The following is a 60,948-nucleotide window of genomic DNA, read 5'->3' on the forward strand; positions in this document are numbered from 1 at the left end:
AGCTTGCTGTTGTGGGATCAAGGGACTAGAGAAGGCTGACTTGTGTGATCAAGTGCCGTACATTTAGAGTGATTTCAGTTTGGGAAACATTCTTGGCATGACAGTTGGTATCAGAGCACCAAGGTGAGTGTCAGCAGCTATGGTTGATTCTAGTGACCAAATTCAAGGAGCTGGAACTTCTGTGGTGGAGGAACAAGTGACTGGAGGCAAAAGGAAGGGTAGGGTGAAGTATAGGGATCCCTCTTACGCGAGAGAAGAGATGGGAGACATGGAGACTAGACTAGCTAAGGTGAAACTACACTTGATCAATGGGGATGAAAGGTTTGAGGAGCTGGAGAACCGGCTGAGCTTGTAGAAGGGATGGAGGAGACCCATGAGGAAATGCAAGCTACCATCAACAAAACCATTGACAAGCTAGCTAGTGAAAATGAAGCCCTAAGGATTGCCCATGCCAAGGAGATTTCTACTACAAAGGAAGATAACCGACTTCTCAAAGAGGAGGTAGACTGAATGGTTGGGGAGATGAAGGATGTAAAGGATGAGATGGTGTTGCTAAGAAGGATGATGGCTCAAGGAGTTGGGGCAAATCCTCATCCCTCTCCAATACTCCCTACGGTAAGGGTTGAGGTTCCTAAGTCGAACGCCTACAAAGGAGCCAGGAGTGCTAGGGAGATTGATAACTTCTTGTGGGGATTAGAGCAATATTTTAGAGCTCTTAGAGTGGAGGAGGATGCAAGAAAGGTGGATCATGCACCCCTCTACTTGGTTGATAGTGCCATGGTATGGTGGAGAAGGAGGTTGGCCGATATGGAGAAGTGCACAAGCAGCATCAAGACGTGGGATGAGTTTAAGAAGTAACTCAAGAGGCAATTCTACCCAGAAAATGCAACTGATGAGGCTAGGGCAAAGCTTAGGAGGCTCACACGAAAGGGCACAATCTGGGACTATGTGAAGGAGTTCTCGAAAGTGTTGTTGGAGATCCCGGACTACCCGGACCAAGAAGCCCTCTTTTCCTTCAAGGACGGGTTGCAAACTTGGGTGAAGTTAGAAATAAAGAGAAGGGGCGCCCAAGACCTAGCTACTGCCATTGCCATTACCGAATCTCTTGTTGAGTTTAAGAAGCTGGATAAGACCAAGGGAAAGGATAGCAAGGGAAAGAATGGGGGAGACAAAGGCAGCAACAAAGAAGGTAGTAAAAAGGATGGTCCTAGGGAAGGGAACAGTAAGAAGGGAGGGTATAAGAAGGAATACTCCAAGGATGGGAAACTCAAGAAGTTTGAGAAGTTTAACAAGCCTAGTGATAGGCCACCCATGAAGTGCTTCTTGTGTGATGGTCCTCATAAGGCTAGGGAATGCCCAAAGAATGCAGCTTTCACCGCATTGGCTGGAGAAAGGGAAGAAGCCAGCTCACGTCGAGAAGGGTCTAGCATGGGATCCCTGTAGTTGGCAGTCGTGAACAAGGGCAAGTAAGCTAAAAACAAGACTGGAAACAAGGGTAGATTGTTTGTGTAGCTAAAAATTAGACGAAATGAGGTTCAAGCTCTAGTAGATACCAAGGCTTCAGACAATTTCCTAAGGCTGGAAGAGGCAAAAAGACTCGGCATCACCTTCAACGAGCAAGTAGGATGGCTAAAGGCTGTGAACTTGTAACGATCGGGCTCCAACCACTAGAGGAATTGTCTGCTTTGGCCATAAGCCTCACGGTATTGTCCCATAGGTGGAATGGAGAACTTCCCAGGAGGTCACCCATCCTAGGATTTCTCTCAAGCGAGCACGCTTAACCCTGGAGTTCTTCCAACTCTCTAGGTCATTCCACTAAAAGGCGCCTCTAGTGATTAGTTCCCCCATCTTATATATCATTACTTTTTGAACCTAAGATCATCTCTGTGCTTTGCCGATATGGGATTTGCCTAAGCCCTGGATCGAAACCAGGCTCTGATACCAAAAGGTCCCTTAAGCAAGGATCGAAACCAGGCTCTGATACCAAAAGGTCCCTTAGGCAAATCTCACATCAGTAAAGCATGGAGATGGTCTTGGGTTCAAAAAGTAATGATATATAAGATGGGGAAATTAATCACTAGAGGCACTTTTTGATGGAATTGTAACACCCCTATTTGTATAGCCTGGTATATTTCATCGTCTTGGATCAAGTCGGTCTGGACAATTAAGGGGATTAGAACCACACTTAAGACAACTAGATAAGCCATAAACACAAATAATTAGTAATTGTCAATTAGTTAAGTATAAATAAGAAAAACAGAACATAAGAAGTTAAACGAGCCGAGAGTCACAGCGATGGGTGACCTTCTCGGGAACGACTGCGAAGTCGATTTAAACTCAAATTTCGAACCGCAAAAATGTGACGCCGCGATCCTTAAGACCATTACAACACAATGGAAAAGAGAAATTCATGAAAAAAAACTGTTAAGCCAGTCAAATAATTAGGTCAGGGAGCCGGAAGAAATATTGAATTGTTTGCAAACCGGGTTGAACCGGAGAGGGGCAATTTGGTCAATTGACCCCGAGAGCTGGCTCCTGACCTAACTGTCAAATAAAATCGGAAAAAATAAAATTTCAGAGTCAGGAATTAAATTAAAGAACTAATAGAAAAATAAATAAAAAAAATGAAAAAGTGAAGGGAGATAACATCATCCATGACATCATGCATGATGCCATAAATAGTATAATTAATAAATTTAATTAATTTGATTTTTTTGTCTTTCATAAGACAAAATAACATTAAAATAAAAAAAGAAAACCCTCATCTTCTTCCCTCACCCAACTAGCCGAAACTCCTCTCTCTCCCTTCTCCATGATTGTCCACTATTAAAGAGTTATTCAACCTTGAATAACTTGATATTCCTTCACTAAAATTAACCCTAAACCCTAGAAAGCTTCTCAAGAGCCCTAGACAAGAAGAATAGAAGAAAGAAGGAGGAAGAAAAATAGAAAATTGAAGTTTTGGGAATCCAAAGCAAAGGTTAGAGTTTTAACTCTCTATTTCCTAAATTTAATTCATGTGTAGTTAGTGTAATAGCTTGTAAATTATGAGAAAATTGAAACAAATTAAAAGTGTGGACTATAATTGAATTTCAGCCAGCATGTGTGTAGGGGTATTATTGCATGGTTTGATTGAACTAAAAGGGAATATAAACCTCAAGGAGTTGAATGACTATGGTTAAAGGCTTTGAATTAGCTAAATGCAAAGAATTGGTAAACTAGGGTTTTGGACACCTAGGGTTGGGAGACAAAATGTGGAGAAATGGTGAAATGATATAGTTGACCTAGTTTGAGGTGAGAAATGGTCATTTTTTACCAAATGAAGTGTGTTGGAAGTGTTGGAGTTGAGGTTAAATTCGGATTTAATGTGGTCATGCTGCTGGCAACAGGACCAAGGTCCCTTTGAGGGACCAAAACTAAAAATTTACAAGTCCAATTGGTATGAGACCAATTGAGAATGTAAATAGACACTAAATGACACAATTTTCATTTAGGAACTATGTCCAAAAAGTGACCAAAACCTAGTAAACAAATTGACCAAATCTGGAAATTCTCAGTCTGCCCTATACAAACTGACCAAATGAACAGTGTTTGTTCATTTGGCCATAACATGAGCTAGGCAGATCTAAATGACCTGAAATTTTACCAGTGGACAGATGAGATATAGACCTAAAACTTTCATGAAGAACACAAACTCAAATTATGCCATTAACCTAGTCATTTGGCCACGCAAAGTTGGTGACCTAAAACTGCTAGAACCAAAATTTGCCTAGAAATCTGGGTTAAGTCAAATCCGGCAGCCATGGTTCAAATGGCTATAACTTGAGCTATAAAACTCCAATTGAAATGATTCAAAAAGGAGAATAAACTTAAGATAATAGGGAACATTTTCTATGAGGGAAGTTTTGCCAAATTCTAACAGAAAAGTGACCAATGGAACAGTGCAACTTAAGACACTAAAACTGAAAATTTGCAAATTTGCCTAAAAGACTTAGAATTTGAGTAAACAACCAAAACCAACAAATTTAGTGACCAAAATGTGGTATGTGGGTGAAGTTGGAATTTCCATACCTATTAAGCCTTAGAAAGTCAACAAATTAACTTGAATAGTGTAGTGAATAGTAACCCTGAAATACAAAATTTCAAGAACGTCAAGTTTAGCACATTAGAGCTAGGTAAAAGTGAATTTAAATTTATTTTTGGATTTATGCTAAGTTATGATACTGAAACACTTTGAAACTGTGTGTTTCAGTGGAAAAAAATACCGGGAAGGAACTCGAAGAATCGAGTCAAGGCCAAGAGGTGACTCGCTTAAGGTTTGTGCACAACATATAATTTTTGTAAATTATCTTCTGCATATTGTTTTGAATAATGTGAAATATTAAATTGTGACATTATTATGATGCTTTTGATTTAAATTGTTGAAAATTATTTGTGTATATTGAAATGGCAATGTTTAGCAAATTGTTAAGATAAGTTTTGAAACCACAGTGTCATGACCATATATTTGAACACCTTACTAGCATGACTAGTGGTGATAATCAGTTTCGAATTTTGATTCCTTCTCTGCTGAAGTGTTGAGGTGTGTGCCAGTAGAAGAAGAAATTGAATGGATATCCATATATTTGAGCTAGCTAGCCTTGTGATGTGACTTCTCCTTAGCCTCTGGCTATTGAGATTATATTTGTTTCGAATGGCATGATATAACTATGGGTTTTATGAAATGTATTTTGATACTTCGAAATGAAATAGTTTGGGTTAAAATCTCATAATTCATGTTTTATATTTAATTCTTATGTTCAGTCTAATTTTTGAATAAATGTGATTTAAATTCTGCATAAAGATTATTTTCGTATGTTGTGCACCACTGAGTCCTAGTACTTAGCGATGGCTGTTATTGTTGTCACAGATTTAGAGACTAGAGGAGCAGCAGAGTGAACTGCTGAGGATTGTGGAGCGACTTACCTTGAAGTTATATCGGGTATAAGTTATACCCCGACTGTAAATATTTATTTTGATGTATGTAATGTACGTAAATGTATGGACATGTAAAATTAGTCTTGAGCAGCTTGTACAAAATTTGTATAAAGTTTGTAATAAATTTTAGTTTGAATTTTCCTAATGTAAATTTTTAGTATGATGTATATAAATTGTTTTATCTTTAATGAAATATGAATCGAAATATTTTATTTTAATTTGAATGAAATTGATTGATAGTATTTTGTTGATTACTGAAATTTTGAAACTTGAGAAATTGATTGGGATTGTTGTGGAGTTGTTGAAATTGTTGAGATAAATTATTAGAAGTGCTTTTTACAGGTATTTGAAGAACTGTTTTCTCAAAATACAAACGGCACTCTGCCGAAATTTTTATAAAATTTGCGGAAAAATAAAATGGGCAAAAAATTTTAATTTGTTTTCAACTTTAATTAAATATTTTAATACCTATTAGAAAATGCTCACCACTTATAAAAGTAAGAAAATTGTTTTAAAATCCCTTGTAGGGTACTTAATGAGTTATCGGTAGGTGAAGTTCGGTAGTTCATTAAGTATTCTACGGGATCATGTTATGCCTTACAGAGGGGTAAGGAGTGACAGGAATGGCCTAGAGAGTCGGAAGAACTCCAAGGTTAAGCGTGTTCACTTGAAAGAAATCCTAGGATGGGTGACCTCCTGGGAAGTTCTCTATTCCACCTATGGGACAAAACCGTGAGGCTTATGGCCAAAGTGGACAATTCCTCTAGTGGTTGGAGCCTGATCATTACAGAATTCTCAGTCGACTCCCACGCATGGTGTGGCCAACAAAGTGCCCGTGAGAATTGGTGAGTGGTCTGGCCTAGTAGACTTCTCTATTATTTCTATGGATGACTATGCTTGCGTGTTGGGCATGAACTTCATGGATAGGGTTAGGGCCATTCATATACCATTTGCAAACAGCTTGTGCATAGTTGAGGAAAGAGAAGCCTACACCGTCCCATTGAGGAGAGGAAAGGCTGGGACCAGTGGGCAAGGTTGTGCAAAGAGAAGAGCCACTTTCTTAGTTGCCCTACAAGCTGAAGAAGGAGTGCATGCCGTGAAAATGCCCAAGGAAGTCCAAGCTGTACTGGAAGAATTTGGGGACATCATGCCTAAGAAGCTGACAAAGCAATTACCGCCCAAGATAGAGGTTGATCCTACCATTGAATTGCTGCCCGAAGCAAAGCCACAAGCAGGAGTGCCCTACCGCATGGCCCCTCCAGAACTTGAGGAACTTAGAAGGCAGCTTAAGGAGTTGCTAGATACTGGATTTATTCAACCTTCAAAGGCTCCCTTCGATGCACCTGTGCTATTCCAAAAGAAGAAAGATGTAAGCTTGAGAATGTGCATCAACTACAGGACGCTTAACAAGATTACCATAAAGAACAAGTATCCCATCCCACTTGTTGGCAACTTGTTTGACCGACTAGGGGAAGCTAGGTGGTTCTCTAAGCTGGACTTGAGGTTAGGGTATTATCAAGTGTACATAGTTGAAGGAGATAAGCCTAAGACAGCTTGTGTGACTCGGTATGGGTCCTATGAATTCAAGGTTATGCCGTTTGGTCTCACCAACAGCCCAGCCACATTCTGCACACTTATGAACAAGGCATTCCACCCTTTCCTTGATCAATTTGTTGTGGTTTACCTAAATGACATTGTGGTATACAGTCGGACATTGCAAGAACATGTGGAGCATCTTCGGTTGGTCTTCCAAAAATTGAGGGAACACCACTTGTTCATGAAGAAGGAGAAGTGTGAGTTTGCTCAAGAAGAAGTGGCATTTTGGGGACACATTGTCGGGCATGGAGAGATTCGAATGGATAGGGCCAAGGTACAAGCCATTGAAGATTGGGAGCCACAAAAGAAGGTGCCGAAATTGAGATCCTTCTTGGGACTGGCCAACTACTACCGGAGGTTCATTAAGGGGTACTCCCACATTTACCGCCCCCTTAACAGACCTGTTGAAGAAGGACCGGCCTTGGAGATGGGATGAAAAGAGCCAGCATGCCTTTGAGAAGTTAAAGCTAGCACTCAAGGAAGAACCTGTTTTGAAGTTGCCTGACTATTTCTCCCCATTTGAGGTTCACATAGACGCCTCCAACTTTGCCATTGGAGGTGTACTGATGCAAGGGAGACACCCGATTGCTTATGAGAGCAGAAAATTGAATGAGATCGAGAAAAGATACACGGTCCAAGAAAAAGAGATGACAGTCGTAGTTCATTACTTGAGGACTTGGCGACACTACTTATTGGGGTTCAGATTCGTGGTGAAGACAGACAATGTGGCTACAAGTTACTTCCTCACTCTGAAGAAGCTTTCACCTAAGCAAGCAAAATGGCAAGCCTTTCTTAGGGAATTTAATTTTGTGATGGAATACAAGCCTGAGAAAGGCAATCTTGTGGCGGATGCCCTAAGCTGCAAAGGAGAGTTGGCGGCCACTACTACCCAACTAAGCCCTAACATGATGGAGAGCATAAAGGAAGGCCTCCAACACGACCTGCAAGCTAAGCTTTTGCTGGAGCTGATTGATCAAGGTAAAACTAGGAGATTTTGGAGGGATGATAAAGGATTGGTGTGGACTAAAAGAGGGGCAATTTTTGTGCTAAGGTGGGGCAGCTTGACGAAGGAAGTAATAAGGGAATGCCATGACACAAGGTGGCTGGCCATCTAGATGCGCAACGCACACAAGCCCTAGTGGAGAGAGGTTATTATTGGCCAAGGATGCAAGATGATATCCAGCTGTATGTGAAGACTTGCCTTATGTGTCAATAAGACAAGGGAGAGTAAAGGAGACCTGCAGGACTGCTGGAACCTCTCCCTACTCCCAGCCGGCCATGGGAGAGTATTTCAATGGACTTTCATTATTAGATTGCCGAAGGTGAATGGGCTCCTCAACATTATGGTTGTGGTTGATAGGCTCGGCAACTATGCAGTTTTTATACCTGCTCCGGTCTAGTTTGATGCGAGGGAAGCAGCCAAGCTGTTCTTCAAAGGTGTGGTAAAGTATTAGGGGCTGTCGAGGACCATTATTAGCGACAGGGATGTGAGTTTCACAGGCAGATTCTGGATTGAATTGTTCAAGTTGATGGGAACATAATTCAATTTCTCTACCAGTTTTCACCCTCAGATCGACAGATAGACGGAGAGGATTAATGCACTACTGGAGCTCTATTTGTGGCACTATGTGAGTGCCAATCAAAGGGACTGGCCAGAGTTGCTTGATGTGATGCAGTTCTCCTATAATTTGCAAAGGAGTGAGGCAACAAGAGCAAGCCCTTTTGAGGTAGCTACTGGGTAGCAGCCTCTCACCCCTCACACGGTGATGATTCCCTATAAGGGTCCAAACCCTAATGCCTTCAGGTTTATCAAGGACTGGAAGGAGAAGGTGGAACTTGCAAAAACCTCATTGGCAAGGGCTATAAAGAAAATGAATAAGTGGGCCAACGCCAAGAGGAGACAATTGGAGTTTGATACGGGCGACTTGGTGATTGTGAAGATGTTCCACCATGCTCATGGCAAGCGACACAAGGGGCTGTTGAAGAAGTATGAGGAACCATTTCCCATTGAGCAGCGGGTTGGGAATGTTGCCTACTGTGTGAAGCTGCCTACACATTTGGAGTGCCATCCGGTGTTCCATGTTAGTCTCCTAAAGCCATACTATACAGATAATGAAGACCCAGCAAGAAATAAGTCCAAAAGAGCACCCGTGGCAGTTACTACCACTCTAGAGAATGAGCTAGAAGAGATCTTGGTGCATAGGGCAGTGCCATAATGGGGTGCTCATCCTGGGTACACTGAGTATTTGGTGAAATGGAAAGGGCGTGGAGCTGAGGAGACTAGCTGGGAACATGAGCTGAAACTATGGCATCGTGAAGAATTGGTGAGGCGCTACCAGCTTGAGGCAATGGGGGCGTTGCCGGATTGAATGGAGGAGAGTGTTTCCTCCCAAATATTGCTCCCAAAATGTCTAACAAATTTCTGCATGAAGTGCTGCCCACGTGAAGAAGAATCATGGGCACATGGCTACACCAATGGGGATTAGTACATGATGGTCGAGGCAATTAAGGGAGAGGCATGAAGAGCGGCAGGTTGGGGCAAGAGATCTACGTACATGAGCCGTGCAACGTGAGCCAAGGAAGGAGGGAAGTAGCCCAACACGTGGGGGCACATGGGCCAATTGGAATAGCCCCGCTCCAAGGTGCCAAAGTCACTCCATTACCACCCCACATGCAACGGCTGGAGATGAGGTGGCACCAGCTGCTGGCTCCTCTTGTCCTTCAAAACACTTCTTCCCTCCCCATTAATATTTTATTAGTGTATTTGAATTGTTTTAAACTCAAACTCAGCCACACATTGGGCATCTTTAGGGCAGCCTTCACTTGTATATATAGGGGATTTAGTTCCATTTTCTGTACATGAGAGTTTATATACTTGTGAGAGAGATTTGTAGAGAGAAACACTTGTAATTGTACAACCAATTCAAGAGCAATACAAGTCCTTTGCATCAATTCTCTTCTTCTTCCTTTCTTTACGTGTGCATGTGTGTGTGATTGCCAACTTCATTCGGCTACTTTAAGAGCTTGTGTTTCGGCCATTGTGAGTTACAAGCAAGAAAGCTTACTACCGTGGGCTCAAGGGACTAGAGAAGGCTAACTTGTGTGATCAAGTGCTGCACGTTTAGAGTGGTTTCAGGTTGGGAAACATTCTTGGCGTGACATGTGCATGTGACTAACGGTAATTTTAATATCTAAAATATCTTTAAAATTAAATTAAATAATAATAATATATTACCACTATTTAAGAAATTAAAATAAAAAGTCAATATTTCTCTTTTTTTCTAAATTTAAATATTAGTAGATAATTAACTACTAAATTAAATAAAATTAATTCTTTTAAATCATCAAGATTTTGATTTTCAATATTTTAAATTAGTGAATAATTAATTTCAAATTAAAAAAATAAAAAGAAAATAGTTACAATTCCCAATTACTATTGTCATATGGTTCAAGGAGAGGATTATATATTTATAAATAGTATAATGTGCATGATGCATGTAAATTTATAATTTTTATTTATAATTTATTTTTTTAATTATATTCTAAATAAAATAAATTATTATTATTAAATTAATTTTAACTAAAATTTCTCTCTTATTTAATTTAATTTAAATAACTTTTTATACGTTATAATAATAAATTTTTAATTAATTTACAATGTAATTAATTAAAATACTTATTTAATTTTTTTATACATATATTAATAGTAGTTTTCATTACTAATTTGTTTAAAATATAATGAAATTATTTTATTTAAAAAGCAATTTAAACTTCATAAAATTTTCTATTTTATCTTATAATTTTTGCAATTTGATATTTATTTTTTGTAGACTATAGAAAATATATTAGATTAATGAAAAAAAATACTATTTAAAATATATAAATATAATTTTTTTGTTGTTAATAAAATAAAAAATATATTAAATTATTAATAATAAATTGAATTATTTAATTTTAATAATAATGAAAATATATAATATTATTATTAATTAAAATAACATTTTATTATATTATTTTTTAAAAATACTATATTTTTAAATTTTTATAAAGTGTAGATTATTGTTTTATATAAATTTATGATATAAGATAAAGACATTAAATAAAAATTTAAAGTTTAAAATATCATCATTTTCTATTAATATAACAAATATAAAAAATACATACTATTTTTCAAAATATGGATCTTATAATTTTAATATTGTCACTTTAATTTTAATCACCTTTACTTGTAGCTCAATTTCCAATATAATTATATTTGTAATTTATTTTTAAAATTTTACTTTTATATAAAAATATAATTGAGAGATAATTTATATGTAAAAATTTAGATATTTAATTAAAATTTAAAAATTATTTTGTTAAAAATTAATGATAATAAAATATGAATAATCAAAATATTAGTTATAATTATATTTGATATATAATTATAATAAAAATAAAATATTAAAAATTTAAGAAATATTAAATAAGAATTTATAAAAAAAATAGTAATTAAATAAATATTAATCAAATATATTTAAATAAATAAATAAATTTGAGAATGATAACTAATAATTTTGAAAGAAATAATAAAAAATAGTGTAAATAAAAAAAATATGAAAGTACTTATATGAAATGAAAATACTTAATGAGTGGATAGTTATTGATATGTATCAGAGGTCTCATATGACATAATATATACAGACAAATAAATAAAAATTATTTAAATAAAAAATTAAATTTATAGTTAAATATTATTTAATTAAAATACAGTAACAAAAGTATTTATGTAACACCCTAGGCAAATTCTATATCGGCAAAACACGGGAGAGATGCTGGGTTTATAAGTTGGTGGTTCGTAACCCCTAATGACGCGCTTTAAACCGTGAGGGCTTGGTTTAGAGCGACAATATCACTAGTGGCCGTTACATTTGTGGTATCGAGGCGCTCGCGTGCAACCTTGAACGATGGTGGGACAAACCTCGGCGAGGATCTTTGAGTCGAAAGGGGTGGATTGTAACACCTAGGCAAATCCACATCGGCAAAACACGGAGAGATCTGGGTTTATAAGTTGGTGGTTCGTAACCCTTAGTGACGTGTTTTAAAGCGTGAGGGCTTCGGCTTAGAGCGGACAATATTGGGCTGGGCCGTTACATTTGTGGTATCAAAGCCGCTCCACGTGCAACCTTGAACGATGGTGGGGCAAACCTCGAGGACGCCGAGTCCCGAAAGGGGTTGATTGTAACACCTAGGCAAATCCCACATTGGCAAAACACGGAGAAATGCTAGGTTTATAAATTGGTGGTTCGTAACCTAGTAACGCGTTTTAAAAGCGTGAGGGCTTGGCTTAGAGCGGACAATATCACTAGTGGGCCGTTACATTTGTAGTATCGGGCGCTACGTGCAACCTTGAGCGATGGTGGGGCAAACCTCGGCGAGACGCTAAGTCCCGAAAGGGTGTAACACCTAGGGTGTTACAATTTAAATTTAATTCTTATAATCGTAAAATATTTCTCATTTATTCAATGGCCATGATGATGATGATGATGATGATGATGATGATGATAAGCATTTATTAATATTAGGAAAGTGAAATATAAAAAAATTAAATTACTAACATAAAAAATAATACATGTTAATTGTAAATAAACCAAATTTATATATTTTATTTTTATGACTTTTATATAGATTACACTTTTTATCTTTCATATTTTTTAACAATGATTTTATAATAAAACTAATAGAAAATATAACAATATAATAAAAATATTTATTAAATATATGAAATAATTTAAGATTGATTAAATTATATAATAGTTATTATGAAATCATAAATTAATAGTTAATTTTATTTAAATTAATGGCCATTAGTGATATTTTATTATTATTATTATTGTCATATTTTAAGTTATTTCTTATTTTAAATTATTAATATTATTATTATTATTATAGAGGGTGACATATAATAAATAATATTTTTACATAAATAAATTTATAAAAAAAATAATATAAATAATTTTTAAATATTATATTTGATCATAAAAGGTTTTAATTTTTTAAAATCAAATTTTAAAGAAAATAATAATTTAAATCATAAATATTAAGGTAATATAACAAATAATAATTATTAAAAAAGAAATAAAAAAATTAAATAATAATTAATATAAAAGATAACTATTAATAGAAGGTGACACTTGGCAATTTTTTAAATAAAAATGTCACATAGCATTCTCTTGAAAATGCTTATTTTATATATAGATATATAGATTTATTATTGACTTTTCTATCTTTTCTTTTAAAAAAATTTAAAATTAATTAATACAATTTAGTGTTGAGATTAATAGATGGTTAACTATCTAAATTAGAGACAATTAATTCTTTTAAACTGTTAAAAATTTGATTTTCAACGTAATTAATACTTTTTTATTATTTGAATTTAAAAGTTTAAATTAATTAAAGAGTAAAATTTGCATTATATTTATAAAATTAAATTAAATAATAATTATATATCACAATAATTTAGGAAATGCATAAATAATTTTACCATTATTTAGAGTTGAAAAGTCAAAAATTAATTTAAGAGTGATATTTGGATTTTAATTAGATAATTAAAATAAATGATTATTGTTGTCTTTTTTTAGAAAATTTGAATAAAAAAATGATATATTTTGAAATTTTGATAATTATTTTAGTAAGGAAACGTTATATTTGGAAAGTAATTTTTACTTATAATATTTTGTTTATTTAATAAAATATCAAAAGTCATTTTGACGGTGCATTACCATAATTTGAGGGGTTAAATTAATTAAGTAATAAAATTATGATTTTATTTAAAAATTAAATTAAATAGTAATTATTTATTATAACCGTTTAGAAAATATTAAAATAATTATCATCAATAAAATTAAATAACAATTATATATTATAATTATTTAAAAAATATTAAAATAATTATCATTAATAAATTCAATTTTAATTATATATATTTGGGAAATACTTAAATAATTGCTACTAATAAATTCAATTAAAATTTATCACCTCATATAATTATAATTCATTTGAAATCTTATGAAACAACATCAAGATAAAACATGCTTACTTTATATATAGATAGATAGATTTGTCTAATATTCTTATTTTGATTGTCATTTGATAAAATACATTCTTGAAATTATGTTAATTAAAAATAATTAAAATTTGATTTATTGTGTATAAACATATTTTGTCTCTTGAATTTTTAATCCTTATCTTTTATACTACACATTAAACGAATATTTAATTATTATAAGGTAAAGTACTCTTAATGAGAATTTTCTCGATTTACCGGGATTGAACACTCAACCTTACTTAAAATTATAGAGTTCTTTACCACTCGTATCAATTTTATTAGTAGTCAATTTAAATTTAAAATAAAAAGTAAATTAATAAAAAAATATAATAAAATTTATATTTTTTATATAAAACAATATGAAACTCATAATTTTTTTTTTAATGCCCTAATATGAGAGTCAAATAACTCATAATATGAAGTAATCCAAAATCAAATGGGCTCAACTAATTTATCACTTCCATTGATCTCCAGTTTCTTCTTATTTGATAATATAAAATATTTAACCATTGAGTCATTAATTTGATACTCAAGATCAATCTTCTGTTGTGCTTATGGAAACGCTTTCAACGTAAGGCTTACATTGAAAACTAATTCACTCTAAAATCATAGAAAAAAAAAAAGAAAATTAAAAATTTGAATACAAACAATAATAAATGCAAAAAACAAAATTTGAATACAAACAATAATAAATGCAAAAAACAAAATTTGAATGTCAGATTTAAGGGATAAGGATTAGGATTGTGACCCACCGGAAAACTAAGTATGAAAGACGGACATGGACGGCACATTGAAATTATATATATATATATATATATATATATATATATATAATTTATAATGAAATGTTGTTTATATAATTTAAATCATATATAAATTTCACACCTTAATATGGCTATAAATATCTATGAATGTTTGGATAATTATTTAATGGTATAAAATTTATAAAGTTTAAAATGAATGAGTATTTAAATTTGACATTATATATTCATATTTTATATTTTTTTGTAAATTACAATTTTAAATTAATTTTATTTTAAATAATAAGCATAAATGATTTTTATAAATAATATTTTTGATGTTTTAATAAATTTTATGAATTAAATAGTCAAATATTGTTAACTTACATATTATTAGAATACAAATTAAAATAGAATTAGAATTGATAATTTAATTTAAATTAAAATATGTTTGATTAAAACTCTTTTTATGAACACATTAATTGAATACAAATTTAAATAAAATTAAAATAAATATGATTGTTAAAATATATTATAAGAATGTAATATAAGTAGAAAATATGAATGTAAATAGAAAATATGGATGAAGAAGGAATGATTATTAAAATATAATATAAGAATGCAATGTAAATGGAAAATATGAATGTAAATAGAAAATATGGATGAAGAAGGAAAGGTGAAGAAGAAAAATCAGGGTGTTACAATAATGAAGGGAAAAGTGAAGAATAAAAATATTAATAAGGTTTATAATTTTAGGTATTTTTATCAACATCAAAAATTTAATATTATGTATGTACTTTTGATTAAAGGATTAGGATTATAGAGTTATATAATTGAATTTTTAGTATAAATAGAATTATTTTTCAAATAGACTTAAAATTTTAATTTACATTAATGATATTAGTTATCATATATTTTTTTTCTAGATAATATAAACGTATAAAGATATTTTTATCCCTGCATAATTTTGCTCTTCATTCATATATATATTAAAATTAATTGATAATTAATTATAGAAGTATACCTATTAAAATTTAAATTATAATAATATTCAATATATAATTTCAAATTATTTTAAGATATATCTCTTTTGTATATATTAATCAAGTAAAAAACATCACATTTATACTTTAAAATTAATTCTTATAATAATAATAATAATCTATAAAAGTGAGTTAATGTGATAAAAAAAAGAAAATAACTAATATATATATATATATATATATATATATATATATATCAACAATTTCACTTGAAAAAATTATATAAATAATACCAGATGTATATAACAATAGGATATTTAAATTTTAATTTATAATATAAAATTTTTATCTTTAATTTAAGTAATATAAATTCTCTTAATTTAATTATTTATATTAACGTATTGTTTATCACATTAAAATAAATAATATTTTCATAAATTAATAATTTTAAATAAACATATTATATGTTATTAAATCATTATTTTATGTAAATTAAATTGTCAGAAACATGAATAGAAAAATTATTAATAAAAATAAAATATAATTTTTTTAATTTAATTAATGTCTGTTCAATAAAAATAATTTAAAAATGACTATCCAAGATCATAAATAATTTTATGTTAATTAAATTAAAAATTATAAAATTTTATATTCTTTAAATTAAAAATTTAAAAAAATATATTATAAATTAAAATTTAAATATTTAACTGTTATCTCGCCTAAATGCATTTGTCAACAAAAATGATTTCGGAACGAGGCATCGCGTGTTGACGTACGCTCCCTCCTTCAATAGCATCAATACATCCCATATAGTTCCAAAATTCCAATTAAATAATAATAATAATTAATAATTGCCAACTTTCAAATAAAAAATAGTAATAATAATAATTGCCAAATGGGATGGCCCCATCCTTATCAGATAGGCCACTTCTGTTTGTAAGATGTATATCTGTACTCCAAAAATGACCTTATTTAAGCCAAATTTTACAAGAAGCCAATCAGATTCGAAGGTCAAAGTAACCATTTTCTATCGCATTTTCGGGAAAAAAAAAAACAAACATTTTCTATCCGCAGCAGAATTTGCAGCCCCTCATTAAATGCGCCCTCGCGCCAACAACTTATAACACGGGACAGCTCATAAGGATTCAAGATTTGTAGATTGAATTCCTGTCACATGAATTGATCAATACATCTGCATATATTTCAGTAACTTAATTAATAAGGGAATTTACTTTTCATTATTCTTTGAATTTTAAAATTGAATTATGAAAAACATTTTTCTCATTTTTGAATTTTTTTTAATCTTAATGATATACAAAAAGTATATGATATTATACTCCAAAAAAACAAAGTTAAATAGTTAAAATTATGATCGGTATGAAAAGTCAAAGATAAAAATACTCTCAATGTGATAGAAAAAAAAGTAAAATAAAAGTGCAAATTAAAAGATTTAACGAGTCGAGCAGGACAAGATCGAACAAAAGCTTTATTCGCTAAAAAAGGCAAACAAAAGTCATACCAAATAATAATAACGGTAATTGTTAAACAGAGCCCGAATTTTACGGATCGAGTGATAATCATTCATATAATCCAGTAAAGAGCCGATTTCACCAAGATCACCTTAGAGATTTAATAAAGATCACCATCATAAATAAAGTAGCGATTATTTCTTAAAAAAGTCTATAAATATTAATCAAAGGACTAAAAATAGGTACGCTGACTCACTCTATGATTCTTTTCTACTAAAATATTTTCTGGCTTATCTCTTAAAAATAAATTTCTAATTTAAGCGTCGGAATGACCTGTCAGAAAGTCATTCACCTCACTTTTTTTCTCTTGTTGCAAGCTTACGTGTCAATAAGACTAAGACTCGAAAACCACCAGTAGCACTATTATATCACCTTACTGCAATATTAAATAAACAAAATAAATTATTTATGATTAAAATTTAAAACAAAGTAAACATAAGCATATCCCAAACCACCAACGAGGCTAAACTAAAGCACATCCTCTTTCATTTCAAGTGATATTTAAAAAATAAAAATTATCTCATTTTATTTATCATCTTAAAAAATTAAGAAAATATTAATTTTTTATTTTTTAAATTTTATTATTATTTAAATGTATTTATTTATTATTATTATTTTTATATTTTAATTAAATATAGGGATACTTTAATCCATTGTTATTATTTTTTTATAACCTAATTCTACCAAAAAAAAATAAGTGAGTTACCCATTAAAGTTGAAGGGACTTACAATAAAAAAAACAAAAAAAAGGGAATTACAATATATTATAAATTTTTTATTTTTTCAAGAGAGGTTATATTATAATTATTTGACCACTGAATTAATAGTTAAGTGGCCATATAGGTGGCAAGTTACGTTTGTCACTCATGACATGCAACCTGGCTAAGACAGACGACCTGTTGGAGTAGTAGTTCAATTTCTTATTTTATTTTATTTTATTTTTTATTTTCTTGTGGTAAATTGTGGTCTACGTAAGGTGCTCATTGGCCTATTAATCTATGGTCTATTGAAATGGTGGGTTGTTGAAACTTATTAACCAACCCTAGATTATTTGTCTCAACTACAGACATGAAGACTGTTACATTGCTAATTAATCTTTCGTTCCAAATTAAGGAACTTGGAAACAAAGTGTTGTGTAATTTTTCTAAGCTTAATGATTAATTTTTTTTTTTCTTAAGATTGTGACTTTGGATTGTTAATTGCTAATTACTAATTACCTAGGCCTTTGCAAACACAGCCCCAAATAATTGGAGAAATATTCTGCAAATTGAGCAGCAAAGTATTTATTTATTTTTTTATAAAGAAATTTAAAGAATAAAGACTCGAATTTGACGTGTGCTAACGAGTGATATGCTATATATATAGATAAGAGAGTAAATTCTTGTGATTATCCAGATATTCATTTCATAATGTATTATCTCAGATTCGATGGTACGTCATTTCTTTGAGGTTAGAATAAATTAAGAACGTTAACTCTTGACCTCGGGCTTTGAATCTAAGAAAATTATGATCGTCGTACCTAGATTGTCCTATTTTTTTTTATTAAAAAACAAAAAAAATCATGCGGTTCACCCATTCAAGCAAAGATTTTAATGTTCATTACTCGCATTCAAGGCTTGGATAATAAAATAGGTATAGGCACTTTAATATTTTTAAATTAAATATTTATTACCATGAAATTAAAAAAAAAATAATTTTATAAAAATTTTATAATAAACATTTAATACAACAGCAAGCAATAAAATATATGTTTATATTTAAATAAATAAAAATAGTTTTAAAGTCAAATATTATTTATTTATTTAGTTTAAATATAATTATTATAAGTTCAATTTTATAAAAATATTTTATAATTTATAAATAAAATATATATATTAAAATTTATATATTTTAATTGATTTATATAAATTATTATATAAATATCTCATCCAATTGGTAAAATTTTCTGTTTTATTACCGGTTTACTTCTGAGTGTCATTTTTGTAATAAACTAAGATACGCAGGCACAAAATGTAACTCGTAACTCAACGTTTCCTTCAACCTGTCTGCTTCTTCTCCTTTGCTATTTGGCCTTTACTTTGTAATTTTTTATCCGTTGAAACCGCACTTTTATTTTTCCTCCTCGCCCCGTTCTCTTTTTTCCCTGCAAACTCTTAAATTTTCCACTGATTCCCGCAACTTTCTCGTCAACCAAACACTCACATTTCTCCCATCGAATTCCCTTCCGCTACCTGCCGGTAACCGCTCAATGTCGGCCTCCGGCACCGATACCTCCTCCTACAACAACACTGGCAACTCTTTGCCTCACAAGCTCACCTCAAAAACATCATTTCTCAATCTAAAGCTCTATGTTTTGATCGCAATTATTTCACTATGCATACTTTTAGTTTTACTTCTTGTTTTCCTATGCATCCGCTTGAACAGGATTTCCCGGAAACGGAGCAAAGTGCTCTCTAAGCAGAGTTCCGGTTTGATCCCGTTAGTATCCAAAGAAATTGTAGAAATAAATGCTTTGGATCGGAAAGGAAATGACGAGAAAGAGGAGGTCAAAACTGGAGATGTGAATTTCATAAAGAAGAAGGAGATTGAGGCTGTTGTTGATTTGGAGATCGGAGAAGGGAAGCCGAAGCAGAAGAAAAGTGGAGAGAGTGATGAAGCGTCTTGCAGCACGAGTAGTGACGTGTCGTCGATGGAGGCACAGCAGAATATCGGGTGGGGCCGCTGGTATAGCTTGAATGAGCTGGAGATTGCGACACGTGGATTCTCGGAGGAGAATGTGATCGGTGAAGGAGGATACGGCGTTGTGTATAGAGGAGTATTAAAGGATGGGTCTGTGGTGGCTGTGAAGAATCTGCTTAACAACAAGTGAGTGTTCTCTAAAGTAATTGGAAATTCATGTTTAGGATTCTTTTTGTTTCTCTAGAAAATGGTTTCAAAGAAATTTTCTGTTTTACTTTAGTTGCTATAGTCAATGTTAATTGGAAGTAAGAAAAGATATAATCTGGACCGGTATCATCTTTGTGTGTCGGTGCCAGATGTTCTTTGGTGTGGGGTTTAGGAAAAGCAGATGGCTGCTTTCTTCCCTCTTTAGTTCTTTTTCATTTTTATTTCTCATCGATTCGAACTTTCTCAAACTTCAACTATTTTAACGTTACCTATGAGCTTACTTTTAACTTTTTTGTCATCAAGATGCATAGGTGTTGATCTCATTTGACTTTTTTCAGGATGTGGTATTCCAAACAGTGTACCGTATCCAGTTGGGTTTATGGAATAACCATGGCTATAGACCATCAATTATTTTTTCTTCATAGAAAATTATGGATAGGGAATCATCTATTTTTACTTCTCCAGTTGGTCAATATTAATAACAATAAATTTGTAGTTGCTATTGTATTAGTAGCCTAATTGCTGAGTATGATATTAATGTTCAAATACCTGCATCTTTGTCTCCTATTAAAAAGAAAATCTATCTCCTGAGGGAATTTGTGAAGCAGAATTGCAATGTTTCATAACATCTCTGTTACTTTAAGAACATTCTAATTATTTTAATGACTACCTGAAAAAAAAAATCTGGACTAAAGTTCATATGCTGTGAGTTTTGTATTTGTAGGGGTCAGGCTGAGAAGGAGTTCAGGGTGGAAGTTGAAGCCATTGGAAAAGTAAGGCATAAGAACTTGGTCGGTCTAATTGGATATTGCGCAGAAGGTGCTCGGAGGTATTTCCATATGCCAGTTTGGCTCTGTTATTGTGCATTTAAATTGAGAATTATTTTCTTCTTTCTGCTCATGGGTGATTTCATTGGCCTTGCAGGATGCTTGTTTATGAATATGTTGACAATGGGAATTTAGAGCAATGGTTACATGGTGATGTAGGACCTGTTAGCCCTCTAACCTGGGATATCCGAATGAAGATTGCCATTGGGACAGCAAAAGGGTGCAATATTCTTGTTTCCTTGAGCCTTAAATTTTTGTTAGTTTTTGGTTCCAAAAGATGCTAATAGTGTTGATTTTGTTAATCAGTCGACATTAATTATTTGAGCACCAATAAAGTTCTGAATATGGAATTTTCCATCATTTCTCTTGCAACTTTCATTGATCCTGTAATTCATCTCACTTTGTATCTTCTGTTTGAAATTATACTTTTCTGTAACCGCCACTTCATTGGATTGACTTGATGGTGTTCTTTGGCAAAGCTTCAGGAACTGTAGTTGTTGCTGGCTGACAATTTCATGGAACTTTTTTTTTCCCTTTTTAGTTACACATTTCCTATCTTTCTTTTTCTATGAAGTTTTATGGGTTCCTATATCTGCTGCAGGCTAGCCTATTTGCATGAAGGTTTAGAACCTAAAGTCGTGCACCGTGATGTAAAATCCAGTAATATACTTCTGGATAAAAAATGGAATCCAAAGGTCTCTGACTTTGGATTGGCCAAGCTTCTGGGTTCTGAGTCGAGCTATGTCACTACCCGTGTTATGGGAACATTCGGGTTTGTACTTTCTTGCATTCCTAATTCGGTTATTCAATACTGAGCTATTGAAACTTAGATGTGAATGACAAGTAAACCTTTAAAAATAAATGTGAATGACATGTAAACCTTTAACATTAATTTGTTGTCATTTTGTTCCAGATATGTTTCCCCTGATTATGCAAGTACAGGTATGCTTAATGAGGGGAGTGATGTGTATAGTTTTGGAGTTCTTCTTATGGAGATGATAACAGGAAGGAGCCCAATTGATTACTCCAGGCCAGCTGGAGAGGTGATTATCAAGTTTTGTTACTGTTGCATGGATATTAAAGAGACAACACCAACATAACTCTGTTTCTGTTGAATTTATCTTAGATGAACTTGGTTGACTGGTTTAAAGGAATGGTGGCCAGTCATCGTGGAGAAGAGGTTTTAGACCCTCTAATTGAAGTTCAGCCTTCTCCAAGAGCTTTTAAACGAACCTTGCTTGTTTGTCTTCGATGTATAGATTTGGATGCCATTAAGCGACCAAAAATGGGGCAAGTCGTTCATATGCTTGATGCAGATGACTTTCCTTTTCGTGCTGTAAGTCCACCTATGCCTCTTATATTATGTATAATTTTGAACAATAATGTTTGTTATGTGCTTTCTACTATTTTCATGAATGTTGCTTTGAATTCTCCTCATTCTGTTTGTATTGATTTCATAAATATTTCATAAAAATTCAATAGAAGTATTAGCCAGCAAGGATGCTCATATAGTTGCAAATGAGATTTTGTGTATCACTGTACTTGGCAATTGACTCCCTTAACACCTGCTCTTCTCAAAATCATTGTTATATAGCATCAATACTGTATATGTTCTGTTAATGCATTAGGGACACTGGCATATGTCATGCCGGTCTTAATTTGTTGCAATAGAATCTACTTGAGGGTTGCCATTCTGGATTTTAACTACTGCAGCAACTGCAAGAAAAACCTTTTTTACTTGTTCTTTTCTTAATAGATTTGAATTCATACTTTAGAATTTCTTACTAGTCGCTAGTTATTTGCCACAAATTTAGCCATTTGTATACTTTTGTACTCTTACTTTCAGAAGAAGTTTTTGATGAGCCTATTAATCTGCTGTTAGTTGGTTCTCCTTCTTCAGTTGCAAATTTAAAAGCTTTCTGTGCTCAAACTCGTGGATTTTCATTTTTATTAAAAAAAATAACAAAATAAACCTCAGTTGAGAGTTTTTTTTTTTGCCCGGTTGCTGCAGGAACTTAGATCAATTAGGGAGAAAGATCTTCCCCCTTCTCATGCAGCTGTGTCCAACAAAGTTCCACATCCAACCAAGCATGCAGGGGAGAGTGATGTAGAAAGATCAAAGCGAAGATGATTGTTGTTGGTTTGAAGAATAGTAGTTCCTGATTTCAAATTATTTTGTAGTATAATTTTTTATTTGGTATACAACTATACAGACATGTGTACTCAATGTGTATATTTTACCTTTTAACCTTTTGGATATTCCACATTTTGATGATGCATTAGGCATCTTAGAGTTAAAATGAGCCTTGTAAATATGGATCATATTTGGATATGTGAAATCTCAGCTTACTTCTCATGAATATCAAAATCTTTTATCAGTATTTTAGGCTAACATGTACATTCTGATGAATGTTGATTGATATATATTTGAAACGTCTAGCTTATGTTATCTATGACAGAACTCTCAGTAAATCAGTACGATCCTTCTATGTTTCTACTTAATGCAGACACCGATCCTTTGTTTTGCTTGCGCTATATCCTTAAGAATATAATAGAGATATCAGAGATGGCCGGTTTCTGAAGGGACAAAGAAAGATGCAGAAGCTTCAAAATTCAGTCAGTTACCACGCATGGGAAGCCTCTGCCTTGGTCATCATGGTAGAAATTCTGTTGCTTTCACTAATATATTGTTGTAATTGGTTGCTGTGTCCTAGTTTACTGCAATCACCAATTGCTATATCACAAGCCCTATCAACACGATTATACATTAGCACACATGTCCCTTAATGCGAGTCTGTGTCTTCATGTGCAAATTATAGATAGACTACTTAGGATGTCGAATTTTCCCTTTGTCAAGTGTGCCAAGAGTTAGAACTACTTTTTCTTAGAATCAAACTTATTGTTCATATTTCCTTTTCCAACGAATTTGTTCTTCTCCTGTCCTTTTCAACAACCTACATCAAGGGTAAGCTTGAGGCTTTCAAAAATAAAAAAAAATAAATAAAAGAAAGGTAAGGTTAAGTAAGGGGGAAACAAAATGGGGCTGTTCCGACCCCCCGCCGGCGGGGGTGGAGAGAAGGTGGGTCCTAAGACTTAAAAGCCAAAGTCAAAGACAAAAAGCAGATCAACATTTGATGATCTTATTAACTCAGGATTTAGTCCTTTCAGACAGTGAAATTAATAGTTTCACCTTCATATAACACATGCTGTTCTCCTTATTTAAATGGTGGATTCTGTATTGCAGTACACTTGTGGGATGTTCTTGTCCCTGCCAATTAAGACATCGTCTTTCATGCAATAAAACGAAATCAAATGGCTTGTCTTCCTGCGAGCGGAAATGGGCTCTAGCAATAATGATTTTCTCATGTTTGCCTACGAAGGAGAAGTTTTGTTCTAACACAATTGTCATTTGTCGCCGCTCCCGAAAACAGTTAAATAACAGATAAAATAATATGAGAAATTACCTAAAGGCTATCTAGCTCCCCAAAGGGTCTTTCAGGGAGTCGCTCCTCTCTTTATAGGGTCGTGTCACTTTGATCAAGTTGATACTTTATGTCATACTTCTTGACTCTTGAATTCCAAAATCAATGTGTTACGAAACTGAGTGTGTAACTTGAAATTTTATTTGGAGTTCTTTGATCCATATATTGAAATTGATAAGTTGGGATGTGGTTTGTAGACTGTAAATACTGGAAGGTTTAGTCTTCACCGGTTGAGATTTGTGAATAAAGCGTTCATGATGAAAATAGCTTATAATACTTTTTTTTGATGCTGGTCCCTTATTTAAAATGTAGAATTCTGTCATTATTTTATTTAATTAAATTTTCTTTTGTTAATTCTTATATTTGAAATGGAAAATTTTAATTTTTTTTACTTAAAATGTTTTTTCATTTTAAAAAATTAGAAATTAAATGTGATATTATAAAAATTAATTGAATTCTTCTTTTATAAGTGATTTATTTAAAAAAAAAAGTGTATTTATTTATGTTCTCAGCAGCAAATATGGTTGTACAGACAATGTGATTCAAATTTCATCTTAATCTTATTTTTTAACGTCTCTTATTTGCAGTAGCTTCGTTGGAACTTCCAAGCAGCCTACAGAAGGTTATATTGGGATTAAGCACTGATTTTTGCACTGTTATAAGATGGATTTGAAAATGGGCGAATCTTTATAGTTTTTAGGGGCTTCCCTTCCTATTGATTCGGTTGGTTTTTATTTTGTCTCAGGTTGCCAAAACTTCCCTTACTCTGAATTTAGTGAATTATTCTCATTTTGGAAATGACTAGACAGCAAGTGCCATTAGCGTAAAGCCCTTCTCCAATTACATGGGTAACCTTGAATATTTGACGGGGGTGTTATTTAAGAAGATTCATTAGCATTTGCCGTTGGTTTTCTGAGAGGCTTCCAAAGTCATTTATTAGGTGATTTTCTATTTATTTTGGTTGGATTTCATACTAAATCAATGGTTTTGGTTTGTGATTCAATTGAAATCCTCTCCAACCAATACGTGTCATCTCATATTTGCCAAAAAAACGCACCTTGAGTAAACCGACCACCGGTTTATTCTACTTCCGGTGACCTCATGATTCGGATCGATTTTCGATTCGAAATGATTTGATGCAATTTGTCTATTTTCAATTTAATTCTAATTCAGCCTCGGTTTTAATGTAAAAAAAAAAAATAAAAGAATCTAATATGATTTTTAAAAAAAATAAGAAAAATGTTGAATTAGGTTGATTCCCATTTAAAACCACTAGTTCAAAATGATTTCAATTTAGATTTAAGGAGGGCATAGAAATCAACCCTTTATCTCCTAGTTTTGAACTAATCCTATAAACCAAAATTATTAATCCGATTTGATTCATGGTTTCAATTTAATGAATTGAGAAAGTAAAATTTTTAAAAATTTTGAGAGCTTCGAAAACTTTACCTCCTTTCAAGACTTTTCACCAGACAAATCCACCGCTGCCATGTCTTCCCTTCGAAAACCACCACCCATCGCTTTCCGAAAAGGTTAACTAATCTCTCTTTCCCCCTTTTCTACTTTCGGTGACCGCAAAAGCTTTCTCCCATTAAAATCCACAGGCGCAATCAGTCCTTCAGATCTGCTCTATCTCTGACAAAAACTTCCAGAGAGAGAAGAAAGGGACAAAGGTCAGTTATCTATAGAGTGAGGAGGGAAAGAGGTAGGGCTTCTCTGCGCCATGGAGGAAAAGCTGATCTCCAGGCTCGAATCGGCCGTGGCGCGGTTGGAGGCGCTGTCAGTTTCGGCATTCAGGGACCGCGGCGTTGCGGACTTTGGTGGAGCTGATGTGACCGTGGATCCGTCAATTGTGGCATTCGACGATCTCTTAGGGCAGTTCTTTGGTAGGGTTTCGGCTGCTGCTGAGAAGATTGGAGGACAGGTTTTGGAGGTTACGAAGATTGTACAAGAAGCTTTTAGAGTTCAGAAGGAGCTTCTCGTTAAGGCTAAGCAAACTCAGGTAGTGGTTTTGTCGTTGGTTTTTTTCATTTTTGTTTTTACTTTATGGAGCTTTGTTTGTAGCATTTGTTCCACTTTGAAGGAAGAATGATTCGTCTAATTGTTCATGCAATATCGGGAATATTGAACCTGGAAGTAGAATTGTTATATGCTCGGTCCAGTTATTCAGTAGGGATTTTTTGAAACAGCTTACTAGATTACGTGTGCATTTTCATCTTAAGAAGTGATTAAATAATAGTTTGTCTCGGTTGGATTCTACGTTTTGAGGTGTTTCTGGGCTAGAACTGTTATGTCATCAGTGTGTAGGATTAAAGGGAAATTCGATGAATTTGATTCAGATCATTCGCATGGATATAATTTTATTTTATGGATCTTATGTTTATGTATCTGATCTGGTGGTTCTTAATATCTATATCTATGAGTGGAAAATGAATAAAGTAAATAATATCGTAATTAGAGGGAAATCGTTAAAAAATGACTGGTTACTTGACTCTCCTTAATTTTTCTTTCGATATCTTTTTTGGGAATATTTAATAACAAAATGTCATGCTTGGGTTGACAAGATCTTTATTTGAACACACATTTCTTGAATTGTGGTATAGTCTTGCTCTTGGTGTCAATGTTTTCGGGTCGGAATTGATGTTGTAATTACTGAATGAGAACTCTAAAGATGAAATTAAAACATAGCAAAGTATTATTGACTAGCTCCAGAGATTGGTCATACGCTGACTTTTCACTTTCAACACATTGTTTCCATTGTGTAAATCAGATTTTGGTGGTGTTAAATGGTTTTATTTCATTGGTGCAGAAACCTGACCTTGCGGAGTTGGCTGAATTTCTCAAGCCATTGAATGAAGTTATCATGAAAGCAAATGCAATGACAGAGGGAAGGAGATCTGATTTCTTTAACCACTTGAAGTCTGCTGCTGACAGTCTGACAGCTTTGGCATGGATTGCCTATACAGGAAAAGATTGTGGTAAGTAAATTGTGTGGTTTTATATTCTGATAGCATATAATTCATGATTTTCTTGTCCTTGATTAAATTGCTCTCTCATTTAAGGTATGAGCATGCCTATTGCACATGTTGAAGAGAGTTGGCAAATGGCTGAATTTTACAACAACAAGGTACTTCGTAGCTTTACTGGAAGCCAACCACTGACTTTAGGAAACTGCCTCTTTGTGGACCTATTATTTATTGCTCTAGGCAAAGGATGGAAAAGTGATTGAGTGGATGCTTGGCGAGGATGTTAAAGAATTAGATGTTAATTCCTAATTCTGCAATTCTTTCCCTCTTATTTTTTGTTTTCATATCGCTATCATACTATGTTATTCACATATGACATCTTTAAGCAGGATATGTGATGCAGTCAAGGAAAATTAAATTAAGGAATTATTTTGATTTAATTTTTCATTGTAATATTGAGAAGTTTAGGTTTTCATTATATAGGAATTCTATTATTATTTAGGAATATACTAAAGAGATCTATTAGGGTTAGTATTTTCCTAGTTAATATTGATTTAGTGTTTTCATATTTTGGGATTCCTAATCCTAGTAGTAGTAGGATTAATATTAGCCTATAAATACCTATGTAACTTGCGTATTTTTTCTAGTGGTTATTATTATTGACAATTGAAAAATTAATAGAAATTTGAGAGTTCTTTTTCTTTTCCTCTTTGAGTGTTTGATGTAGAACACAAAGAACACTCAAAAGGGAAGAGAAACAAATCTCAAATTTTTAATTAATTTTCAATTGTCCATATCAGTAATGATAAGCTCTCTAGTAAAATACCTTGATGACAAGGTATTTGTAGTATATTAGTAATCCTAATACTATTAGAATTAAGAATCCTACAATAAAAAAAATACTAAATCAATCTATCTTGGAACATAAAACTGACACTAACTAGGAAATTTTAAATAATAGATTTTCTAAATAATTAAAATACTATTCTCTAATTCAATTTTATAAATAATAGAAACCAATTATAATAGAAAACCTAAATGAAAGATCGTAATTTTACAGTTAACAAATAAATAAAAACAATTATTAAATATAGTTTTCCTTGATTCTGTCATTATAGAACCAATAGAACAAACAAAAGGAAAAGAAATAACTCTCTAAAGTTTGAATGATTTTCAATTGTCAATAATAATCTTGACCAATATACCTAGACAATATATGTATTTATGGTTTAATAACTAGTCCTACTACTATTACTATGATTGACAAAATACTAAATGAATATTAATTAAGAATACCAAACCAACAAAACTAACTAGGAATTCTAAGCAGTAGAATTCATAAATAATTAAAATTTCTAAATAATAGGAACCTAAACTTCCTAATTATAACATAAAATTTGAATGAAAGATCTTAAATTCACAAGTAAAAGTTAAATAAAAATAATTTCTAAATCTAGTTTTCTTGTCTGCATCACTGACTCACTGTTCTTTGTGGTTCTACATTAATTTGGTATCAGACCATAGAGAAGATAGAGAAAGAAGAAGAGCAGGCCGTGCAGAAGATAATGGAAATTGAAATTTATCTAATTCTCTTGTTCTTAATGAATCGAAGTGACTTTCAGCTATAGTTGTGATTAATTTTACATGTTCAGATGTTTCCATGGATATGAAGGAAACTATGAAGTTCATCGTTTCTATCTTATTGCTAATATTGAAGAAGATAAGAGCCAACTGTTCTCCAAATTCAGTTAATTCTTTATCACTACAAAATTTGATGTTGAGTTTTTCTCCAACTAGGGGAGAATGATGCAGAAACTAAATTGAGGAATTATTTTATTCTAAAAAAAGGGAATTATTTTAATATAATTTTTCATTATAAAGTTAAGAACTTTAGGTTTTTATTATTCAGGAAATTTAATTAGGAAGTAATATTTCTATTATTTAGGAATATTTAAAGAATTCTATTAGGTTTAGTATTTTTCTAGTTAGTATTGATTTAGGGTTTTCCAATTTTGGGATTCTTGATCCTAGTAGTAGTAGGATTAATATTATTCTCTAAATATGTATGCAACTTAGGTATTATTCTAGAGCTTATTATTATTATTATTATTATTATTATTGACCTAAGATCGTTTAGAGTGGAGAAAGAGAATCCATATAGCTGACTCCAAATTTTCAGGATAAAGGCTTAGTTGAGTTGAGTTGAGTTATTGACAATTGAAAATTAATAAAAATTTGTGAGTTTATTTCTTTTCCTTTTGAGTGTTCCTTGTGGTTCTACTTCAATATGTTACCCCTAATAGTCACTATTCATAGGAGGGGAAATTGTACCAAGTTAGGAAAGAAAATTTGAAGCTTAGACCTTTATTGAGCGGTGATCTTTATTAATTTCATTGTTGGTATTTGATACTTCTATTACAATGCTGTACTTGCTTGATCTAATTGCGCATCAACAGTTTGTTTAGCCGAGGAGTAAACTAATCTTAACTTGTTGCTGACATACTCCATTGCAACATTCAGATTCTTGTAGAGTACAAAAGCAAGGACCCAAATCATGTTGAGTGGGCCAAAGCCATGAAGGAGTTATATCTTCCAGGTTTGAGGGATTATGTTAAGAGTCATTATCCCTTGGGCCCAACATGGGGTGTTTCAGGCAAAGCACCAGCTTCTGCTCCATCTAAAGCTCCTGCTCCTCCACCACCTCCACCTGCCTCTCTCTTCAGTGCTGAATCTTCTCAGCCTTCGTCATCAAAGCCAAAAGAAGGGATGGCTGCTGTTTTCCAAGAAATCAACACAAGCAAGTCTGTGACTGCAGGTACTTTTCAGATTAAATAAAAACCTTTCCCCTTGAGTGTATATTGGGCTATTCTGATTTTGTTTTTTAATTATTATTTTTTTTTGCTCTTCAGGTCTTAGAAAGGTCACAGCTGATATGAAGACGAAGAACCGTGCAGATAGAACTGGTGTTGTTGGTACCAGTGAGAAGGAAGGCCGTACTAGTTCACCTTCTTTTTCTAAGGCAGGACCTCCAAAACTCGAGCTTCAAATGGGTCGTAAGTGAGTATGCCTCATTTTTATATTCTCGTTTGATTTATATTTGAGCTGCCATGTTGATGTAGAGTTTGATTTGTGTGTTGCGTCCTTTTTCTTGCAGGTGGGTTGTTGAAAATCAAATTGGAAGAAAGAATTTAGTAATTGATGACTGTGATGCAAAACAGTCTGTATATGTTTTTGGTTGCAAAGATTCTGTTTTGCAGATTCAAGGTAACTCTTAATTTTCTTATAAGCCTGATCACCTTACTATTTTATGCTAACCATTCTAAGCATGCACGAACTTTGCTATATGTCAATGGATCTACATTGCATTTCTGCTTAGAAAACCTGAGAAACCTAATTTTGATTCTGACAATTTGCAGGGAAAGTCAACAATATAACAGTTGACAAATGCACTAAGATGGGAGTTGTATTTACGGTTAGTACGAAAGATCTCAAAACTTGAAAAAAAAGGACAAGAGGAAAAGAAATATTACTCTGGTATGATTATATTTTTAGGTTTGATGTCTCACTTCACATTCTCAACTTGATAAACAGGATGTTGTGGCTGCTTGTGAGATTGTAAATTGCAGTGGTGTTGAGGTGCAATGCCAGGTATTTTCTATATTATTTATAAATTTTCTGTGTAGAATCCCTAAATATTTTTAGAATGCCTTACATTTAAGTTCTAGAATATCAAGTCAATTCTTTGTTTATGTAGTACGGGTGTGATCTAATTTAGATATACGGAAATTGTGCCAAATCTAGGGTTCGTCCCCAACTGTTTCTGTGGACAACACATCAGGCTGCCTGTTATATTTAAGCAAAGATTCTTTGGGAGCATCTATAACAACTGCCAAGTCAAGCGAGATCAATGTTTTGATACCGGGTGCAGAGTCTAATGGTGATTGGGTAAGTTTTAGACTTCGTTAACTTCTCAAAGACTTAGTTGATTATCCATCATCCCCTTTTTCTGCTTAAGTTATGGTTTATGTAAAGAGGTCGTAGGATGTGGTTGGGTGGTTTATACAAAAGATTCTTTCACCTTCCAGAGTGTAAGCAAAAATCATCATATTCATTTTTGTTGCCAAGCATTTGGGCTTCTTTTTTCTTTTTTTATTCTGATTTTGCCGAAGGCAGCTATGGTTTAATCTGTCCTAGACATTGCCATATTAGAAGTTTCTGATGATTGAATAATGCCTAGGTGCATTAATTGTTGGCTTGTGTATAGTAGCATAGGAAGACATTTTCAGAGTGCATCGAGTATAAAAATGTTAGGCACTATTTTGAGATCCTTTTTGCCTTTGACTTCTATGAGCTTTCAATATGACACGCCTGCCTAATTAAATTGTACACCTGTGGCTGTCAACCTCTGCAGATATTTTGTGACATGGTGGGAATATTATTATATGCTATCTATGTGATTTCGAGCGGATCGATTTTACCAACATTTAAGTGGGGTTAAATAGATGGTTTTTGGGGGATGTCTAGCATTTTTGAAAAATGCATTGTTTGGCTAGATTAATGATATGACTTTGGATCCCAGTTGATTTATGGATCTTTAGCTCTAGATTCTTGAGGTTTACAATCCACGATAATGAAAGCTAGATTTCTATATTATTTGGACCAGCCAACTGAAGAAGCTGGCCTTTATTTTGGTGCTAGATGTGGATAACTTTTCAAATGCATGATGTTATAGTCACAAAGTTTTATGATGCAAAAGTCGACATAAACATCTATAAGAATAAACTGCCACAAATTTTGTCATTCACTGGTCATACATTTGGCATGTTTGGGAGATCAATTTGAAGATGTATTATGTTGGAGTAAAATGTTCACTAATATGCTATACAAAAATTGCTTGTATACGTGAATTATGAAATTTTAAATTAATTTATGCATCTTTCTTTTTGTAGGTGGAGCATGCTTTGCCACAACAGTTCATAAATTTTTTTAAAGATGGCCACTTTGAAACTACTCCAGTCTCCCACTCTGGGGGTTGATAGTCTTATATTTCAAAATCAGGTTTCCAGTTCTTTTTTTTTTGGATGGCTGAGGGGTGTGGCTTCAACGCACAGATGTGTATTTTTTGTTTCTTTGATTCAATTTGCTGTTGATATACGATTGCCATACATTATTTATGGTCTTGGTTATTCTCATGTTTATTCCTTGGGTATAACCAACTTTTGGAAATTTCCTCATTATTTTTTGGTGTTTGTTTCTAGACGTATGTCTTGTTGTGAGGGTTTTCTGACTGCGATTGTGTTGTAATCAGAACCAGGTTTTGTACTATTTTTGTATGTGGAAGTTTCTTATTTTATTTGTTTTTTCCTCAACCCGATCTTTATGTTTTTGCCATTGTTTCCCAAAGCTGAACCTGTCATCATCCTGTGAATGTGGGAGTTGAAATCAACAAGTTGAAAAATAAAAAGTGATGGGTTGAGGCAGACTTGTTAATTTAAATTTAGCAATAAAGTTCAATGTTCAATTAGGTCAATTTTTAGCTTAATTATTAGCACAAATTAATTTTGATTTAATAAAATATTATTTTTAACAATAGAATATAATTTTTCATGTTTTTAAATTTTAAAAATTATTTATTGTTTAAAAAAAAACTGGCAATTATTGTTTTTTGTAGATTGAAAATTTTATAATTTATTAATAAATATTATAATATAAGTATAATATAATTTCTATATAAGAGAAAAAAATATTTAGACAATTATTTTTTTTTTTTTTATAATTTAGATGGAGAAGAATAATTTTCCTGATAGCAATGAATCATGTTTTTGAATAAATGTAATATTTTATTTTTGAAAACTTGCTATTTTTATCACTCGCATAAGAGGCTAAAATTAATGAAAGAGTATGCTTATATTTTCATGCTCTATGGGTAGAAGTCTATTTGTATTTGAAGATTTAAGTTTCTAATTAAAAGAAATTAATAATTTATATTCTATTTTAAATTATTAAATACTCTATCAAATATAAGTACAATCACAAATAAATATAATTTTACAAAAGAGAGAAAGTAAGGCTTTAATAATGCAGAAAATAAGATTTTTTTTAATTAAGGATAAAATAGGACTCAATATTAAGGAAATAACTTTAGATTCGTGTCCGATGGGCATAGTTCTGAAGCTTATTAGAGAAATGAAAGTCAATCTTAGGGTAGCATCAGTGAAAAACTCATTAATTGCTGTCAAAAGAGGAAAGCTAAAAAAAAAAAAAACTGTACTCAACTGTTTAGTTTAACCATGATATTTTTTTTTTCCCTCTCGTTTTTTACTCCAAATAATGGCAATATTGCAAATATTATAGTTAAACATCTACATAAATTTTTTTAAAAAATTTTGATGTAATATATTTTAGAATTAAATATTTAAACAAAAAAAAAAAAATTGATGCCTATTGCAAAACCCAAGTGGTATATTTTCGGCCCTCGCATGCTACGAGCCTGATGGACGTCGCACAAACGCATAATAATGAGAGTGGAACTTTCCTCACTTGTAATTCATTAAAAAAAAAAAAAAAAATCCTCTCGTAGGAAAATTCAGTGATCTGGAAAGAAGGGGAAGAGGCTGGTGAGACAGAAAAGAACTTGCAAGCAAATTTCTCCCCCAAAATACACGTTACGTAACTCATTAATTTTACCGGACATTAAATATGGTGAAGTTCATCCTAAATTGCCTCTACTGTTGTTCGTTTTCAACAGAGTAAATAAATTGTCTAGAGAGCTGATTTCAAATACAAATCTTTTTTTTTTGGATTATAAACTCAATATTAGGAATAAATGTTAGCCTAACAAAATGAGTTCAATTCGTGGAAAAATTTATTTAAAGATGATTTATTATTAACTTAATAAGTAAATATGTGAATTTTATTTATTTTATATATGGTCCTTTACATATATATGTTGGTTGAACATTGTGTGTTCAATAGGATAAGATTGGCTAGAAGGGACCATGACCCTAAACCTTTTTTTTTTTTTTAAATAATTTATTTATTATTAAAAAAATAAAATCAGTCTAAAATTGTAAATTAACCCCTCAAATGAAATTCAAATTAGCAAATTTAACCTTCTATTAATTTAGTTATAACTTTACCCCAAGTTAAAATTTTTATAAATTTCTTCTGAAATCATTTTTTAATTAATAAAGAAAATTAGAAAATTAAAGTTTTTTATTAAAAAAAATTAAATTTCTATTAATAAAGCAAATTAAAAAATTAAAACAATAATAATAAATTATTTTATTAATTATTATTTATAATCATGAAAGAATTTTAGCATGAGATATATTTTAGCATTATTTATAATCATGAGATATATTTTAATTAATAATTTATATAAAACTATTTTTTTTAAATAATAGTTTATATAAAAAATTAAGGGAAAAAGAAAATGAGCAAAAATGGGCAGTGGTCAGCAGAAACGTGCCAATCGTTTTCAGCCAAACAACGGAAGAGAAAGGTACAAGGGCTGAAGCTGAACGCATAGCCGAAAGTGAAAGGCGTCACTTTTAGAAAGTAGTGAGAAATATAAAAATTTTACTCTCCAATGCCATAGCAGATTAGTAGGTGGGTGGCTGAGAGTGCCCAAACTTGACCACCTTTTTTCCCTGCAACTTCTTGCCCCAGCTCATGTATCACTGATTCAATTGAAGGACAGCATCCGCATGTCCCACTCCACAAGGACAGCCATCTAACGTAATCAATCAATTAATTAATTGGATCCCAACGCTACAATCCAAAAATCCCTTCTTCTCTATTCTATTACACAAAAAGTTAATTTTTATTACCCTTATAGTACTCTTCCCTTCTTTTTCTTCTGGCTTTGGGTCCTCTATAGGTATCTAACCCACTCCACTGGATGACAAGCTGCTAGCTTTACTACGCTCTCTCTCTCTCTCTCTCTCTCTCTCCTCACATTCCCTTCCATAGTTCCCAGCTTCTTTGTCCTTTCAGACCCCCAAAAACCCATTTTCCACATTACTAGAACTAGGAGTCTGCACCATCAAGAAATAGGAAGAAGAAGAAAGAAACAGATACATGGCGTTTTCAAGGCTTATCGTGCTCTTTTTCCTCTTCCAAGCTTTCTTCTTGTTAGCCAGTAAGTTCCAATTTTCCAGCTTTTTTCATTTTGTTAATAGGAATTCTAAACTTGCCAAGTCTTTTCATGTCCACTCTTTTTGTTTGCCATGTCTCACTGATTACAAGGTACCGTGGATATGCTTTTCTTGACACCAAATTCGGAAACGACCTCATCTGCTTCCTTTTTGCTTCTCTAGTTCTCTGGATTTGATTGTTTTTCTTTTCTTGCAGGGTCGCAGTCGTTTATTGGCATTAATTATGGTTTGGTTGCTGACAACCTACCACCACCGGCGGCCACCGCTAAACTTCTGCAATCGACGGCTATACAGAAAGTGAGGCTCTACGGGGCCGATCCAGCGGTTCTTAAGGCTCTTGCCAATACTGGGATTGGCATCGTCATTGGAGCTGGAAATGGTGATATCCCAGCTTTGGCTTCCGATCCCAACTCAGCCACTCAGTGGGTCAACTCGAACGTCTTGCCCTATTACCCGGCTAGCAACATCATTCTCATCACCATTGGTAACGAGGTCACATCACATTTTCTTCGCCTGCAACTTTTTATATACGTATACCTCAAATTTCCATAACAAGCTGCTAAAAGAAATTCTAGTAAAATTGGGTTTTGAAACGAAACAATCAAGAAATGTAATTGGTAGGAGCTAAGGATTCTTATAATATGATTTTTCCAGGGAACTGAATTGAGCTTCACTTGACAGGTAGTGTTGTCTGGGGACCAAAACTTGATCTCTCAACTATTACCCGCAATGCAAAATATGGAAAACGCGCTTAACGCTGCCTCACTCGGTGGCAAGATCATGGTCTCCACCGTCCATTCCATGGCCGTCTTGTCTCAGTCTGACCCACCCTCTTCCGGATTGTTCAACCCGTCTTATCAAGATACCATGAGAGGGTTACTCCAATTCCAGAGAGACAACGGGTCACCTCTTGCTATCAACCCGTACCCCTTTTTCGCTTACCAGAGCGACCCCAGACCAGAGACCTTGGCTTTCTGCCTGTTTCAACCCAACTCGGGACGAGTCGACTCGGGCAATGGGATTAAGTACATGAACATGTTTGACGCTCAGGTGAGGTGAAGTCAATAATTAATTAATCGTTTCAATTTTTAGGAAAAACAATAAAAAAAATGGCTAGGCTTGACCCGGCCCAAATAGTCAAGAGTACTCAGGACTGGCTTGTGAATTGCAGGTGGATGCTGTGCGGTCTGCCTTGAATGCCCTGGGATTCAAGGATATTGAGATTTTGATTGCTGAGACTGGATGGCCTTACCGCGGTGACAGTAATGAAGTTGGACCCAGTATTGAGAATGCAAGAGCCTATAATGGCAATTTGATTGCTCACCTTAGATCATTGGTTGGCACCCCATTAATGCCCGGAAAATCTGTAGACACATACCTCTTTGCAATCTATGATGAGGATTTGAAGCCTGGGCCTGCCTCCGAAAGAGCATTTGGCCTTTTCAAACCTGACCTTTCCATGACATATGATGTTGGTCTCTCAAAGAGCAGTAGCCTGGTAAGAGATTATATTCATGTTTGCATAATTTCTTTCATTGAGAAAAGCTGAAACCTAGTGAAAGTTTTCTTGAAATTATATGTTCTGTTCCTGAAATTACGCTGTTTCATCCTTAGACTCCATCGACGCCCCAAACTCCAGCAAGTCCATCAGTAAAACCAACAGGAGCAGGTTGGTGTATGCCCAAGGCTGGTGTTTCTGATGCACAATTGCAGGGAAGTCTTGACTATGCTTGTGGTCAAGGCATAGATTGCAGCCCGATTCAACCAGGAGGTGCCTGTTTCGAGCCAAATACTTTGGTTTCACATGCTGCTTTTGCCATGAATCTCTACTACCAAACTTCTGGCAAGAATCCATGGGATTGTGATTTCTCTCAGACTGCTACACTCACATCCAATAATCCCAGTAATCCTTCTTTTACTTCAGCTTTCTTTTTGATTTATTGAATTCCCACAATGAAACAGTGGCCATATATTATTATAGACTACATATTTGCAAGTCATGTCCTATCTAGAAAATAAATTTGAGAATAATTAATGGCCAACTCTTTAATAAATGGGTATATAACTTTATGAAAAAGGCGATTAGAGAAAATAATTTTAAGAAAAGGTGATATCTCTTTATTGGATTAGCATCACCACTGATATGCATTATTACAATGTGAAAGATTATTAGCTTTTCTTCATTTTCATGAGAATTTTAACAGTGTTTGGATGTGAAGTGAGGGAAGGTTTTATAAAATAAGGTCAGGCTGAGGATTTTGGAAGCTTACCTCTTTTAAAAAAACCTTCCTCCCAAACAAATAAGCATAGCACTTTAAAAACTCATCCCTTACCTTTAAAAACTCTCTCAAAACAAGCTGTAAGGGGGTGATGTCCCCAGTCCCCACCAATAACCTAAAGAAAATTGATCTTTATGGTTGTTTATACTTTATAGCCGTCTTTCTCTCATTTTAAGACTTTTTCCTATTCATTTTTGCTGTTGGCTACACATCTGAATTTTTTTTGTTTTCTTAATCTTGATTTGCTCCCATGTAGGTTATAATGGTTGTGTCTACCCTAGTGGGAGTACCTGACAAAGCAAGAGGAAATCCATTTGATGCTGGAATAAAGAAAGTTGATAGCTAAATAAAAGATGGTAAATTCTTATTGGGGTTCTTATTTATAATAGTAATTGTAAATTCTTCCTTTGATTAGGAAGCATTGGTTGGTGTAGATCTCTATGTCTCTCTTCCCATAGTGATGTGTTCAAATCCTGTTAGGTTGCTCAAAAAAGTTCAATTATGTTAGTGAAGAACTGAACTCAACTTCAAGTCACATGGTTTTGTCATTTGTGTACCATGTTTCAAATTTTCAATCATGTATATCTGATGTGGGTGAGTGGGGCAGGCTGCAAGTTGGCATTTAAGCCCCTTTTTGTATTTTTTTTACCCAGTGCCCTAAACTGCAAATATATTGCAAGTGGCAAGTGAAGATTTATTTTCTCTGAAAAGATTATGAGGCCACATGGTGTCTCAAAAAAATGTTTCTTGTTTAAATCTCTCTACATCATAGATAGTGCAAGAGTCCAATATTTATTTCAAATTATTCTCTTCAATAGTTTGATTTGATCATTCAAGACATTACTCATTTCTTCTGGAGGAGGATTGCTTTGCTTCTACCTACCTCATTCTCATATGCAACAAACAGATAAATAAGGCCCACTTGATTATTGGTGAACATTTTAAAAATAAAAAAAAAAAAACAAATAAGGGTAAAATATGAAAATAAAAACACTCATTTCACTTGTTAATTATACCAAATAATAGAATTCAAATGAATTCTATTATTTTAAAAATATTACAAACACATAAATTGTCTTATAAATTCATTTGAATTAAATTTATTTTAACGGTTCTTAAAAAAAATTTTAAATTTTGATTAAAAATAATTTCAAAAAATGGAAAAACAAAAAGGGAAAAGGACCATCCGGGTTAACGCTTGGATGCATTGAATTTCTACGTTGGTTATGCAAATAGTATTAACTTTTTATTAACATTAATGAAAAGATATTAGCATCGTTTCCGTTGTCGTCCAGCGGTTAGGATATCTGGCTTTCACCCAGGAGACCCGGGTTCGATTCCCGGCAACGGAAATGTTTTTAACTTTTGTTTTATGCTGTATTTTAGGATACACTTTGATATCTATACGACTATAATAATAATAATTATTATTATTATTTATTTAATGCATTTAATATATGCTTGAGTGAATATTAGTTTAATAATTATTATATTTATGTCAAAATATTTACAAAATTAATTAAAGAATATAAAATAAAGTATATAAATTTATATATAATATTTAAATATTATAATTTTTTAAAAAATATAAATATATTATTAAAATTTATATTAATTTTTTATTAAATAATTTATATTATATATTAATAATATAGAGTGTGGGGAAAATGGAGGGCTTGGATTGACATGGAAGATGAAGGTTTTGAGAGTCTAATAGGAGGAAAGTGCTAGAAAGGGGAAATTGGAAAGGAAAGAAAACAGGAGTAGGGACAGGGAAGCGGAGAGAAATGTAATAATGAGAGAGCAGCAGAGAGTGAATTGCGAAGTAAATGAACTGTATGTAAATTACTTTGTACACCCTTGTGTCTCTCAAAATTTTCCAGTTTGGTATTCATCCATGTCACTAATAATAAATATTAAAAAAAAATCTATTTGTCCAAACTGTTGTTTTGGACATGTGCTATTTCATGATTGGTTCTTAGAGAAGGCAAAGCTCAAGAGAATTCTGAGTTCTATCATGAACAGATGGGCAATGGGTAGCGACTTTCACTCGATGGCATTAAAAGGTCTAAACCTAAACCACGAGTATAAAAAATTAGGAAAAAAGACTGGATCCTCTCAATCATTGACCTCGCCATCGTTATCCTTCACTTGAGGGGGTTGTTGTTCTGTGGGTTGACTTCAATTATTATTCCTTTGGAACTTGATTTACAAAACTAAAATCTTAAAAATAAAATTAAGGGCTGTTTAACATTGTTATTATTTTTTAAAATATAATAATTAAAAAATATTAAAAAATAATTTAAAATTAAATTTAATATATTTTAATTATATAAATATTAAAATAATAAAATATTTTTTAATTATTTTTTTAATATTTAAAATAATATTTCTATTTATAAAATTAATTTAAACTCCCTAAATTCAATATTAAACCGCATTAAATTATATGTCCGGCTAGGCTCTTCTTATTTTTTTGGTGAGCTTTCTCTAATTTTTATCAGACAGTGAATGATCATATTCATTTTTTTAGCCCGAAAATGATATCCTGTTTGGGTAGCGCACTAAATTCCTCATAAGCTCTCAGTCTCCATGGGCCGCGCACGGCCAGGGTCCAACCCACCACGACTCCACTTGCGCAGACTCTGGATTCTCCAGGCCCACTCTTAGCACAGAATGCTTTTTATGCGGTAAATCAAACCCGAGACCCCCGAAACGTTACGAGGCTCTGATATCACTTAGTCCGAAAAGGTTATCCTGCTCGAATAGCGCACTAAATTTCTCATAAGCTCTCAGTCTCTATGGACCGTGCGAGAACCTAAAAAATTAAGCCCATAATTAAAACAAAAATTTTAAAATAAACTTTATTTAGTCGTGAGTTAAAAATTTAAACGCAATTTTAAGCTTTCTCCTCCAATAATTTTTCTTTTAAAAAATCGCGCATAGTATTCCTCGCCCACAAAATTGATAGTACTATTATTATTTTAAAAATAGGGTAAATAATAAATAACAACAGATCTTTCATAAAAAAGGAAAAGAAAATAAATATCACATAAGAAACCAATTTCTTGTGGGTCCAGATGATCCGTGTCAAGCGCAAGATACATCAACATAGTTGACACGTGGGAACATGTGGGCCCGGCGGCGTCAGTCAATTCAGTCTCGCTCTTACCTCTACCCTCTGTTACCTCTCAGAAACATTTTTCTTTTCTCAGAGACCTCTTTACCACCACCACCAACTCCTCCTCCTCCGTCTTTGACTCCTCCACCGTATACTCCTCCTTTTCTCTCTCTCAATCTCGGAAGCAGCCATTTCTTTACTTTCTCGAATCATCGAGATCAAATCTGTTTTTTCTGAACTACGCCTAATTTTCTTTCGTTCTCTCTCTCTCCCCTTTTCTGTTCGCTACTTTACTTTTTCAGCTCAGAATCGAATCCGAACTTGAAAAGAAATGGCTGCTTTTTAGTTTAATTTTCGGTTTCCTTTATAAGAAATGTCTGTAGCGGAGCTAAAGGCCCGCCACGTCGCGGCCACTGAAACGGTGAATAGTCTTAGAGAACGCTTGAAGCAGAAGCGCCTTCTGTTGCTCGACACTGATGGTATTTTCTGTTTTTTTGTCAGATTTTATTGCGTTTTAAAATTTCTTGTGTTCTTCGAATTGGATATTTGTGTTTGTTTCCTCCCTTCCTTTTGGATTTCTTTTTCTCCGAAAATAGATCTGATTGACGTTATGGCAGTTGCCGGATATGCGAGGGCGCAGGGGAAGTCTCAGGTAAGCTTTGGGGCCACCGATCTGGTGTGCTGCAGGACGCTTCAGGGACATACTGGCAAGGTGAATCATAAACGTTTGCTATATACTATTTGAATTTGTTCATATAAGTATTTGCATACTTGTGTGTGTTTGTTTTCCTTTTTGATTTACTTGTTTTGGTTAGTGTCATTTTTTCTGTAAAGGAAATCACTAAAATTCATTACGACAAATCAGTACACAAAGCGTACAAAATGGATTGAGGAGGGGCAGCACCCCACTTCTTAAAGACCAGACTCAGAACTGGCTGTTGTTGACAACAAATGAGCAGCATGGTTCGCTGATCTCTTAACACAAATACCACAGAGCTTTGGTTTATTAAGACCTTTACAATGATGAACAATTGCCCCAAAATAGGAAGCATCTACCTGATCACCCATCACTGCCTGAACTAGCAGTAATAATCAGTCTCAAATATAACTCGTTGATAAGAATGGGCGTTAACCCAGCTAAGAGCTTCTCTGAAACACATAGCCTCGGCAATCTTTGGATCCAGGCGGCCCTATTTCCTCTCAAAATATCCTCATTCATTCTACTTTTCCAACTTCATTGTCTAAACTAAGAAGATATTCTGCTTATTTTCTCCTAAAAACCACTCAGTCAATAATTTCTCCATTTTCCCCCTCAGCTCCCACTTGAATTTAGCCACAAATCCTCCGCTCATTCTTGAAACAACTACCATGTCAAAAGGAACAGAGAAAATAACAATAGCAATCTTTACGGCAACACACATAAGCTAACTAACTCTATTATTGTGGTGGAATATTGTCTGTTAGTTATCATATTAATATCTTGCCAACTTTCTTGCTTATTTGTTTTTGTATTTAACCCTCTCCATACTCTCTCTCTCTCTCTCTCTCTCTCTCTCTCGTGCACTCACTTCACTATCACATTTTCTTGGCACTCAAGTCTCAACTGAAATCGTATATAGAAATGATTCTATGTGCACAACCTCACATGCGAAGAGAGTCATCAGCTTCTAGATTAGATGAAAGATCCTGATTCAGTGGCTGAATCCATTACTAAATTGGTTCCCATTCATATGTGCCCTGCTGAATTTTTAGTCATATGTTCCTTATATCTTATGCAGTTGGTTGGCACATCTACTATGTTATAAGTTACTCTTGAACCATAGTTTGATATGTTAACATCAAACTTCAAAGCACCAAGTGAAAGAAATGAGATCACCCATTCATTATTGTAAAAATGGGTTCTTGATATTTAAGAATTTTGCAGGTGTATTCATTGGATTGGACTCCTGAAAAGAATCGAATTGTCAGTGCATCTCAAGATGGGCGGTTGATAGTGTGGAATGCCCTAACAAGCCAGAAAACTCATGCCATAAAGTTGCCTTGTGCATGGGTTATGACTTGTGCTTTCTCTCCAACTGGTCAGTCTGTTGCTTGTGGTGGTCTTGATAGTGTGTGCTCTATTTTCAACCTGAATTCCCCAACCGATAAGGATGGGAACCTGCCAGTATCAAAGATGCTTAGTGGACACAAGGGTTATGTTTCCTCCTGTCAGTATGTGCCGGATGAGGACACTCATCTAATTACAAGTTCTGGTGATCAGACTTGTATTTTGTGGGATATTACAACAGGCCTTAGAACTTCTGTGTTTGGAGGAGAGTTTCAGTCTGGACACACTGCTGATGTGCTAAGGTATATTAGGTGATTCCCAAGTTAGCTTCTGGCCTAATGATTTTGTCACCTGTCCTTGGAGGATGTAATTTTATAAGAAAATTTGTTTCTTATAGGTTCCAAATTTTTATAGTTTAGCACAGGTATATGCAAAATTAATATTTTAAAATTTTGGCCACTTATTTCTTGTGAGTAAAGGGCTAGATTGCTAAATATTTCTGAGTAAGCTTGTAGTTCCTACTCCAGTAGTATTTTTTTTCATGTTGAGAATGTGGCTTCTCATTGATTTGTGCTCCTATTTCTTCAAAGTATGTGATGAAATAAACATCACACTATTAGCAATTGGATAACACCATAATGACCTTTGAAACAACAGAAAAAGCGATTTTGAGTGTTTTTTTTTTTATTTTTTATGTAGAACAACAAAAACTTTATCTAGATAGTTATTCTTTTGAGAGCTATTTTTAAAATATTAAGCATTCCGCGTTTCAGTGTTTCTATCAATGGGTCAAACTCGAGAATGTTTGTATCTGGTTCGTGTGATTCAACTGCCCGGTTGTGGGACACCCGTGTTGCAAGTCGAGCTGTGCGCACTTTTCATGGGCATGAGGGAGATGTTAATGCTGTGAAGTTCTTTCCAGATGGCAATAGATTTGGAACGGGATCAGATGATGGAACTTGCAGGTTGTTTGACATTAGAACTGGACACCAACTCCAAGTATACTATCAACAGCGCAGTGACAATGAAGTCCCACATGTGACCTCTATTGCATTCTCCATATCAGGAAGACTTCTCTTTGCTGGATATTCAAATGGTGATTGCTATGTTTGGGATACTTTATTAGCGCAGGTATGCACATACTCTGTAATTGAGTTCACTATGTTCTGTTCTTATGCGCTGCAGGGGATTGAATTTTCTTTGTTGCACAATTTACTTCCCCTAAATCAGAAGTTAATCTAGCATAGAAGTCTATGCTGTTTTTGTTTTCTATTCATCTGTGCCATTGTTACTGTAATTTTCATGGGAACAAATTTTTTATTCCTAAATTACTTATAATAATTTTCCCTACAGATCTAATGTAGTTTTTGTTTATTTTATTATTTTTCCTGTTGGTACAATCATTTTAAGAAAGATCAGTTTCCCCACCCTGAGTGTGGGTTGTATATGTCCTTAAATGCATTGCAGGAAGTGTCTGATCTAGTAGATTTAGCCTTTGTTCTTAAAAGTAAATGCAACATTCATTAAAGTGCTCAGATATCCCTTTTTGTTTAGAGTCATTTCAGTTTCCATTTGTTCTTTCCCATTGATGTATCTGCAAGCTTGCATGAGTTGTGGCTGATCTTAAGTCACCTATAACATTGCATATTATTGACTTGAATCACAATTTTGTTATTTTACAGGTTGTTTTGAACTTGGGATCTCTGCAGAACTCACATGAGAGCCGGATAAGCTGTTTGGGCTTGTCAGCAGATGGAAGTGCCTTGTGTACAGGAAGTTATGATACAAACCTGAAGGTTAGTCTGGAAGACCAACCCATGTTATTTCATTTGATGCCATCTGATTTATATGACAGAATTGTTTCCCAATATAAGATTGCTAAAAAAATGTGGGATTTTTCTGGTCTTTGTGTTGGGAGACCTTGCTGAAAGCATTAATACCCATGTCAAGATTGATAGGTGCCTTTTAATTATATCATTAGCTGAATTGATATAGACGAAAAGATGAAGTTTTCTTTGGTGATTGTGAATGTTATGCAATGGGCTGTTTAGATATTAGCGTACCTCAATCCTACGTGCGATGTGTCTATAAATTTTCTCCCATTTAGACGTGATTATTGTATGTTTGGTCTTCTGAAAACATGTATTGTATTAACCTAAATATTTTGGAAGATTGTCCAGTGATCACTTAGAAAGTGGCAAATTTTTGCTGCATTGAACAATCATTCCTTTCTTTTCCTTACTACTTGATGGTAATGACCATCATCTGTTTGTCAGTTTTATTATTCTATATGCTTATAGATAAACTTTAAAAATTAATGCAACTTTTGCCCTTGGAAGCATTTAAACATTATGTGTGTGTGTGTGTGTGTGTGTACTGTGTGTGTAAATCAACTATGCCGGCATATATTATATCTCTAGAACATCTGTCTAGGAAAAAGGAAATGACTTGTGTATGAACCCAATAGAAAAATCTCATCTTCATGCTATCACTGTTATGTTGACATTGGATTATTATTATTTTTCAAGTGTGTTTAAAGTGTGAATGGAACCTTTTAAATTCTCTGATTTCATGCAGAATGCAGCCTTACCCCTGCTTTGCAGAAAAGTTGTTTCCGTGTGTGTGTGTGTGTGTGTGTGTGTGTGTGTGTGTGTGTGTGTGTGTGTACACCTTGCTGGTTGTAAATTTGTAATAACCCACGCTGAAAGCTGAATATATATATATTTTTTTTCATGTCAGTATGATGATAATTCTTTTTGTATAAGAATTGGCTATAAACTTTTACACAGATTTAGTGTTTGTTTATGTTTTTACTCATACAGATTTGGGCGTTTGGAGGCCATAGGAAGGTGATTTGAGAAGAAAGAAGTGTTTCTTTGCAATTGCAGTTCTCTCTCATGTAAGGGTCATTGGTTCCTGCCACCTGCAGAATGCCTTGTGCTTCCTGGGTAGAATTTCAATGTTTTCTCAGTAAGTTGATGTGAAGAAACCATAATCTTGTACTATTGCTTTGTTTCCAGTTATCCTTAATGTGAAAACAAACTGAGTTTTATCCTTTGCCGGTTTATTGTAACAGGAAAACTGGGTTCTTGACGACTTCTCGTTAAAATTGATTAAAGAATAAATAGAGACTAAGAGCTAAGACCACTGTTCGTTAACCTCTAGCTGTAGGATGTTTAGCTTGAAATTTGGAATCGAGCAAATGAGCCAACGGGTTAAAAGTATCTTATCAAAGGAGTGATTAGACAAAAGTATAAGCGTCCTCTTTAATTTGAACATAATTAATACAATATCTTATTTTTTCAAAAAATATATACTTTAATAAAAAAAATTTAATATATATGTTTGTAACGCACTTTTTGAGGACAACACTGTTTTCCTACTAACACAATCAAAGAGATTAAAATGCAAATTTTGAAAATGACGTAAAACCCTATCGTTGATTACTCAAACTGCGAAGGGCATCTGATAATAATTTTCAGTAGAATGGTTGTTTATTTGAATGACAAATAGGACCAAATGGGATAAATTTAGGAAGAGGAATTTTAAAGTGGAGGAGATGAATTGGTGCGCAGAAAGAAACACACCTGAACTAATGGTTTTCTATACATTCTATCGTATACATGTTTATGCAGGAGGAAAATGAGTCTCATGCAAGAATAAAAATTGACTTCATTTGGGACAAAAAAATGCATAAGCACGCATAAAATTCTCGGAGGAATGCTCTAATTACAATATATTTCAATTCACAATACTTTGATGCTGAAACAAATGAGGACAAAGCCTCCCAAAATTCATATCCCATAAACGAAGCTTGATGGAACCTATACTTTATCCCACTTACAAAATTTAAAAGGAAAATAAAATATAATCCTTTTTCAGATCTGATATAAATGATACACGAGAATTATAGCCAGATTAAAAGACGAGAAATAAGCTCTGAAAATTCTTCACTGCCCCTAAAAAATTGCCCAGCTCTCATTCTGAAAGGACTAACTTTTCTATAACAAATATTATCTGCCTTTGATCGCATTTTAAGAAATTGAAATAACAGCCTAAGACTGCAACAATCACTGGATTAACCAATCAGCCGCTTGCTACAATCTCATGGATGGCATCACTGACAGATTCATCTTCAGATCTGACAGCCAGTTTCATTGCAACCTCCTTTGGACCATCAATTCCAAATTGCAACCGCACTAGAACTCTCACATTGCCAATGAAAACACCAGACAGTAGGCATGCGTGTGACCTTGAATTGCTTGGGACAACCTCTGTGCCCTGCGCAATCCCAGAAGATTTATTATAAGGACATATCCAGAAACGAAGTACAATTTGAGAAAAGCCAAAAACAAAAAAAAAAAGGACCAAAGGCAATTGTATGAACTGAATGACAAGATTTGAAAGATTTCATAACAGCTTCCTTCTAGCATCATGCAGTGCCAACCAACTATCAAAATAGTTAATCCTTGATTTTCAAGAATCATATAGCATCAAGTGTTTCAGCTCTTTTATGATGATTCAATTTCTTGATATGCAACAAGAAAACAATAGATTATAGGCCAATTCCTGTGTCCCGCATACATTCACATCTCTAGTAATCAACTGATGATTCTGCAATTTATTAATGACAAACTGACCTCACAGGGCTGCATGCCAAGAAGGCTGATGACAGCACTAACAGCTTCAGCCAAGCTCTCCCTTGGGCCAAGGCCATATTCATCCACACGCTCAAAGTCAGCGCCCATGCCTTCCCATGCATTCCTGAAATTGGAGACCCCCACTTTCATCATGTAATCTGCTGCAACCACCTCCAGGTCCTCAAGTTGGTATTCATCATCTACACCATCATCCTCTGCTTCGCCAGTAGTTGGATCAACCTGGAGTAAAGCCCCCAACCAAGAAATGAAAATCCATATTTTAATTGACCTTTCTGTACCAGTAACAACTCCTTGAAAGTTTTTAGCAGGCCAGCTTAAGCACAATATTTTATGTTCCCTTTATAAACATGTGCCCAAAATAACTTCAACAGATCAAATCACAGTTAATTTCCTAGTTGAATTCCAAAATAAGAACCACAAAAAAAGCTCATAAAGAGAAGAGTACACATCACTGCAGGATGAGGGCAAGACTACCTCTTTAACAATGAATCTCAACATGTTCGAAAACTTTCCAACTGCTGGGACTCCCTCTGGCTTCTCAAATGCCACAAAAGTTTGTCCAGGTGAATCATAAGGAAGAGATCTTAAAGGCTTGGATGCTACCTCAGAGAATTCCTCTGCTTCAGAAGCATCCACAATAACAATAACCTGACAACAGATGAAAACATTATAAAGACAGCCCTGAACATATAAGGATGGAAAAGATGGAACTAATTGCTATTGTAAAATCAGTCACTACATTTTCTAGTAATTGCTCTGGTATTGTGTTGCTGCAATTGTACTGGAACACAACATGGCCATCAAAAATGTGCTTAATAACATTAACAGCATATTCCGTCTCTGCCTCTGTAAGCTCCACAGGTGCCGAAGACTGTTGAAGACAAATATAGATAAAGCAAATAAATAAGACCAAAGAATTCATTAAATGCAAATTGTACCATGAAGGTAATTTGTTAAAGAAAATTTAGACAATAAACCTTGAAAAGCTTCCCAAAGTTTGAGAACTCTGGGATGGAGGAAAGAAGTCTTTCATAAGCATCAACAGTAGATGGAGGACCAGCTGGAGGTGCACCAAGACCAGTCGGCTTCTTGCCTGGGGCTTTCTTCTCTGCAAGTGGCTGAGACTTAACTTCCTTTGGCACAGAATTAATATCAAAAGGTTCTTCTGAAGGTTCCTGTGCCAACAATAAATGCATTAAAAAGATGACAACCAAAATGAACAACAGGCACAAAAGGTGGGGACTCTTTCTAGTCAAAAGGAATTTTTTTCCACTGCTTCATAAATATTAGTAATGTTGATTAGGTCACAATGTAATTAATGCCCATGCTTAAATCATTCTCATTGCCCAAAATAGTGTTCTATGTGATCCAGGTTCCATCATTACACCATCATCTACTACATTAAAGCCTTTATTGTATGAAGTCTTCCTAGTCACTTGCAGGCCACAGGATGAAAATTTATTGGGTTCCTTGATCTGGTATCATCTGCCTAGGGTATTTCCAAAGAAACCCGTAAAGACTATGATGTTAGTGGCCATTAAAGCGAGATATAGCTATATATAATTGGAGCTTATCATTATCTTCTAAAATTCTCAACGCTTGTAGATAATACACCAATTAAAGGTAAAAGTTCATAATTATAATTTTTTTTTAAAATATAATAACATTAACGAAGCAGTGAATATTGCCACTTGTGCTATGGAAATAGAACCATCTGACAGAAAAACTTACATAAATTTTCAAACTTGTCTCCAGGTTAACTAGCGGGATATCTAGTGGACCAAAGAGAAAGGCTTGTACGTCTTTATCAGTTTCAACAACTTGACCATCACCACCAAGTGTATTAATATAAAGTGTTGCCCTATCACGAACCTGCAAAACAAGTCATTAGATATAACCACTTAAAGACAATCCAAACAACAACAAAGTTTTTTTAACAGGTAAAACAATCACCCAGGAACACTGAAGAGATTATAGATAGTAATAAAAACTCATTTACCATACATGTACATGCTCCCAAACAAATATATACATATATATATTGGAAAACTTCAAAATTTCCACTGTTATATAGAAATTCACCTCATCATCACTGTCAAAGAGGCAGCGTCTCAGCAGAACAAAAATGCGCGGCTGGATGGAACCAATAATATTAACCAACTGTCAGCAACTGAATTCACCTAGAATACATGAAGCAGATAACACATGCACTCATATGCCAATAATACCTTCAATGGATCAACTAAAGCACCAAATTTTGCCAATGTGCTCACTGCAGCAGCCCGAACAGTAGCATTCTCAAGATGCACACGGTTGTAGATGTAGCGTATATATTTGCTGGGATCTGAGGTCTTTGGCCCCTCATTCCCCAGGAAATGGAGTATCTAATAACAAGATAATTAGGATAAATACAGAACAAAAGAAAAGACCAAGAGTTCAGTCAACTAGAATTGCATCACTGTATTCATATGTCACCTGTGTTGAAAGGTATGTAAATTCACAATCTTCAATGAACTCACACAAATGAAGCAACCCACTTTCCTTTGCTTCAGGGATATCTCTAATGAGGATCACTATGGAATCTACAATTGCCTTTTTATACTCAAATCCACCTTCTTCTCTAAGGATATTGCTCAAAAAGTTCATTCTGAAAATAACATAACAAGGAAGATAAGAACATTAACTTGTGTTTCTAATAATTCTAATAACAACAAAAGCAGGTAAAATATCACTCACAGTGATCTATACTTCAAGGGAAACTTCAAACACAGTGACCTTATGGCTTCCACCACAACAATTTTGAACTCATCAGCAATATCTGACATGAAATTTGTTATTTGCTTCATCAGGCGATCCACACCTGATTCATTTCCTGTCTTAAGCAGTGTTGTGATTGCAAGTGTGGCAATGCTTCTGTTCTGGTCAGAAATTAAACTCTCCATATCAATGTTGCAGTTAGTGACCGCCATAGGATGAGTCATGGCCACCTGCAAATCAATGAAAATTTCAGCAGGAGTACATAATTCTCCAAATCCTTGAAAACTAACTACAAAAGGAGACCATCGCCCATTCTCCTCAAAACAAGTAATTACCCAACAACCAGTGTTCTTTACACCAAAATACTTGGACATACTAATTGCAAAAGTATAGCCTTTATTTGCTTAAAGAAAAATCAGTCTACCTTGTTCAAAGTGCGGACTGCTGCAAATCTCAGCACAGGTTTGGAAGAACTCAAAAAGAGCTGGAGAACAGTGATTGCTGGAGTCAGTTCTCGGCTTGTCACTCCACTAAGCTCTGTAATAGCTCTAGCAGCCTCAAAAATCACCATCTCAGCCTTATGGCGTAGACAACCTTCAAGAAAATCATAGAAAGGGCGGTCCCCTGTTTGTGTGTTAGCAGCTGACTCACGAATAACCTGCACATAACAACAATTTCATTATATATCTGCCCATACAAATTATAAATATCAAAAACATATGTTCTAAGGAGAGTACAATCACCTGACTAGTATAACGTATCAACAGGCATTGGGCAAGTGGTGAGCGAACAGTTCCCCTGGTCAAACTGGTAACTAACTTACTGACAGCTAGTCGATCATTCTGTCGTATCTGCAAGTGTAAAAGCACAACCATCTTCAAAGCATTTGTCCAATTTAAGCATACATACACGCTCAATAACAGTTTCTGTAGCAACCATTCCCAAAGCACACAAACTACTGTGAAATGTACTTTCCCAAGTCTCAATTGTCACACAATAAACTGGACCCAAAAACTTGATAACGTCCAGGCCATTGCCTTCTAACCTTGATGCAGAGAGATATTTTAACTAAGATTTTTTCCCAAAGTTCTCCAATGTCACATTAAAAAGTTCTTACGCAAAGCAATTATAATTTCCGTCATCACCTACAGTATTGATACTTATGGGGCATTTGGCACATGGTTAATAAAGGGTAATTATTACCTTTGTAACTTTTGACCCCTTATTACTATTGTTTGGATGCTAATAAGAGGCTAAATTAATTTTTAACCTAGTTAACATTTATCCCCTCTTTAGAGGTTAAATATTAACTTTGGGGGTGCTAGGTTAAGAAGACTTAATAGACGCTAAGACATCTTTTAATTTTTTTTCTACCAAACACCATTAACTATTACATCTTTAATTATTTATCCCTTACCAAACATCATTAACTGTTACACCATTAATGTTTTTTTTTTTTTTACCCCTTCAACAATTACTCTTAACCTTCAATTTTTTAATCTTGCACCAAACTCTTCCTTATTGCTAGAAATAAAATCACAACAAATACAAATATTTACTCAGCTACTAAACTAAGTGATGATAAACTCAACATGGCAATCATCCATGAATAAGCTTTGTGCAACCACAAAAAATTGAAATTTGCAAAAACGAACATGTAGATACCCATATTTAGCAAAAATTGAAATAGGAAAGATAAATATAGAACAACTAAAAAAATGATGGTAAGTGTTAAAGAATGATAAGGTAGATTTCAGAATGCTTGTATCTATGATTTAAAAGTAAAAATATTATTAAAAAATTCTTGCACCATTTATATTTGGCAGTGAAGTTGTTAATGTTGCAACTTAAACTCAAAACCACTCCACATGAGCAAAACCAATCACCCCTAGCAAGTTTGTTCCCTCTATCCACTGATCTTCAAAAACACACTTTTATTCAGGTAGACATGTTAAGAATTACATCATGTATTTGGTTTGAATCTTACAACATAACATTTAGTTTTATACAAAGCTGGGAGTGCTAATCAAACTAAAAACTCGGTATACCTGATGGAGCAATGCCAATGCATGAAACTGTACAAGGGCAGCTCTTGATTGCACAGCTTCCTGAACCTCATTACTCCACCTCTTCACTATCTCTGGGTTTGTCTGCCAAACAGAAAAGAACATATTAAATCACTCTGGAAAGACTGATTAAAAAAAAAAAACCAAAGAACCTTGCTGCTAAGACAATTAAATAGTACCTGGAGTAAATGGATCCCACTAACCAAAGCTGCACTAGCAACTACTGGATTCTTGTCAACAATTGCTTGTTTCAAATATCGCTCAATTTGGGTGAGTAGGGTTCCATCTGTTATCCGGCAAAGCACACGAATAGCATTTGCACGGTACATATCAGTCTTGCTATTCATGTCTTTCATAAGGGAGCTTGTGACAATGATAACCTTCAGCAGAAAGGAATGGTCACTCAGTATCTATACTTGCACAAAACAATAAATACTAATAACGCAACAATATCAGATGCTAATTAAAGCATAGCATATAACCTCATCTGCTGATGGGGATAATTCCTTTATCATCAAATAGACCATTCTCCTCAAACCTATATCTCTCGACTGGAAAAGCTTTGTCACAGCAAAGAAAACTTCTGTGGCTTCAATCTATAAAATTAATGCAAAAAGGCATAATTCAGATGATGTTTTCATTATTCTGCTACAGCATATATGTAATAGTGGCTTGTACGGGATCTTGTTAATCAAGAGACAATTAAGATGTAAGCTAACTAGCAGAAAAACTTCACCTTAGTGAATGTTTCTCCTTGGTTCAAAAGATAAAGAAGCTTTGTGATGACCTGCAAGGAAATAGCATACCAAAATCCATTAACAAGTCCAGAAATTTCTCCCTCCCCACTCTTCTTCTCTGCACAAGCACAAGCAGGTCCTACATATTGTAAATAGAAAATGAGACAGTATAAAGCAAAAAACCTGAGAGCATTTTCTTGGATCAAGCTGAGGATCATTAAAAACCCTTGCTTCCTGAAGAACAGCTCCCTTCTCAATCCCCAAAAAGGGAGAATACTCCGCTGTCAAAAAAATAAACATTACACAGTTACGCATGTTATGGCTTATTTCCACAAACTGAACTATGATTGAAAATACACCTTAATCTAGGAGATCTATATTACTAACAATCCACATTAAAGAAATTAATATAGTAAGTGTAGATAAAGAAAATAAAATGATATTAAGTGCAAGTCAGCAAATACAGAGCTCTATAAGATCCCTGGAAATGAGAGCCTAAACTGCTTAACATTTAAACTTACCCGATTCTGAATTGTCACTGGCTAACAAACAATATCAATAAAAGAACAATTACAGTGCCATCTCACTTGAGAATAAAAAATTACGAGTCGCTAAACAGTCCACATTAAATCAACTTGTTCAAATAGAGTTACATTGAGAAAGCAATACATTTGAATTTAGAGATTTGAAAAGCATCCACCAACTTTAATGTTTACATATAAGAAGAACAGAGATCAGATCAACTAAAACTGCATAAAATCGGCTAAAACAAGTGCACGAGCTCTCCAAATTTTAACCTATTAACATAGAATACACAAGCAAACGTCTCCAAAATTAGAGAAATGACACAGATCTAGAAGCTAACAACTGATCTAATGCTGGTAAACAAAAAAAATTGGAAATTATGCCCCAAATTGAATAGAGGAAATGAATCGTTGTACGAAATTGGGTAAAAAAACGAGATCGAATCGTAAGTAAAAAAAAAAAACTGATCCCACACCTTCGTCGTCGCGGTCGTCATCTTTCTTTATGAGAGGCTGAGCCATTGCTAAACGGAATCAATCTTTAAGATCTGCTAAGTATTTTATTGTTATTTACAGATACCCGCTCTCTTCCTCTTCCTCTCCCTCTCTGTGTGCGAAGTCCCCGTCCCTCTCCCTCTATAACGCAGCAGTGCAGTGGAATTTCGAAGACGAGGCGAGGGATTCTATATTCTCCTCTGTTTTTTTTTTTTTAATTAATATTCTCCTCCTCTGGTTGCTGTGACCTTTTTAGAAGCATTTATTATGCGTAATATCTTATGTGGTGACTAATCACTGAACGCCACGTCACCGGAGCGGTGGATTTAAGCACTAATCTGCCTCAAATCGTGGTTTCTTAACTGGAAAAGGAAAATTACTCCGAGAGTTTACTTATTGATTCGATGCAAATCACTAATCAGATAAATAAAATTAATGGAAGATCATAATATATTTTTTTTTTTTAAAGAGGGAAACATTGTAATATATTTTTAGTTAGTGTAAATGAGTTGAGTTATTTGTGTTGTTATAGTTCGAATTATTTGACGAGATAAATTTGAGTGACATAATGTTGGATTCGAGCAGCTTGTGAATGTATCTGAACTTGTTTAAAATCATATTTTTATTCTTATAAATTATTATATAATTAAAAATATTAACTAATTTAATTCGAGCTCAATTAAGTTTTATTTGAGATTTTAAATTTATAGTTATAGCCAAGTTTTCTTTGCAAGCTTTGTTTTGCCCTTTGGTTTTGTATTATAAATTGTTATACTCGTCGTGTTTCACCGTGACCTGAGTGGATAGTTTGGAATACGCAAAATATATATGATGCATGTTGGATGGCTGTTTAAGATTTGAGTTATGCTCCCCAATTTGTTATGTTATGTATGAAGTCGGAGTTCCCCAATTGTATGTTATTATATTAATGCTTATGAGTTGTGAGATTGAGCGAAACTCCCTCTGTTATATTATTGCAATATGTATAGTGCATGCTGCCTTGTGAGCTGTGTTGAGAGTGAATTTAAGGGTCGGTATTATTTAGTTCAAATTAAATAAATTGAATAGAATTGTTTTAATTCATTAATTTGATTTAATTTTTAATTTATTTTTATGAAAAATTTATGAATTATATATATATATATATATTATTTAATTTCATTGATTAATGGTTATTAGGTTCAAATCAAGGTTAAAATCAAAATAAATAACTTAAAAATTAAGTCTAAATTAAAAAATAATAAAAAATAAAATCGATCGGTTTAAATTAAACTGAATCGAAATAGAGCGATTCGATTCGATTCGATTTTTCATCCATTTCAATTTTGTTCGGTTTCTAAAATATATAATTTGATTTTCATAATTTGATTCAGTTTGATTTGATTTGAACCGAATGCTCTCTATTGAATTGCATGTGATTGATGTCTTATTGGTGGGGTGCGTTTTACTCCTACGGGAATTGCCTAATTTATAGCCATGCTTGTCCATTCAATTTCTTGAATTCAAGCTTACTGTAATGTTTGGTTATGTTAGGCTTGCTATATAGATTAGAGACTCTATAGTCAGCCATGACTCAAGACTCACGGGTTCGGGTCATGATTAAGTACAATCAAAATAATATAGTTTCCATCTCTATCTTCACTATTAATTGAATTTATTATGTTGATTTTGATTTTATTATGGATGAATTGAAGTTTGTCAACGGCAAAGAGAGAGATAGAAATAGAGGGAATGAATTACGTAGATGAGTTACACATTATTTTTATTGAATATTACAAAATTTTGTATTTAACTATAATCATTATCCTTCCAAATATTAAATCAAAATTTTTTTATTAAATTCATTGGTGAAATATTTTATTTTAATTAATTGTATCATATATATATATATATAAAGATAATTGTATTGTATGACAATACTCCTTTATTCAATTCCACAAATTTCACAAGAGGTCCATCAATGAATATGCAAGATTACAAAAACAAGAAAAATGTAATGTAACATATTTTGCCTTACCACCATCCATTCAATAAATAATGAAGGCCACACCTAAACCAACTGATATTTGATGATAAAAATATGGCTCTCACACTGAGTGATTATCTTGCAATCGAAATTCCAACCCTGTTCTTGAAAATGTCTGAGTCACCCAATAAATAATTCCGGTCCACCTTTGCTTAATTTGAGAAAGCCAGTGCTAGAGATATTTTCTCAAGGAATGCGCCTTCGTTCCTGTATCTCAGTACTCTTGTCTAATTCTTCACTACTTGAGGAAGAAGGGTTGAGCCCATACTCGCTTGTGTGACCATATTCGCTGCTTGGATATTCCTGGCTGTTGTTCTCCATTACCACCTTCCTAAACTTCTTCATGTCTGCACTGTACGAGGAATTGTCATACTCGGAACTAGAAGAACTGAACAGAGTACTTTGGCCAGGTTTCACCCCTTCGTTCAAGTGTTCCAGCGAGACATCACCTTCTAGTGCTCGAACAATCTGTTTCATTTGTACGTACTTGTTAGCTAGAATCACCTTTTCAAATTTTGCAGAGTGACAAAGATTCTTAAAAGAGATGGAACTGTAAGGTTTAAATCATTAATCTCGAGATAAATACTAATCCACTTGAATATTAGACAAAAACAGTAATCAAACATGTAATGAGGGGATTCTTAATTACTTGGCTCATTTTTGGCCTTCTCCTTGCTGAATGCCTAATGGATGCACCAGCACATGCTACCATGCGAGCCATTTCGGCAGGATCGTAGTTGCCTTCCAGACGCGGATCCGCCAACTCTACGAAGTTTCGACTATCCACTGCACTGGCACATAAAGGTCTAGCCTGTGGATGCATACGCGAACCATTTAAATATATATATGGGTAATTAATCAAGTTTAATCAAGTTTGCAGAAGTTGGATTAAAATTAAAGCAGATAAAGAGATTGTAAATTATAAATAATGATCGATCCTCACCCAGTCTACTAAACTCTCGTCCGTATCTGAATTGATATCCACAGGGCGGCGTCCCGTTATGAGTTCCAGTAACATGACACCAAAAGAGAAAACATCAGACTTCTCAGTAAGTTTGCCACTTGATGCATACTCAGGAGCCAAGTATCTGCAATGCAAATCATAAATTAACATATTGATCCCATCAAATTTTCATGATCTATTTAATTAATAATGGAAGTAACAGATCGCACCCAAAAGTTCCCATCACACGGGTTGATACATGAGTGTAATTGTCTGAAGATAGCTTAGCCAACCCAAAATCTGCCACCTGATGATTTAGTTGTAGTTCAACAAACAATCATTAGTTAAAACAATTCAATGTAAAAAATTCAATATAAAGGCAGCAAGCTATAGCGTTCGAGGGCAAATAAGCATTAATGTTGAACGAACCTTGGCTTCAAAATTATGATCAAGCAAAATATTTGCAGCTTTAATATCTCGGTGGATAATGCGAGGATGGCCTACAAACATGTATCGAACGTATTAGAAAGGAAAAGAGAGACAAAAGGGAGGGGTGAGAAATTACTGATGGCTTACAGTCTTCATGCAAGTAAGCAAGTCCTTTGGCTGATCCCATGGCAATTTTTATCCTAGTGGACCAATCCATGGCTGGGAGACCACGACCTGCAAATTTGACAAGATATCAAACTATTAACGAAAAGACCCAAGAAACCAGAATCAAATGCAAGATATGGAGGCAAAAGTAGACAGCTCTGGGATCTTAGAGAATACCATAAAGGTGATATTCGAGGGTGGAATTGGGTAAAAATTCATAAACCAGCAGCCTCTGACCACCTGCAATGCAATAGCCGACAAGGGAGACAAGGTGGCGATGATGGACGCGGCTAATAATCTCAACTTCAGCTTGAAATTCGCGATCTCCTTGTCCACTGCCAGCTTTCAAACTTTTCACTGCAATTTCCTTTCCATTAGGCAGCACCCCCTTGTGCACATACCCGAACCCTCCCTGGCCTAATAGGTTAGCCTGAGAGAACCCAGAAGTCGCTGCCGCTAGCTCTTCATAGCTGAAGCTGCTTTGGGTGAACCCGAGAGCCACGGATGGGTGCGGAGGAGGCAAGGCTGGACCATGTGGGCCTGAGAAATTGGAACTCATATCACTGCCAGATACAACTGCACCAGGAGAATGTGGTGGTTGCGGACCAGGCGGTGGAGGTGGCGGTGGCGATGGCGTTTGCCAGGCTCCATGTGTACCAGGAGGTGGAGGTAGATTACCCATTTTGTCAGCTTTGAACTGATTCCCGTTCTGCCAGTTATTAGCAGGACGTTGAGGAGTTGAAGCATTGTAGAAATTACCACCTGCGGTTTCCCATAACCATTGTTCATTCAGAAATTAATGAAATTATGAGATGAATGTAGCTCTTCGATCAACATTTACGTATATATTGTTTATATTTCTCAGAAGAAAATGGGAGTTGATTATGGTATACCGTTGTTTCCAGGAGATTGCTCTGTGTAGTAATCATACTCTAACCTCTTCTTCTTTCTCTTTTTGCCTGTACACAGGAATGCAAGGGAGGCAAGCAGCAGCACCACCGCCACCCCTACTACGACTCCAATTACTATGGGTACAACGTTAATTCCACTCCCAGATGTGCTTGAGGATGTAGGCGATATTGATCGTGGTGGTGGTGGTGGTGATTTGGATGATGATGAATTTGGAGGTGGGGGTGGTGGCGGTGAAAAATTGTTATCATCATCATTATTATTTGATGGCGGTGGAGGTGACTTTTTGCTGGAAGAGGAAGGTGGTGGCGGTGAAGAATTTGAGTTAGTTGGTGGTGGGGGTGAAGAATTTGAGTCACTTGGAGGTGGCGGAGACTGATTTGAAGGTGGTGGGGAGTCATCACTTGGTGGTGGAGGGGAGGAGTTATTTGGTGGTGGTGGTGGTGGTGGTGATGATGACGATGGAGGGGGTGATGATGATGGTGGTGGAGGTGATGATGATGAAGGTGGAGGTGGTGAAGATGATGGAGGTGGTGAATTTGATGACGTAGGAGGAGGAGGAGAAGGTGGAGAATCCGGCGGCGAGGCAGAAGCCATAAGAGAAGCTCCGGCCAATGATATATCGTTACTAAAGTTGCCGGACAAACCCTACCCCTCTCCTCCTATGATGATTGCCTTCGTGATTCCTAATAATGAGAATAAACAACCATGTTTAGCAAGATAAAGATAACATTCAACAAAAGAAACTAAATGAATTAATGGTGATGATCTTTGATTAATACATGAAACTGTTAAGAGCTAGCCCTAGAGGATTAATAGCAAGCATGAAAAAACATAATCTTAGACAGAATAAGATCAGGAATATTGCATTGGTAAGTTGTGATGGCAATGACCATAATTATTACTAATTAACAATTAATACATATTTTCTTGTTCTGAAAAGAGCATGGGAGAGAGTACCTAGAGGAGGGATAGGTGGAAAGAAAGGGTCTTCCTTGGTATTAGTTATATGAAGAATGGAAAAACCATGTACCTCCTCACGAGAACGCCTCCTACAAAGGAGGAACTGTTCTGTCTTTGAGAGGAGTTCTTCTACTCTTCCTATTTTAAAGCTACACCCTGTATCGTTCAATATATGTCAAATTGGCCGACTCTTATTGGTGGGTTCAAGCTAAGTTGAAGAGGGAAAGACCATAGTTAGAGTTTCAAACTCTAGCCAGATTAATACACCTTGTTTTTTAGTTGTCTTAGCCATGCATGCTCATAGTTGGAGTTTGTTTAAAATTATTTCTTTTTTTGCCTATTTATGGTGTGTGGATATTGTTTCAGTTTAGCCCTAATTGTTACAAAAATTTTGTTATGCAAAATTTTCCCAACCGCAGCAGTCGGTTAGGTTAGTTCAAACAATATAATAGAGGTCTATCTCCCCAAATAAACCTCATCAATTGACTTGTAAGAGAAAAAAAAAAAAAAATACTGGAAAGCATCAAGTGCCATAGGAAGGTTGGAAGGCAGCGAGTGGAAGCATAGCATGCACAAGGCATATGGCCTGATGCATGTAGCCTGGGCCGAGGCCTAGTGGCACTCACTCGGCCCAAGCAAATCGCTTTTGACCGAGCGCCGAATAGCGCGTCATTGGGGGTAAACGTATCAATGCATTGCTTAGGCCTAAATGACACATCATTTAGCAACAATAAGAAAACAATACAAGAAATAATTTGGAAGAGATTTGTTGCTAGATACGAGAGATGTAGGACTACAAGGTCTGCTTCACCCACTTTTAATAAAAAAGAATTCTCAATGGGTTTTGACATAAAGAAAATGAAAATGTTAACGGACATAGTTAGAGGGTGCTCGTAAAATTTTCTCTTATTTATAAATTAAAATTTTATAAAAATTAAATTAAATTAATTTTTTACTAATTTTTATGTTTAAAATGAAAAAAATCAATTTATTTTTATTTTAAAAAATATGTTAAAAGAAATAAAAATTATGCATAAATATTATATGAGAATTTAATTAATTTTTTTTAAATGATTATTTCAAAGGAAACCTATGTATTCTTCCCTCAATTTGCTTATTCGGGACGAGAAATGAAAACATCTATATTAAAATGGATACGGCCAAAAGTGAATGAGCTTCCACCGTAAGCTTACACAGGAGACTTCTCAATTCAATGCTAATTATGAGACCATATATATATTGTCGGAGAGCAAGAGGCTGCTATGGCATAAATGTTGCTTAGTGATGGCAATGGGATAATTAACACTCAAGATTTGTGATTTCAATATTTGAAAAAGACTTAAAAGAAAAAAAAAAAGATAGACCAACTTTTATTTTAGTGCTTAAACGTTCAATACTTATAAATTAATTTGATCAAATATTTTATTATATTATAATCTTTTAATTTATAAAATTTTAATAAATATTTTATATAATATTTTTTTAATAATTTTAATAATAAATGTACTTATAAGTTATTTTTCACTAAACATTTTAATTACTTATTAAACATTTATTAATACTCTAATTAAATACATAATTACTTAAAATTTTA

At 34.1% G+C, this 60,948-nt stretch overlaps 6 protein-coding genes and 1 non-coding gene across 10 annotated transcripts; 5 read left to right on the top strand and 2 right to left on the bottom strand.

Annotated features, from left to right (window-relative positions):
* The first annotated feature begins 18,986 nt into the window (after window positions 1-18,986).
* Window positions 18,987-23,006, top strand: LOC110649069 (probable receptor-like serine/threonine-protein kinase At4g34500). Its single transcript, XM_021803479.2, has 7 exons — window positions 18,987-19,777; window positions 20,523-20,627; window positions 20,723-20,845; window positions 21,227-21,397; window positions 21,539-21,668; window positions 21,752-21,961; window positions 22,637-23,006. Exons 1-7 carry the CDS (start codon window positions 19,161-19,163, stop codon window positions 22,754-22,756), a joined length of 1,476 nt encoding a protein of 491 aa, XP_021659171.2. The 5' UTR covers window positions 18,987-19,160; the 3' UTR covers window positions 22,757-23,006.
* A 2,487-nt stretch (window positions 23,007-25,493) lies between these two features.
* LOC131175940 (cyclase-associated protein 1-like) lies at window positions 25,494-32,442 on the top strand. Of its 2 annotated transcripts, XM_058140733.1 has the most exons (10): window positions 25,495-26,109; window positions 26,917-27,085; window positions 27,170-27,234; window positions 29,594-29,888; window positions 29,983-30,130; window positions 30,228-30,337; window positions 30,490-30,545; window positions 30,665-30,721; window positions 30,875-31,018; window positions 32,023-32,442. In XM_058140733.1, the coding sequence occupies exons 1-10, from the start codon at window positions 25,831-25,833 to the stop codon at window positions 32,107-32,109; spliced, it is 1,410 nt and encodes a 469-aa protein (XP_057996716.1). In that variant the 5' UTR covers window positions 25,495-25,830; the 3' UTR covers window positions 32,110-32,442. The 2 variants fall into 2 exon arrangements, with proteins under 2 accessions (XP_057996717.1, XP_057996716.1); XM_058140734.1 differs by lacking the exon at window positions 32,023-32,442 and having other exon boundaries at window positions 25,494-26,109; window positions 30,828-30,965.
* A 2,496-nt stretch (window positions 32,443-34,938) lies between these two features.
* LOC131175966 (glucan endo-1,3-beta-glucosidase 7-like) lies at window positions 34,939-38,046 on the top strand. Its single transcript, XM_058140881.1, has 6 exons — window positions 34,939-35,216; window positions 35,429-35,724; window positions 35,914-36,282; window positions 36,404-36,730; window positions 36,847-37,135; window positions 37,768-38,046. The coding sequence occupies exons 1-6, from the start codon at window positions 35,156-35,158 to the stop codon at window positions 37,803-37,805; spliced, it is 1,380 nt and encodes a 459-aa protein (XP_057996864.1). The 5' UTR covers window positions 34,939-35,155; the 3' UTR covers window positions 37,806-38,046.
* A 745-nt stretch (window positions 38,047-38,791) lies between these two features.
* TRNAE-UUC (transfer RNA glutamic acid (anticodon UUC)) lies at window positions 38,792-38,863 on the top strand. Its single transcript has one exon. It is a non-coding gene; the product is annotated as a tRNA-Glu (tRNA).
* A 1,851-nt stretch (window positions 38,864-40,714) lies between these two features.
* Window positions 40,715-45,837, top strand: LOC110649067 (guanine nucleotide-binding protein subunit beta-2). Of its 2 annotated transcripts, XR_002493694.2 has the most exons (7): window positions 40,715-41,111; window positions 41,250-41,344; window positions 42,557-42,981; window positions 43,453-43,810; window positions 44,362-44,475; window positions 45,502-45,649; window positions 45,756-45,837. XR_002493694.2 is itself a non-coding variant. In XM_021803476.2 (6 exons), the coding sequence occupies exons 1-6, from the start codon at window positions 41,006-41,008 to the stop codon at window positions 45,535-45,537; spliced, it is 1,134 nt and encodes a 377-aa protein (XP_021659168.1). In that variant the 5' UTR covers window positions 40,715-41,005; the 3' UTR covers window positions 45,538-45,772. The 2 variants fall into 2 exon arrangements, 1 of the variants encoding a protein (XP_021659168.1); XM_021803476.2 differs by having other exon boundaries at window positions 45,502-45,772.
* Window positions 45,838-46,388: 551 nt separating this feature from the next.
* On the bottom strand, window positions 46,389-54,160 carry LOC110649063 (coatomer subunit gamma-2). Its single transcript, XM_021803473.2, has 18 exons — window positions 53,901-54,160; window positions 53,084-53,181; window positions 52,900-52,950; window positions 52,646-52,759; window positions 52,343-52,543; window positions 52,146-52,247; window positions 50,841-50,948; window positions 50,522-50,755; window positions 50,077-50,327; window positions 49,816-49,987; window positions 49,569-49,724; window positions 49,423-49,473; window positions 49,072-49,212; window positions 48,318-48,515; window positions 48,080-48,211; window positions 47,815-47,988; window positions 47,320-47,559; window positions 46,389-46,960 (listed from the first exon to the last, which is right to left on the bottom strand). The coding sequence occupies exons 1-18, from the start codon at window positions 53,944-53,946 to the stop codon at window positions 46,766-46,768; spliced, it is 2,664 nt and encodes an 887-aa protein (XP_021659165.2). The 5' UTR covers window positions 53,947-54,160; the 3' UTR covers window positions 46,389-46,765.
* A 1,679-nt stretch (window positions 54,161-55,839) lies between these two features.
* LOC110649065 (proline-rich receptor-like protein kinase PERK7) lies at window positions 55,840-59,492 on the bottom strand. Of its 2 annotated transcripts, XM_058141185.1 has the most exons (9): window positions 59,352-59,492; window positions 58,376-59,077; window positions 57,660-58,244; window positions 57,465-57,551; window positions 57,318-57,388; window positions 57,119-57,195; window positions 56,889-57,033; window positions 56,595-56,756; window positions 55,840-56,413 (listed from the first exon to the last, which is right to left on the bottom strand). In XM_058141185.1, the coding sequence occupies exons 2-9, from the start codon at window positions 58,986-58,988 to the stop codon at window positions 56,132-56,134; spliced, it is 2,022 nt and encodes a 673-aa protein (XP_057997168.1). In that variant the 5' UTR covers window positions 58,989-59,077; window positions 59,352-59,492; the 3' UTR covers window positions 55,840-56,131. The 2 variants fall into 2 exon arrangements, with proteins under 2 accessions (XP_057997168.1, XP_021659166.2); XM_021803474.2 differs by lacking the exon at window positions 59,352-59,492 and having other exon boundaries at window positions 58,376-59,241.
* Between the last annotated feature and the right edge of the window lie 1,456 nt (window positions 59,493-60,948).

Source organism: Hevea brasiliensis, chromosome 18, assembly GCF_030052815.1.
Source record: "Hevea brasiliensis isolate MT/VB/25A 57/8 chromosome 18, ASM3005281v1, whole genome shotgun sequence".
NCBI lineage: Eukaryota > Viridiplantae > Streptophyta > Magnoliopsida > Malpighiales > Euphorbiaceae > Hevea > Hevea brasiliensis.

Excerpts from the sequence above, each read along its gene's own strand:
- LOC110649069 (XM_021803479.2), top strand. The coding sequence starts at position 19,161 with ATGTCGGCCTCCGGCACCGATACCTCCTCCTACAACAACACTGGCAAC. Across the intron at positions 20,846-21,226 it reads GCCATTGGGACAGCAAAAGG|GCTAGCCTATTTGCATGAAG; the intron begins GTGCAATATTCT and ends TATCTGCTGCAG. Across the intron at positions 21,962-22,636 it reads ATGACTTTCCTTTTCGTGCT|GAACTTAGATCAATTAGGGA; the intron begins GTAAGTCCACCT and ends CGGTTGCTGCAG.
- LOC131175940 (XM_058140733.1), top strand. The coding sequence starts at position 25,831 with ATGGAGGAAAAGCTGATCTCCAGGCTCGAATCGGCCGTGGCGCGGTTG. Across the intron at positions 30,131-30,227 it reads GAGCTTCAAATGGGTCGTAA|GTGGGTTGTTGAAAATCAAA; the intron begins GTGAGTATGCCT and ends TTTTTCTTGCAG. Across the intron at positions 30,722-30,874 it reads GTGTTGAGGTGCAATGCCAG|GGTTCGTCCCCAACTGTTTC; the intron begins GTATTTTCTATA and ends TGCCAAATCTAG.
- LOC131175966 (XM_058140881.1), top strand. The coding sequence starts at position 35,156 with ATGGCGTTTTCAAGGCTTATCGTGCTCTTTTTCCTCTTCCAAGCTTTC. Across the intron at positions 35,725-35,913 it reads TCATCACCATTGGTAACGAG|GTAGTGTTGTCTGGGGACCA; the intron begins GTCACATCACAT and ends TTCACTTGACAG. Across the intron at positions 37,136-37,767 it reads ACTCACATCCAATAATCCCA|GTTATAATGGTTGTGTCTAC; the intron begins GTAATCCTTCTT and ends GCTCCCATGTAG.
- LOC110649067 (XM_021803476.2), top strand. The coding sequence starts at position 41,006 with ATGTCTGTAGCGGAGCTAAAGGCCCGCCACGTCGCGGCCACTGAAACG. Across the intron at positions 41,112-41,249 it reads TCTGTTGCTCGACACTGATG|TTGCCGGATATGCGAGGGCG; the intron begins GTATTTTCTGTT and ends ACGTTATGGCAG. Across the intron at positions 43,811-44,361 it reads GGGATACTTTATTAGCGCAG|GTTGTTTTGAACTTGGGATC; the intron begins GTATGCACATAC and ends GTTATTTTACAG.
- LOC110649063 (XM_021803473.2), bottom strand. The coding sequence starts at position 53,946 with ATGGCTCAGCCTCTCATAAAGAAAGATGACGACCGCGACGACGAAG. Across the intron at positions 49,725-49,815 it reads TTACATACCTTTCAACACAG|ATACTCCATTTCCTGGGGAA; the intron begins GTGACATATGAA and ends TCTTGTTATTAG. Across the intron at positions 49,213-49,422 it reads TCTTTGACAGTGATGATGAG|GTTCGTGATAGGGCAACACT; the intron begins GTGAATTTCTAT and ends CTTGTTTTGCAG.
- LOC110649065 (XM_058141185.1), bottom strand. The coding sequence starts at position 58,988 with ATGGCTTCTGCCTCGCCGCCGGATTCTCCACCTTCTCCTCCTCCTCCT. Across the intron at positions 57,552-57,659 it reads CCTCGAATATCACCTTTATG|GTCGTGGTCTCCCAGCCATG; the intron begins GTATTCTCTAAG and ends TCAAATTTGCAG. Across the intron at positions 57,034-57,118 it reads CGTGTGATGGGAACTTTTGG|ATACTTGGCTCCTGAGTATG; the intron begins GTGCGATCTGTT and ends TTTGCATTGCAG.